This window comes from Triticum urartu, chromosome 5 (assembly GCF_003073215.2).
Source record: "Triticum urartu cultivar G1812 chromosome 5, Tu2.1, whole genome shotgun sequence".
In the NCBI taxonomy this organism is placed as follows: Eukaryota; Viridiplantae; Streptophyta; class Magnoliopsida; order Poales; family Poaceae; genus Triticum; species Triticum urartu.
Genome location: NC_053026.1, coordinates 409,895,646 through 409,966,254, shown reverse-complemented (window position 1 = coordinate 409,966,254; position 70,609 = coordinate 409,895,646). Strand labels below are relative to the sequence as shown.

The 70,609-nt window shown below is 46.2% G+C and overlaps 4 protein-coding genes and 1 pseudogene across 7 annotated transcripts; 2 read left to right on the top strand and 3 right to left on the bottom strand.

Annotated features, from left to right (window-relative positions):
- Positions 1–29,445: 29,445 nt before the first annotated feature.
- LOC125509370 (putative protease Do-like 14) lies at positions 29,446–34,617 on the bottom strand. The gene is made up of 10 exons (XM_048674337.1): positions 34,457–34,617; positions 34,158–34,373; positions 33,884–34,023; positions 33,532–33,810; positions 33,222–33,355; positions 31,920–32,040; positions 31,591–31,683; positions 30,049–30,114; positions 29,869–29,966; positions 29,446–29,718 (listed from the first exon to the last, which is right to left on the bottom strand). Exons 1-10 carry the CDS (start codon positions 34,530–34,532, stop codon positions 29,640–29,642), a joined length of 1,302 nt encoding a protein of 433 aa, XP_048530294.1. The 5' UTR covers positions 34,533–34,617; the 3' UTR covers positions 29,446–29,639.
- A 161-nt stretch (positions 34,618–34,778) lies between these two features.
- On the top strand, positions 34,779–43,789 carry LOC125509369 (serine protease HTRA3-like). Its single transcript, XM_048674336.1, has 13 exons — positions 34,779–34,997; positions 35,079–35,158; positions 35,267–35,570; positions 35,689–35,712; positions 35,834–35,965; positions 36,056–36,180; positions 36,266–36,556; positions 39,920–40,050; positions 40,692–40,812; positions 40,904–40,993; positions 43,111–43,215; positions 43,311–43,402; positions 43,479–43,789. Exons 2-13 carry the CDS (start codon positions 35,096–35,098, stop codon positions 43,552–43,554), a joined length of 1,554 nt encoding a protein of 517 aa, XP_048530293.1. The 5' UTR covers positions 34,779–34,997; positions 35,079–35,095; the 3' UTR covers positions 43,555–43,789.
- Positions 43,790–46,018: 2,229 nt separating this feature from the next.
- LOC125509366 (putative protease Do-like 14) lies at positions 46,019–52,740 on the bottom strand. The gene is made up of 13 exons (XM_048674333.1): positions 52,428–52,740; positions 52,047–52,300; positions 51,762–51,953; positions 51,522–51,661; positions 51,088–51,411; positions 50,840–50,970; positions 50,482–50,602; positions 50,138–50,230; positions 49,339–49,401; positions 49,157–49,254; positions 47,983–49,069; positions 46,869–47,083; positions 46,019–46,749 (listed from the first exon to the last, which is right to left on the bottom strand). Exons 1-11 carry the CDS (start codon positions 52,535–52,537, stop codon positions 49,003–49,005), a joined length of 1,593 nt encoding a protein of 530 aa, XP_048530290.1. The 5' UTR covers positions 52,538–52,740; the 3' UTR covers positions 46,019–46,749; positions 46,869–47,083; positions 47,983–49,002.
- Positions 52,729–69,411, top strand: LOC125509367 (annotated as a pseudogene).
- Positions 57,469–65,966, bottom strand: LOC125509368. 4 transcript variants are annotated; one of them, XR_007284066.1, is made up of 9 exons: positions 65,363–65,966; positions 65,197–65,268; positions 64,987–65,067; positions 64,191–64,227; positions 61,973–63,704; positions 61,628–61,759; positions 60,076–61,552; positions 59,857–59,999; positions 57,469–58,304 (listed from the first exon to the last, which is right to left on the bottom strand). XR_007284066.1 is itself a non-coding variant. In XM_048674334.1 (5 exons), exons 1-5 carry the CDS (start codon positions 65,555–65,557, stop codon positions 63,467–63,469), a joined length of 603 nt encoding a protein of 200 aa, XP_048530291.1. In that variant the 5' UTR covers positions 65,558–65,966; the 3' UTR covers positions 62,720–63,466. The 4 variants fall into 4 exon arrangements, 2 of the variants coding, with proteins under 2 accessions (XP_048530291.1, XP_048530292.1); XR_007284067.1 differs by lacking the exon at positions 64,987–65,067; XM_048674334.1 differs by lacking the exons at positions 57,469–58,304; positions 59,857–59,999; positions 60,076–61,552; positions 61,628–61,759 and having other exon boundaries at positions 62,720–63,704; positions 65,383–65,966.
- Positions 69,412–70,609: the final 1,198 nt, after the last annotated feature.

The following is a 70,609-nucleotide window of genomic DNA, read 5'->3' as shown; positions in this document are numbered from 1 at the left end:
AGATACCCCTGGGGCGGTACGGCGCGCCAAACCCTTCCCCTTTTGAGCACATGATGGTGCGGTGGGTGAGAAGGAAGGAGGGGTCTCTTTTGGATAAGGTGTCTTTGGATTACTTACGTGGGAAGCTGGAAGGAGGCTGGGGTAATCGGCGATAATGGGTACATATGTACCGTCGTAGCTCATCTGATAGAATGTCCCGTCCTCAAGCTCCACGAATGTGTCCGGATCTTCTTCATATCCGGGGTCAAGATCCCGGTTGCGATTCTCCGGCTGAGGGGCAGGGTCATAGATCCCCTCGTCAGCCTTTCACCATTCCTGTTAGGAGCAGATAAGATGCTGCTTGTCAACGAATGATCCAGGGACAGGATAAAATAAGCGGGGCCGAACCTTACCCAGCTAGGAGGATTGTACATGGAAAGTCCGTCTCGATGTTGGAGACGGTTGAACTCCTCCTTCTCCCCTTTATACAGCTCGGCCAGAATCTTGGCTAGAGTAGCGGGGGTCTTCGGGCCCTTTCGGCCATAACGTGAGGCGTCGTCGTCTCCGTTATAATGCCACATGAGCAGTCCTCGGTATTGGAGTGGCTGGACCCCCCTGCGTTATAGAAATCGCCATCACCTCGACTATTGACAATCCGGACTGGGCAAGAGTTTCAATCTTGCCCAGTAGCAAGCTGATCTCCGCGCTATCCTCTTCCTCGAGGCTCCGAGGACGCCAGCTATGGCGCTTCTTTAGCGGAGCGTTTGAAAACTCGGGGAGGCCTATGCGGATGGGGTCGGGTACAGCGACGTCGTCAATGTAGAACCATTCCGAAGGCCACTCTTCCGGAGCATTCTTCGGCGTGCCAGATAGGTATCCGGTCCCGGCAATGCGCCACATTTCGGCTCCTCCCACTTCAAAAATTGATCCACCTTGATTGCGAGGGACGAGGCAGAACAGTCTTCTCCATAAATCAAAATGGGCCTCGCAACCCAGGAATAGTTCGCATAGGGCGACATAACCCGCAATGTGGAGGATGGAGCCGGGGGTAAATTTGTGCAGCTGGAGGCCATAGTACTCCAGCAGCCCTCGGAGGAATGGGTGAATTGGAAACCCCACTCCCCTCAGTAGATAGGGGACGAAGCACACCCGTTCTCTCGCAGACGGATTGGGAAAATCCTCTGCCTGGGTTTTTGTAACACCCCGGATGTAATTTACCCAATATGTACTCCAACTCTTGCCGTTTCCGGCCTTAAGTTATTTTATTTTCTCGGGTTCGGGTTTTTGTCTCCGTGAGTTGTTGTTGTTGTCATGCATCTCATATCATGTCATCATGTGCATTGCATTTGCATACGTGTTCATCTCATCATTCGAGCTTTTTCCCCGTTGTCCGTTTTGCATTCCGGCGCTTCGTTCTCCTCCGGTGGTCATTTCTACCTTTCTTTCGTGTGTGGGGATTAAACATTTCCGGATTGGACCGAGACTTGCCAAGCGGCCTTGGTTTACTACCGGTAGACCGCCTGTCAAGTTTCGTATCATTTGGACTTCGTTTGATACTCCAACGGTCAACCGAGGGACCGAAAAGGCCTCGTGTGTGTTGCAGCCCAACACCCCTCCAATTTGGCCCAAAACCCACCAAAACCCTCTCCATCATCTAGAGCGTTCGATCACGATCGTGTGGCCGAAAACCGCACCTCATTTGGACTCTCCTAGCTCCCTCTACCTATAAATATAGCCTCCCCTTCGAAAATCCCGGGTCATTTCGCACCCTAACCTAGCCCACGTCCTCTCCGCGCGCCGGACAACGTCCGGGCCGCGCCGGACAACCGCGCCCAGCCAGCCAGGACGCGACACGTGGCACGCCGGCCACCTCCCACCGCCGCGGCCCGCCGAGCCCGGAACCGGCCCTCGCGGCCCACGTCGCCCGCCGCCAGCTACCGCGCGCCCCGCGCCTCCTCACCGCTCGCGCGCCGCCGCACTTCGCCCCGGCCGGCCGCCGCGTTCCTCGCCGGCCGGAGGAGAGCTCCGACTCCGGCGAGCCCCCCTCGCCGCCCGAGCCGGCGCCGACCTCCACCACGCTCCTCCGTCGTCCTCTCCGCCCGGATCCGGCCACCCCGCCTCTTCCTCGTCAACGCCGGCGCCCCCAAGTCCGACTCCGGCGACTCTCCGGCGAGCACCTCGAAACACGTGCGATCCGGATCTGGATCCCGACGGTTGACTTTCTCCCGAAACCCTAGTTCAAGTGCCCTTGTTCATCGTGCCGTAACTTTGCATCCGTAACTCCGTTTTGCGCATATAGCATATCAAAATGTTCGTCTCAGAGAGTACATCATTTCATCTCATTGCATCATTTTCATTTGAGTTCATCTTGATGCCCTAAATGCTGTTAGAAGAGTGCTACTTGAGATAATTGTCAGATCTGCTGCTCCAATTAGATATTTGTCATTTTTGCCATGATTATTGTGTGCATGATATGCCCATGAGCTCTACATATGTTTTGTTAAGGGTTTTTCCATCTTTCCAGAGGTGCAACCCATGTATTTTTGTGATGTGTGTGGTGACTAGCACAAGCTGGCAAAGTGAGGCACTTGGTAATGCTGATTTCAGGGACTTAGCATTTCCACTAAGTCCTTGACCTGTTTATCTCATTATGCCATATGTTCTTGTTGTTTCCTAGTGATCCGTGCGTCTTTTGAGGATGATCAGTAAGGATGTTTTGTTAATATTGTATTGCTCTATCCATACATGTCTTTGTTTGCAATTATGGAGCACCCTAGTTTGAGTCAATCGAGCTCTACTTTTGCTACTTCGTGAATCCGGGCAGATTGTCTACTTGTTAGCAATTTTGCCGGGGATGTTGTAGTTGATCCGTGCATGCTATGTTATTGTTCTTGCCATGTCTAGCTTGCATTTTGTGTATTCTTGATGGGTGTATGCTTAGCTTATCATGATATGCTCCGTAGTGAGTGCATCGAGCTCGTGAACATGCCTACTTGATATTTGTTTTCAGCATGTTCCAGTTGTCACTAAGTCTGAAAACTGATTATGTTTTGCCATGTTCACATGCTTGTAAATGTGTTTTCTGATCCCTTTTGGCTCAAGGTCACCAAGGGAATTTTGTTAAGCTTTTTGAGTAGCTCCATGCCATGTTTTACTTTGCCATGTTCAGGTCCTGTAGCATGTAGTTTTGTTGCTCCAAAGAGTGCTACCTGATCTGAGATTCCAGACAAGTGTTAATTTCACTAAGTCTGAAATTTGTTTACCATATGCATTTTTGCCATGCTTGTTTGAACCAGTTAATGGATGAATTGGCCGTAGCTCAGTGCTAGACTTTTGTTAAGCTTCTTGAATGCATCCCTTCCATGTATTTTTATGACATGTTTGGGTGCTGTAGCATGTTCATCTTGTTGCATTTAGATGGCTACTTGCTGTAAATCGCAGATCGTGGTCATATTTGAATCGCTTGCCATTTCCAAACCGTGACTCCGATTCCGGCGTTCTTTATATCGTTTTCAAGCGATTTCATCTCATCTTTCCAGTGGCACACTTGGTTTTCCAAGTTGAGGCCAGGTTCATGCATTCCTTGCCAAATCTTGCATATGCATACCGCATCGCATCCAGCATAGCGTACCATCTTTGCATCTTGTTGTTTGAGTTTGCACGTGGTTGATTGTGCTCCGTTTGCTTGTTTGTCTTGTTTGGGTAGATCCGGGAGATGAGTTCGCTAACGAGGAGCCCGTTGAGTTTGCTTTCGAGGATCCAGTCAACTCTGACAACTTTGCAGGCAAGATGATCATACCCTCGAAATCACTACTATCTTTGCTTTGCTAGATGCTCGCTCTTTTGCTATGCCTATGCTATGATGCCTACCACTTGCTTTCAAGCCTCCCATATTGCCATGTCAAACCTCTAACCCACCATGTCCTAGCAAACCATTGATTGGCTATGTTACCGCTTTGCTCAGCCCCTCTTATAGCGTTGCTAGTTGCAGGTGAAGATTGGAGACCGTTCCTTGTTGGAACATTAATTACTTGTTGGGATATCATTATATTGCCATGTTATCTTAATGCATCTATATACTTGGTAAAGGGTGGAAGGCTCGGCCTCTCGCCTAGTGTTTTGTTCCACTCTTGCCGCCCTAGTTTCCGTCATATCGGTGTTATGTTCCCGGATTTTGCGTTCCTTACGCGGTTGGGTTATAATGGGAACCCCTTGATAGTTCGCCTTGATTAAAGCTTTTCCAGTAATGCCCAACCTTGGTTTTACCATTTGCCACCTAGCCTCTTTTTCCCTTGGGTTTCTGGAGCCCGAGGGTCATCTTATTTAAACCCCCCGGGCCAGTGCTCCTATGAGTGTTGGTCCAACTCGTCAGCCGCCGGTGGCTACCAGGGGCAACTCTGGGCTGGCCTACCGGAAGTTTGGACAATCTGAGTGTGCCCTGAGAAAGAGATATGTGCAGCTCCTATCGGGATTTGTCGGCACATTCGCGCGGTGTTGCTGGATTAGTTTTAACCTATCGAAGTGTCTTGAAGAACCGAGGTGCCGAGTCTGATCGGAACGTCTCGGGAGGAGGTCTATTCCTTCATTGACTGTGAGAGCTTGTCATGGGCTAAGTTGGGACTCCCCTGCAGGGTTTCGAACTTTCGAAAGCTGTGCCCGCGGTTATGGGCAGATGGGAATTTGTTAATGTCCGGTTGTAGACAACTTGAACCTTAATTTAATTAAAATGAATCAACAGTGTGAGTTACCGTGATGGTCTCTTCTCGGCGGAGTCAGGGAAGTGAACACGGTGTTGGAGTAATGCTTGCGCAGGTTGCCCTCTAATTACTCACTCGCGCTTTGCCTCCTCTTCTCGCTCTCTTTTGCGAACAGGTTAGCCACCATATATGCTAGTCGCTTGCTGCAGCTCCACTTATATTTACCTTGCCTTACCTATTAAGCTTAAATAGTCTTGATCACGAGGGTGCGAGATTGCTGAGTCCCCGTGGCTCACAGATTACTATTAAACCAGATGCAGGGCCTGATGATTCCGCTCCAGGTGACGCGCTTGAGCTCAAGTGGGAGTTCGACGAGGACTCTCAACGATACTATGTTTATTTTCCTGATGATCAGTAGTGGTGCCCAGTTGGGGTGATAGGGACCGTGTCGCATGTTGGGTTGTCTTTTATTTTTGGCGCCGTAGACGGGCCATGAGTGTTTGAATGTTGTAATGCTATTTATGTACTTGATTGACGTGGCGAGTGTAAGCCAACTATGTTATCTCCCCTTTTATTATTTATATTACATGGGATGTTGTGAAGATTGCCTAACTTGCGACATATGCCTTCAATGCGATTATGTCTCTAAGTCGTGCCTCGACACGTGGGAGCTATAGTCGCATCGAGGGTGTTATAAGTTGGTAATCAGAGCCTTCCCCGACCTTAGGAGCCCCATTGCTTGATCGTTTTTAGCAGCCGTTGTTGAGTCTAGAAAAATGTTTTGAGTCATTTAGGAATTATATATCAGAGAGTTTAGGAATTATTTTTACTTCCCAGTCTCCTCATCGCTCTGGTAAGGCATCCTGACGTAGAGTTTTGACTCTTCTCTTCTCAAATTTCACTAAAAAAATTTAGGATCACGCGGGTATCTTGGAATCGTTCCGATGGTTTTGTGACGAGAACATTGTCTTGGTGCCTCCTGTCAGGGGTTTTGTGGAAGTGTCCCGGGGAGTTGAGCTCTGAGGTGTTGTCGTCATAATTTTATCGTTGCAGTTCTGGAATACCTGAGTTTAGTACGCCGACATCGAAAAATCTCTTTTATGCAGTTCGTTGGTGAGATAACCTCGACGCCACCCAGTACTGGGGCGGGAGTTCGGGAGTATCGCCATAACTTGTATAACGAATGCTTTTCGAAGGTTGAGGTAGATGGTTTCCGAAGTTTTCTCGGTTATGTGTTGAAGGATGGATACAGCTGGATGTAGGATTTGCTAGATTTGGGTGAGATATTATGCTTCCCCTGTATCCCCAACACCTGATTGCATAACCAGAAAGGTTCGGGAGTTTCATAGGTGGGAATTCTTGTAGCTCTAGTTCTTCTTCCACGGATATTTGGTTTGAGATTGGGATTTCTTACCGAGTATTCGTTCTTGATCCGTACCTTGTTGATTTATTTCTCTACCTTAATTCTACGTGGCTTCTCAATTTATGGATATGTGACCATTTCAAGAGGAATACATTCGTTCATTTTGTTCGGATGTGAAGACTTTATGTTGCAATTTTCATTCCGTTGGATTCAGCTTCATTTATCTGTCTATGTGCTAACGGTGGTCAACCTCTTCAGGATGGCTCCCGCTAAGAGCACCAATCAGAATCAGAATCAGGATCCGCCACCACCTCCACCTCCTCCGGAGGCATGGCAAGCTGTGATGGCCGCAACCAATGCAAACACACAGTTGATCATGCAAATTCTTCAAGAGCGCAATCAAGCGAACCAAGGCAACCAAGGAAACAATCAGAATCACTTTGCTACACTCAACCAGTTCCTTGCTAACGGGCCAAAGACTTTCAGCAATTGTGTTGAGGCAACTGATGCTGACGATTGGCTCGTGGATCTGTGCAAGCATTTCGAGTGCAGTAATGTCAGGCCTGAGGACTTTGTCAAGTTCGCTTCCTTCCAACTCAAAGACCAAGCTGCAGAATGGTTCCAGCAGTACAAGGATTCCAGAGGTGGACGTGTGATTACCTGGGATGAATTCCGTCAAGATTTCAGAGCTCACCATATCCCTTAGAGCGTGGTTGAAAGCAAGCGTGAGGAATTCCGCAACCTCAAGCAAGGCTCTTTGTCTGTCTATGACTACAACAAGTTGTTCCAGAAGCTCGCCTGCTTTGCCAAGCAGGACGTTCCTGATGAGAAGAGCATGATATACCAGTTCAGGGGTGGTCTCAGAGAAGAAATCCAGCTAGCTCTTGTTCTCTTTGAGCCCTTGAGGTACGATGAGTTCTACAACATGGCATTGAAGCAAGAGGCCGCTCAACTGAGGTGTGCTTCCAAGAAGCGAGTCAGAGACACTACTCCTTCTTCCTCTACTCAAGTGGCCAAGCAGCAGAAATATTGGCTTCCTCCTCCTCCGTTCCGTCAGCCGTATCAGAAGAGCAAAGGTGGCAGTGGTTCTTCCCACCCACCCAACCCTGGCTTTCAGAACAAGACTTCGTCTCAAGCTCCAAGATCGAGTGCTCCGTACCACCGTCCGCTTTCAGAGGTCACGTGCAACAAGTGCCAACAGAAGGGTCACTATGCCAACAAGTGTTTCAACCAGAGGCGTCTTCCTCCTCTTCCTCCTGTCAGATCGGCAAGTACAGCTGTGGTCAAGCATAACCCCAAGCACGCCAAGGTTAACTTGATGAACGCAGCTCGGGCAGAGGACTTGTCAGATGTCATCATGGGTAACCTTTCTGTTAACGATGTTCCCGCAAAAGTTCTTTTTGACACTGGTGCATCGCATTGTTTCTTCTCGAAGCCTTTTGCATCTAAGCATGAGTTGGCTTCCCAAGTTATGCATAAACCGTTAGCAGTTGTCTCTCCGGGTAAATGTTTGCTCGCTAACCACGAGATTCCGGATATTTCTATCATGATGGGTGATTTCAAGTTTCTAGCTTCTCCTATGGTTCTTGGTAACTCGGATATTGATCTTATTCTCGGAATGGATTGGCTTTCTAAGCACAAGGCTAAGCTTAATTGTGCAGCCAGACAGATTCAATTGACTCATTCGTCTGAGGATGTAATTGTCTTTGCCACTCGGGATAATACTATCCGTCTGTTTTCTCTCAATGAGAAGGGTGAACTGGATGCTATCTCGCAAATTCCAGTCGTTTGCGAATATCAAGACATCTTTCCAGAAGAGCTTCCAGGAATGCCTCCGCACCGGCCAGTTGAATTCGTCATCGATCTTGAGCCTGGCACGGAACCAGTGTGCAAGCGTCCTTACAAGCTCGGACCTGAAGAGTTGAAGGAGTTGAAGAAGCAACTCGATATTCAAGAGAGAATGGGTCTCATCCGGCCTAGTTCTTCTCCGTGGGGTTGTGGTGTTCTTTTTGTGAAGAAGAAGGATGGAACGGACCGACTTTGTGTTGAGTACCGTCCATTGAACAAGAAGACCATCAAGAACAAATACCCACTTCCCAACATCAATGAGTTGTTCTAACAACTCAAAGGTGCCCAAGTATTCTCCAAGCTTGATCTCCGTATGGGTTATCATCAGATTCGAATCCGTGAGCAAGATATTCCCAAGACGGCTTTCAGGACAAGCTATGGGTCATATGAATACACTGTCATGTCTTTTGTCCTCGTCAACGCTCCTCCGACGTTCTCTCGCATGATGAACTTCATCTTCAACGCCTACACCAATGACTTCGTTTTGGTCTATCTCGATGACATTCTGGTTTTCTTGAAGAACAAGGAAGATCATGCCAAGCACTTGCGTTTGGTACTCGATAAGCTGAGGGAACACCAGTTCTACGCCAAGTTCTCCAAGTGCAAATTTTGGCTTGATGAGGTTCTTTATCTTGGTCATATCATCTCTGCCAAGGGAATTGCGGTGAATCTTGAGAAGGTGTCTGCAATTGTGAATTGGGAACCCCCTCAGAACGTGAAGCAACTCCGTAGCTTCCTCGGTCTCGCAAGCTATTGTCGAAGATTCGTTGAAAAATTTTCTAAGATCGCGAAGCCTCTCTCAAATCTTCTCCAGAAGCACGTCAAGTACGTTTGGTCTCCGGAGTGTGACATTGCTTTCAACACTTTGAAAGAGAAATTGATCACCGCTCCAGTTCTGACTCCGCCTGATGAATCCAAGCCGTACGAGGTCTTTTGTGATGCCTCTCTCCAAGGTCTTGGTGCAGTGTTGATGCAAGAGAAGAAAGTTGTGGCTTATACCTCTCGCTAGTTGAAGCCCAATGAGAAGAACTACCCCACTCATGATCTCGAGTTGGCGGCAGTTGTGTATGCTCTTTTGACTTGGAGACATCTCTTATTGGGAAGAAAAGTGGACATTTTCACTGATCACAAGAGTCTCAAGTACATCTTCACCCAGCCTAATCTCAACCTCAGGCAGACTCGATGGGTCGAAATGATTCAAGAGTATAATCCAAGTATCGAGTATACTCCAGGCAAGGCCAATGTGATTGCTGACGCATTGAGCAGGAAGGCTTATTGCAACAGTCTGATTCTCAAGCCTTATCAACCCGAGCTTTGTGAACCTTTCCGCAAACTTAATCTGCAAGTTGTTCCTCAAGGTTTCCTCACCAACCTTCAAGTCTCTCCTACCTTGGAAGACCAGATTCGCCAAGCTCAGCTTCTTGATGCTATGGTGAAAAAGGTGAAGATTGGGATTGCCAAGAGTCAACCCAAGTACAAGTGCTATCGCCTTGATGATAAGGATACTCTCTTCTTCCAGGATCGTATTGTTGTGCCCAAAGGTGACCTTCGTAAAGTGATCATGAACGAGGCTCACAATTCTCTCCTCTCCATCCACCCTGGGAGCACGAAGATGTATCAGGACCTCAAGCAGGCTTATTGGTGGACTCGAATGAAGCGCGAGATTGCCAATTCGTGAATGAATGTGATGTCTGCAGAAGAGTGAAGGCAGAACATCAAAGGCCAGCGGGTCTCCTCCAACCTCTTGCCATTCCAGAATGGAAGTTTGACCACATTGAGATGGACTTCGTGACTGGGTTTCCAAAGTCCAAACGTGGCAATGATGCTATATTCGTTGTCATCGACAAACTCACTAAAGTGGCTCACTTTCTGCCTATCAAAGAGTCTATCACTGCAACTCAATTGGCGGAACTCTATACCTCTCAAATTGTCTCTCTGCACGGTATTCCACAAGTGATCTCTTCAGACCGTGGCAGCATCTTTACCTCCAAGTTTTGGGATTCTTTTCAGAAGGGCATGGGCACCAACATCCGCTTCAGCACAACTTTCCATCCTCAAACTAGCGGTCAAGTCGAGCGTGTCAATCAGATTCTTGAAGATATGCTCAGGGCTTGTGTGATCTCCTTCGGCATGAAGTGGGAGGATTGTCTTCCTTATGCTGAATTCTCCTACAACAACAGTTTTCAAGCTAGTTCGGGCAAGGCCCCATTTGAAATTATGTATGGCAGGAAGTGCCGTACCCCTCTCAACTGGTCTGAAACCGGTGAACGTCAACTTTTGGGTAATGACTTAATCACAGAGGCAGAGGAAATGTGCAAAGTCATTCGAGATAACCTCAAAGCAGCCCAATCCCGCCAGAAGAGCTACTATGACAGTAAGCACCATGATTTGGCTTTCGAGATCAGAGATCATGTTTACCTCCGCGTCTCTCCTATGAAAGGTACTCGTCGCTTCGGTATCAAAGGGAAGCTTGCCCCTAGATACGTCGGACCTTTCAAGATTGTCAGCAAGAGAGGCGATCTCGCCTATCAACTCGAGCTTCCTTCAAACTTAGCAAATGTTCATGACGTGTTCCATGTCTCTCAGCTCCGAAAGTGCTTCAAAACTCCTGACCGCACCGTCAACTTTGAGGACATTGAGCTCCAAGAAGATCTCTCCTATCGTGAGCACCCCGTTGCTATTCTTGAAGAGACTGAACGCAAGACTCGCAACAAGTCAATCAAATTCCTCAAAGTCAAGTGGTCACACCATTCCGACCGTGAAGCTACCTGGGAATGCGAGGATCACCTCTGTTCTGAGTACCCGGCGTTCTTTCAGTCCTAGATCTCGGGACGAGATCCTTTCGTAGTGGTGGAGTGTTGTAACACCCCGGATGTAATTTACCCAATATGTACTCCAACTCTTGCCGTTTCCGGCCTTAAGTTATTTTATTTTCTCGGGTTCGGGTTTTTGTCTCTGTGAGTTGTTGTCGTTGTCATGCATCTCATATCATGTCATCATGTGCATTGCATTTGCATACGTGTTCATCTCATGCATTCGAGCTTTTTCCCCGTTGTCCGTTTTGTATTCCGGCGCTTCGTTCTCCTCCGGTGGTCATTTCTACCTTTCTTTCGTGTGTGGGGATTAAACATTTACGGATTTGACCGAGACTTTCCAAGAGGCCTTGGTTTACTACCGGTAGACCGCCTGTCAAGTTTCGTATCATTTGGACTTCGTTTGATACTCCAACGGTTAACCGAGGGACCGAAAAGGCCTCGTGTGTGTTGCAGCCCAACACCCCTCCAATTTGGCCCCAAACCCACCAAAACCCTCTCCATCATCTAGAGCGTTCGATCACGATCGCGTGGCCGAAAACCGCACCTCATTTGGACTCTCCTAGCTCCCTCTACCTATAAATATAGCCTCCCCTCCGAAAATCCCGGATCATTTTGCACCCTAACCTAGCCCCCGTCCTCTCCGCACGCCGGACAACGTCCGGGCCGCGCCGGACAACCGCGCCTAGCCAGCCAGGACGCGACACGTGGCACGCCGGCCACCTCCCACCGCCGCGGCCCGCCGAGCCTAGAACCGGCCCCCGCGGCCCACGTCGCCCGCCGCCAGCTACCGCGCGCCCCGCGCCTCCTCACCGCACGCGCGCCGCCGCACTTCGCCCCGGCCGGCCGCCGCGTTCCTCACCGGCCGGAGGAGAGCTCCGACTCCGGCGAGCCCCCCTCGCCGCCCGAGCCGGCGCCGACCTCCACCGCGCTCCTCCGTCGTCCTCTCCGCCCGGATCCGGCCACCCCGCCTCTTCCTCGTCAACGCCGGCGCCCCCAAGTCTGACTCCGGCGACTCTCTGGCGAGCACCTCGAAACGCGTGCGATCCGGATCTGGATCTGGATCCCGATGGTTGAGTTTCTCCCGAAACCCTAGTTCAAATGCCCTTATTCATCGTGCCGTAACTTTGCATCCGTAACTCCGTTTTGCGCATATAGCATATCAAAATGTTCGTCTCAGAGAGTACATCATTTCATCTCACTGCATCATTTTCATTTGAGTTCATCTTGATGCCCGAAATGCTGTTAGAAGAGTGCTACTTGAGATAATTGTCAGATCTGCTGCTCCAATTAGATATTTGTCATTTTTTCCATGATTATTGTGTGCATGATATGCCCATGAGCTCTACATATGTTTTGTTAAGGGTTTTGCCATCTTTCCAGAGGTGCAACCCATGTATTTTTGTGATGTGTGTGGTGACTAGCACAAGCTGGCAAAGTGAGGCACTTGTTAATGCTGATTTCAGGGACTTAGCATTTCCACCAAGTCCTTGACCTGTTTATCTCATTATGCCATATGTTCTTGTTGTTTCCTAGTGATCCGTGCCTCTTTTGAGGATGATCAGTAAGGATGTTTTGTTAATCTTGTATTGCTCTATCCATCCATGTCTTTGTTTGCAATTATGGAGCACCCTAGCTTGAGTCAATCGAGCTCTACTTTTGCTACTTCGTGAATCCGGGCAGATTGTTTACTTGTTAGCAATTTTGCTGGGGATGTTGTAGTTGATCTGTGCATGCTATGTTATTGTTCTTGCCATGTCTAGCTTGCATTTTGTGTATTCTTGATGGGTGTATGCTTAGCTTATCATGACATGCTCCGTAGTGAGTGCATCGAGCTCGTGAACATGCCTACTTGATATCTGTTTTCAGCATGTTCCAGTTTTCACTAAGTCTGAAAACTGATTATGTTTTGCCATGTTCACATGCTTGTAAATGTGTTTTCTGATCCCTTTTGGCTCAAGGTCATCAAGGGAATTTTGTTAAGCTTTTTGAGTAGCTCCATGCCATGTTTTACTTTGCCATGTTCAGGTCCTGTAGCATGTAGTTTTGTTGCTCCAAAGAGTGCTACCTGATCTGAGATTCCAGACAAGTGTTAATTTCACTAAGTCTGAAATTTGTTTACCATATGCATTTTTGCCATGCTTGTTTGAACCTGTTAATGGATGAATTGGCCGTAGCTCAGTGCTAGACTTTTGTTAAGCTTCTTGAATGCATCCCTGCTATGTATTTTTATGCCATGTTTGGGTGCTGTAGCATGTTCATCTTGTTGCATTTAGATGGCTACTTGCTGTAAATCGCAGATCGTGGTCATATTTGAATCGCTTGCCATTTCCAAACCGTGACTCCGATTCCGGCGTTCTTTATATCGTTTTCAAGCGATTTCATATCATCTTTCCAGTGGCACACTTGGTTTTCCAAGTTGAGGCCAGGTTCATGCATTCCTTGCAAAATCTTGCATATGCATACCGCATCGCATCCCGCATAGCATACCATCTTTGCATCTTGTTGTTTGAGTTTGCACGTGGTTGATTGTGCTCCATTTTCTTGTTTGTCTTGTTTGGGTAGAGCCGGGAGACGAGTTCGCTAACGAGGAGCCCGTTGAGTTTGCTTTCGAGGATCCAGTCAACTCTGACAACTTTGCAGGCAAGATGATCATACCCTCGAAATCACTACTATCTTTGCTTTGCTAGATGCTCGCTCTTTTGCTATGCCCATGCTACGATGCCTACCACTTGCTTTCAAGCCTCCCATATTGCAATGTCAAACCTCTAACCCACCATGTCCTAGCAAACCGTTGATTGGCTATGTTACCGCTTTGCTCAGCCCCTCTTATAGCGTTGCTAGTTGCAGGTGAAGATTGGAGACCGTTCCTTGTTGGAACATTAATTACTTGTTGGGATATCATTATATTGCCATGTTATCTTAATGCATCTATATACTTGGTAAAGGGTGGAAGGCTCGGCCTCTCGCCTAGTGTTTTTTTCCACTCTTGCCGCCCTAGTTTCCGTCATATCAGTGTTATGTTCCCGGATTTTGCGTTCCTTACGCGGTTGGGTTATAATGGGAACCCCTTGATAGTTCGCCTTGATTAAAGCTTTTCCAGCAATGCCCAACCTTGGTTTTACCATTTGCCACCTAGCCTCTTTTTCCCTTGGGTTTCCGGAGCCCGAGGGTCATCTTATTTAAACCCTCCCGGGCCAGTGCTCCTCTGAGTGTTGGTCCAACTCGGCAGCCGCCAGTGGCTACCAGGGGCAACTCTGGGCTGGCCTACCGGAAGTTTGGACAATCTGAGTGTGCCCTAAGAAAGAGATATGTGCAGCTCCTATCGGGATTTGTCGGCACATTCGGACGGTGTTGCTGGATTAGTTTTAACCTGTCGAAGTGTCTTGAAGAACCGAGGTACCGAGTCTGATCGGAACGTCTCGGGAGGAGGTCTATTCCTTCGTTGACTGTGAGAGCTTGTCATGGGCTAAGTTGGGACTCCCCTGCAGGGTTTTGAACTTTCGAAAGCCGTGCCTGCGGTTATGGGCAGATGGGAATTTGTTAATGTCCGGTTGTAGACAACTTGAATCTTAATTTAATTAAAATGAATCAACAGTGTGAGTTACCGTGATGGTCTCTTCTCGGCGGAGTCCGGGAAGTGAACACGGTGTTGGAGTAATGCTTGCGCAGGTTGCCCTCTAGTTACTCGCTCGCGCTTTGCCTCCTCTTCTCGCTCTCTTTTGCGAACAGGTTAGCCACCATATATGCTAGTCGCTTGCTGCAGCTCCACTTATATTTACCTTGCCTTACCTATTAAGCTTAAATAGTCTTGATCGCGAGGGTGCGAGATTCCTGAGTGCCCGTGGCTCACAGATTACTGTTAAACCAGATGCAGGGTCTGATGATTCCGCTCCAGGTGACGCGCTTGAGCTTAAGTGGGAGTTCGACGAGGACTCTCAACGATACTATGTTTCTTTTCCTGATGATCAGTAGTGGTGCCCAGTTGGGGTGATAGGGACCGTGTCGCATGTTGGGTTGTCTTTTATTTTTGGTGCCGTAGACAGGCCATGAGTGTTTGAATGTTGTAATGCTATTTATGTACTTGATTGACGTGGCAAGTGTAAGCCAACTATGTTATCTCCCCTTTTATTATTTATATTACATGGGATGTTGTGAAGATTGCCTAACTTGCGACATATGCCTTCAATGCGATTATGTCTCTAAGTCGTGCCTCGACACGTGGGAGCTATAGTCGCATCGAGGGTGTTATAGTTTTGCCGTTGAAGGAGGCCAACCCTGCTCGAACAGGGACCAGATCTGCTGGAGGAAGAAATCCCTGCGCTTGCAGCTTCGCCAATCGGCTATGGGACATAGAACACCTCTCCCACTCGCCTCTCTCTAGGTTGGAACGGGAAGAGGAGCTGGGATTGTTGGCCATGTTGGAATGGTCTTGCCTGGCAGTCTCTGAGGATTTTCTCCGCTTGGTGCCGAAAGGATCTGAGATCCATTCTCTTTAAATAGATACTCTTCCTTGCAGGATTGGGGTGTTATTTACAAAAAATACCCTGACTGGCCACATTCCCTCGACACGTGGAAAATGAGGACATTAAGCGCGCAGAAGCCAAGGGGAGACATCGAATCTACGGCCGAATACACTACTTGGAAATCATTAAAGGAGGAACCCGCCTTGCAATACCGAAGACAATCTGTGTGGTGAACACCTTGCTATTGAAGACTAGTTCGGGGGCTACTGAGGGAGTCCTGGACTAAGGGGGTCCTCGGGCGTCCGGCCTGTTATCTATGGGCCGGACCGATGGGCTGTGAAGATACGAAGACCGAAGACTACACCCGTGTCCGAATAAGACTCTCCTTGGCATGGAAGGCAAGCTTGGCGAACAACTATGAAGATTCCATCTTATGTAACCGACTCTATGTAACCCTAGATCCCCCCGGTGTCTATATAAACCGGAGGGTGTAGTCCGGAAAGGATATACTCAATACCTTAGTCATACAGGCTAGACTTCTAGGGTTTAGCCATTACGATCTCGTGGTAGATCAACTCTTGTAATACTCATATTCATCAATATCAATCAAGCAGGACGTAGGGTATTACCTCTATCAAGAGGGACCGAACATGGGTAAAACTTCGTGTTCCCTGTCTCCTGTTACCATCAACCTTAGACGCATAGTTCGGGACCCCCTACCCGAGATCCACCGGTTTTGACACTGGCAGAGGCCGCATGGCACATGGGGATTGGCCGCGGGCGGCACTGGGTGGCGGAGGAGCCAATCAGGGCATGCCAAGTGGCGATGGAGGGGTGGATCTCGCCAGAATTTGAGGAGGAGGGGGTTGGCTGTGGTTGGAGGCGGCGGATCCGAGGAGAAGGGGGGTCTAGGGGTAGGGGAAGACTAGGGTAGCCCATTTTGGAAGGGGGTGTCTATATATAGACATGAGCTAGGCTTACAGGGGGTTTGGGGGGCTTTCGGACCCTCCGATCTTGATCGGACGGCACCGTACGCGAGGAGGGGTAGGTTGGAACTTGTGGGTTGTGGAGAAGGCCTCCGGCTAAGAGGAGAGAGAGAGAGAGAGAGCAGTTTTCGGAGACTGAAAACGTCCGCGTATGACCGACTATAATGCCGCTATATGTTTAACGGTTGGGCTATCAAACGAGCTCTGAATGCGACGAAACTTGGCAGGCACTCTATTGACAACATAACAACACCGCATGCCAACTTCCAAACCATTCCAAGAACCTTTCCCGGCCACCTATAAAATAATATTTTGAAGGTGCCGCGGGCGCGTGCAAGTGTGTCTGGGCTTAGAACGGACAACGGACGAAACTGGGGGAACCCGGACGGATGCAAGTTTTGAAAACATGATGATGCAATGCACATGATGACATGGCAAGATGCAACACGCAAGCGAATGACATGGCAACAACGCGCATAACTGGAAGACACCTGGCGCAACGGTCTCGGGGCGTCACACATTTATAAGGGAAACCGGGCCGAAAACAGTACAAGGCACGATCTAGCTAGCAGACATAAGACCATCACCATGAGAGACACAAGTAGATGTGGGGTGTCGTCGAGAGATCACAATACCAGGACTTTGCAAACAACCGAACGCATCGGCGGGCAAACCGGCCCCAAGGCACAACTCAGGAGCATCCACAATCAACGAGTGTCATCCCAGACACGAACCTTGACTGGGGCTCCGCCATAGAAAAATGGAACAAATAGCAATTTGAGAGGCATCTTGCACCATCCTTGAGCAAAGATGGGTCGAGACAACACCAAGAGCACCAAGCTCGCCGCAACACAACGGTAACCATGAGAGGGTCTTGAGCAACCATTACCAACCTGAGCCGCACGAGAACACCACCACCGTAGGTGAAGAGCTTCAATCAACCGAGACCATCCATGATGCCTCAAGGCTATTGGTGCAGTCGAAAGGCAACGAGCGACCGAGTCCACACCCGGACGAAGAGTCACACGCCGCCGAGTCTACATCGCAACAGCGGCATCGCCGGCGAAGCCGAAGGGCATCAAGGAGCCGAGTCTACACTCGGATCGCTTCTCCGAGCACACCAGTGCAAGCCGGCCGCGCCACCACCACTGTCCAACCCACAGTGAGCAGCCACCACACAATCCACCAAGCTGGTGCCTTCAGGAAGGAATGCGACGCGAAAAGTGCCGCCATCGGCCGTTCCAGACGAACCAGGAACATGGGTATCCCCAAGAGCCTCAAAGGGGAAGTCACCATGACAGCGATGCCTCCAAGGAGGTAAGCGGCACCCGCGGGCCTCGGCATCGCCGGCTCTAGCAGGAGCAGTGGCTTTCGCCCAAGTGAGCAGACCACCTCCGAGGAGCACCGGTAGACTGCGAATTGCTGCTCCCTGCACCATCACAGAGCAAGGGTCACTGCAGCCCGCCGCCGCACGTGACCAAATCCGGTCCACCGCAGGCCAGATCCCGCCTGCCCATGCCGCGCCTCGCCGCAAGGGAGGGCAAGCACCACCACGCGTGCCTCCCAGAGACAGCTCCCCTGCACCTGGACCCACACTAGTCGAGCACGTAGCCACAGCACAACCTCGCCGTCGGCAGACGCCGACGAGCCGAACCCGGCCAGGACGACCAGATCCGGCGACCCCCAGCCACAGCATCGTCGCAGAGGCCACCCAAGGCCGGCAGCAGCCGGCCCGCCTGCGGAGGAGTCACCCAAGGCTGGAAGGGGGGCCGCCACCCCTCCTCGACGCGCCGACAAGAGCGCCGGACCACAGCCCAGGAGCCCGACGACGCTGCCACAACGGCTGCCACCCGCCGTAGACGCAGCCTTGGAGATCCCAGCCACCGTGGCCTCCGTGGAGCGCCTCCCTCCACCGCGCGAACCAGCCAGGACCGCCGCCCAACCACCGCGCCAGATCCACCCGCGACCGTGGCCGCCGACGGAGCTGTGACACCAGGAGGAAACCGGCTGCCGCCAGAGCAGTCCCATCGCCGCCGGCATCGCACGGCCTTTGCCCGGCGGTGCATGCCGGCGGCGGTAGGGGAGGGGGGGGGGGGGTAGGGCGGAGGGTTTCTAGGTTTGGGCGCCCCGGTGCCGCTCAAGAGCGGCACGGGAGCGAGCGGTCATTTCCCTCCATGTACATATTATTATGATTGTTGTTTTGGTTGTTACATGGATAGATGGATAATATGGGTATGGATGGTGTTTGTTACCTATGGATACTTTCATTGGTGCGCAATGTATCACTTCGTTGATGTGGGTATGGATCTAGTTTAGCTCCACCCATCATTGCCATTCCTAGGCTAGGGTGGTTTTCTGTGTGACATGAATGCGAGTGAATGCAAGTGGCTGGAAGATGAACAACGACAGAGTTGTCTACAAAAGTGGGAAACCGAACAGGTGGCAAGATTAACGCGCGAACAGCCGTCGGGAGATCCATTGGAATGAACCAGCCGAAACGCTATGTTGCTATTAGAATTAATTAACCATGTGTTAATTATGGGATTAATCCCTGCTTGTACTAACCGCAGGCAGTTGTAAAACTACCGCGTCGGTTCCTGCCGAACAGGCACCTTCTTTGAACAGACACCTTTTCCAATGGTGTCCTTTCCCTTGTATAAATAGCAGATGGCATCTAGTAAAGAAGGGGGTGGATTTCATTTTCCTCTTAACATGTTAGGGCATCTCCAGCCATTGGCCCCCCAGGAGGGGCAAAAAATCGCCCCCTAGGGGCGCACCGGCGCTAAATCGCGCACTGGGGGCGTGATGCCCCCCAGTCGTGGCCTCCCACGGGTTTTTAAAATGTTCAAATTCGGCGCAAACACAACGCAAACACGGGCGAGTTCGTTCAAATTTAAACATATTTTGCAAAAAAAAAGAAAAAAACTACCGCGGGCTACCCCCGCCGTCTCCCTCGCCGCCCGCCCATGCGGTTCTACATGCCGAGGAGGCTGTAGAACCGCGTGTAGTCACCGATGCCGCCGCCGTCGTCGTCGTCGCCCCCGCCTACGCCTCCGCCGTCCCTGCCGCATCCCTCCCTCGGTTGGCGCGGCGGGTTGGACGGTCCGGGGGCGTCGTCGTCGTCGCTATCGAGGACGACGACACCGTCCTCGTCCTCGCGCCAACGTTTGCGGGCGGCGATCTCCTCCAGGGCCCGGAGCTGCCGGATCATCTCCTCGCGCAGGTAGTCGTCGGCGACCACCGCATGGCGTCCTCGTCGGAGAAGTCGCGCCGGGCTATCTCCTCGTACTCCGGGGGGAGGCTGGACTCCACCTTGGGCTCGACGAGGGCGTTGGAGCTGTGGGTACGCACGCTGACAGGCGTGTCCTGGGGCTCCAGCTTGACGGGGCGGAGGTGGAGGCAGGGAGAGCCGCCGAACGAGGAGGAGGACACCCCGGTCTCCATGCGCCTCGGCGTCCAGGAGCTTCCCCGGCGGCCTCGGCAGTGTGAGAAGGACGGGGGAGCGGGGTACTCGAGGCACGGCATGTTGCCGCCCTCAATGTACTCGAGGACGGACTCCAACGTGCGCCCGGGCACGCCCCACCACCGACGCCGGCCGGCGGCGTTGAACCTGCCGGAGGGCACGACGCCGTTAGTGGCCTCGAGCTGCTCGTCGTGCCGGCGGCGGAAGTACGACTCCCAGATTGGGCTGTCGGGGACGTACCGGGGCCCCTCCCTCGCCGCACGCGGCAGAGACGAGCGGATGCGTGCGATCTCCGCACGCCGCGCCGCGCCCGGGGGCACTAGCACGCCGTCGGCGCTAATCCTCCACGCCCCGGGCACCCGCATGTCCGGTGGGACCGGGTACTCGGCCTCGAAAAGGAGGCGAGCCTCGTCCTCGTGCAGATGACGGTGCCCGAATCCGTTCGCCGCCACGCCATCGCCTGGGAAACGCTTGGCCATGCTTTCAACTGGTGACGACGAGAGGAGGAAAGGGGGAGAAATGAGCGCGTTGTCGGTGGATGATCGGGGTGAGTCTCTCCGGCGCGCTTGCAGTCGGCTTTTATAGGCGGAGACGCCGCGTGGTAGGCTTGGCCGGCGCGTTACGCGTGGCGTGATTGCGTGGCGGCCGAGGGACGCGTCGCCCAGCCTTCACTGCGCCGCCAGTGAGGCATCAATGAAGGCTGACCAGCGCGGCAGCGCGCGGCAGCTTTGGCATTGGTTCGCCGCGGGAAACGAGGCAATGAGGACGACGAAGGGGCGAGAAGAGAGTAGAGTCACTGACGCGGCGGGCCCGTGGCTCTTCGCGCCAAAAACGATTCGCCCGGCGCCCCCGAGCGACCCCCAGCACGCTGGGTTCGGGTTGGGTCCACCGGCGCCAAATTCGGCCCGAGCCGGCGAAAACTGGGCTCTTAGGGGCGCAACTGGGCCGATTTTTTGGCGCCGGCGGACGAAAAAACGCCTGGGGGGCCTTCTTGGGGGCGCGGCTGAAGATACCCTTATCAGCCCTTTGCTCTCCGACGAGAGAAATAGGCCATCCCAGGCATCGGTTATGTACGCCTGAAACGCCTGCCCGTGGAACCCGGTGCCTCCCCGACTACGGCCCTCGAACAACAACGGCGAGCGGCCTTGGCTTGCCCCGGCGGCGTGGCTTTCGAGCGGCCGGCGTCACTACACGATCAGGCTAATTAGCGCTAATCGCTGTGACCTGTGACGGGTCAACCGGCAACCCCCATTCTGCATAGAGAAGGGAATTTGTCAATAGATTGCTTATTTGATCTTCTCTGCTTGTGATTAATCAAAGATTCAATTATTGATTGATTTTCCTAACATCCTTGCACTTACGAGAATTGCTTCATCCGAGCATGTGGGGATGGAATCAGGACAATGTTCGCAACCTTCCATCGGAAAGACATCAACGGAGGAAAAGACGAATGGAAAAGGCACCCTTGATCAATGGATTGAAAATCCAAACAAGAACTGTAAGCGTGCAGGTAGTCTTCTACAATTCAGGATGTTCTTACCCCTTAATGGATCGACGCTGTCGATTTTGAACGGCACGAGCGGCCTACGGCCAGCAAGAAGCACGTCGGCCCTCTCCGTCCATGCTACGGCTGTAGACTGCGTGAGCGCGACTAGCCGTGACGGCGCGGCCGCTTCTCAGCGGATGACGAGGCCCTCGGCCGTTCCTCCATAGCAACGCCCACCTACATCTGACGCAGCGCCTGCTACCAAGGCCTCACTTGCAGAAGGCATGATGGCGGCCTCTGGCCGGCGCTGGCTGAAGCGCGTGCGCCGCGGTCGCTCCTCCCTCCGGCCATGGCGCAGCCTTCCAGGCCGTCGTTGAGGGTCCCTGTAGCGACTAGACCTCAAACAGTCTGATCTCTGTGCTCCGGTGTCATCTCTGGATCAGTAATGCTGACACCACACAGTACTCGAAGGATTTATAATAGAGTAGCAATCACACACTTATTACATCGAGTGTCTTCATAGAGAGCTTATTACAATAAATATGGCTTAAGGCCATCTAATAACTATAACAGCGGAAGGCTTGGAAGATAAGTGAGTCCATCAACTTCAACGGCATAACTGAGTATAGAACCACGACCTAAAAACCCCTTAATCGTCATCTGAAAAGTCTGCAGCATTAACGTTGCAGTCCGAAACGGGTCAACACATGGAATATGCTGGCAAGGTAACACATAGAGGATAATGTAATGAAACAGCTATACTATATGCATATTTGGCTGGTAGAAAGCTCTATGGTTACAGTTTTGCGTAAAGCCAATTTTTCCCTACTTCAAAGGAATTAATTTAATTACTATCATGGTGGTTGTTAAACATTGAGAATGGTTGACAGCATTCTCAATCCCAATTAAGCATCATCATTAAACAAAACCCAACAAAATTAATTTAGGGTAACATGTTGAGATTCACATGATAATCCTGGTACTAGATACTCAAGATGTCCATAAACGGGGACACGACTAACCATGATTAGTTTATTACACTCTGCAGAGGTTTGCGCACTTTTCCCCACAAGACTCGATCGTCTCCGTTTGGTTTCTCGCACTACATGGTGTTTGAGAAGACGGATGACCGAGACATAGTCTTTCAGAAGCGCTAGCACCTTACGATCGGGTAGACCGTACCACCTACATCCCCTACATCTGCTAGTCTACCACTGTAAGAGTTCGCATGACTTAGTCAACTATGCTAGAGCCCATAATAGCTTGTGGCTGCACACGAAAGTTTCTAGTATGAATAGTCTCATGATCCCTTTGAGCCTGGGTGGCGGTCCAAAAGAATACAGGCAAGTCTTGGAATACCCAGGTGCCTCAATCCACCCAGATGTGTGTTTAAGTTGCCACCTTAGATAAACCATTAATTAACAATCTCACATCTGTCATGGATATCACTCACCCAATCCACGTCTACTAGCATAGCATGGCATAATAAGCAAACGTAGAAGTAACTCCCAAAGATTTGATAATAAACAGGTAATAGGTATTACCTCATCTACTTCCCATCCCACAATTTAATTAGATCCTAATCATGCAATGTTTGAGGATCGATCTAATGCAATAAAACTGGATAGTAAAAAAGATATGATCAAAGTGTTACTTGCCTTGCTGATGATCCGCGAAACCTAGCGATTCGAAGTAACAAGCGGCGCACTCCGGGTACTCTATCGCAAACAAACAAACAAGCATACAATAAGTACTCCTCTAATGCACAGGTAAAACTTAAATAAGAGATCTAACCAGAAGGTTCAACTTAAGAACTCCGGTTTGCAAAAAGAATCAAACCAAACGAAGCAACGAAAGTCAAACGGCGAAAGAAAACAACTTCGTTCTACTAATCTGGATCTAGGGCAAATTTTACAGTAGCAAAAACTTATTTAAGTTGATTAAACGGATAGAGGGTTTCGAGACGAAACTCTAGGCGCTTGAATCGCCTGATTCCGATAAACGAGCGAAAAGTTAAACTAAAAAGAAAATCGGATCAGGAATCGCGATCAGAAAAAACGCGGATTAAATCCGAGAAAAAGAAAAACGACGAACGTTCGCTAGAACGAACGAATAGACAAACGCTCGCTATTTAAATAAACCGGAAAACCGATCTATTTAAAAAACCGACGAAAAACCGACGGAAAAACCGAACGGTTTTTTTTCAAAAAAAATTAATAAAAAAACCGGCGCGGAAATCGAGGCGGCGGCGGACCTCGGGCGGCGGGCGCTAGGGGCGGCGCTAGGGTTCGGCTGGGGTTGGGCCTCTCCCCCCTGGCTTATATATCCTAACGGGCCGGGAGTCCTAGTCGGACACGGCCCTAGGTCGGTTCGTTGTTTTTTTTAAATAATACGCGCAGAAGAAAAATAAAAAGAAATACTAAACGGACTCCAAAAATTCCGAAATAAATTTTCACGGGCTTCTAAAATCAAGCCGCACAAGGTGAACATTTATTTGGGGCCTAAATGCAATTTTGAAAAACGCACATTTTTCCTAAATTCAAATAAAATAATGAAAAACTCTGAAATAAAATCTTATTTGATTTTACTCTTAAATCCTCAATATTTCTTTATTTTGGGAAAGTCATTTTATTCCCTCTCTCATATTTTTTTAATAGAAATAATTGATGATAAAATAAATAAAATCAAATGATCCTATTCTCAAAATTTGAGAAAACTCAAATATGAAAATAATGAATTCCCAACTCTCTCCGTGGGTCCTTGAGTTGCATAGAAATTCTAGGATCAAATCCAAATGCAAATAAAATATGATATGCAATTATGATCTAATGTATAACATTCCAAATTGAAAATTTGGGATGTTACAGTCCCCTTCCCCCGCGCGGCGCTCGCGCCCGTTGTACCCAACGGAAGCTAAGGCACCTCCGGTCGGCGAGCCTGTCTCGAAAGGCTGCTGTGGCATAGAAAAATTCCCCATTGGGATTTCATATCCGCACATGAAAACAAGAGGATAAGGAACCTTATCCCTTCGACATTGTGCATCAAGGTCCTTGCAGTTGCATGAATTTGTAAAACAGGTCGAACAGTGGTCCAGACCGATTGTGCACCGTATCCTATTTCTGGGATTTTGCACATAGGATTCTGTTAACAGTACTATTTACTAGTATTTAACTATTTTAGGCCCTGTTAATTACTGCATTTTCTGTTGAGTTTCAACATTCCAGAAAATATGTGGTTATTATATGTGGCATGTTCAATGTGTTTGCTTTTTAGCAATCCCTATAACATGTCCTATTATTACAACGATATTGTTTTGCGATTGAGATTAAGTTTTCTCGCACAACAATATTGATTTGCGATTGAGAATATTTTTCTCTCGCAAAATAATTTCATAGCGATTGAGATTAATTTTCTCTCGCAAAATATTAATTCACCCTGCTGAATTATCTTGCAACTTGATATAATATCATCTCATTTAATTTGAGGTCTATACAATTCAAGTTTTTCACTTGAATATCAAGTTTGCAACATCATTACTATTCATTATAATAGTGGTGTATTTCTGTTGAGTACGATGTATTTCAGAATGTATGTATCTCCATGTTTGCTACTTGTCGAGATTAATACGTCTATTTGCAATTGAGATTTTGACATTCTTCATGAACATGTCACAACGGTCGAGATTGATTTCTCCCGCACAACAAAACTTGTAAATTTTTGACAATAACATCTACCTCAATATTAGGAAAACACAAGGTAATGATTTGGATTTACTGCCCATGTGCAGAGTAACTCTATTAGTGTGAGATCTGCATGATCTTCAATGTGTTATGTTCCCACAATTGAGGTTGAGCATTTTCAAGTTATACACTTGAGTCAAATTTTTGCATTCTTATTACAAAACCATGATGACTTTTAATTTACTTCTTGTAAATTAATTATCTCTGGTTTGCCCTATAAGTAATCGATGGCTAACAATTTGAGGCACTTGCCCTCAATGGCCACAACTTACTTAAGAGGGTCATGGACATCAAGATCAGTCTTGCATCCCATGGGATAGCGCGTGCAATCCATGCCATGCTACCGGGATGCAAAGGACCTCAAGGGTAATGGTTTGGAACTCATTTCAAACCCTCAACCTGACACCATCAAGCTGTCACGAGACCCTATGAGCATGGAGAGCATGATGGTTGAATATGCATCAACCGACATGTTTGGAGACTATACATTTAGTCCCTTAGTCTCTTTAGTGATCTATTTATTTATGTCCATTTATGATGTTCTAATAAGAACATGATTATTGTTGTCATTATATATTGTATCAGCAATTTGATACAAATTCATTTGTATGTATTCTATATATCCGACATTAATTTTCTTGAGAATCTTCATGTCTATATATAGATTTCTACGGGAGTCATTCCGATGAAAATTGATATGTGCCTTGTGGACATTTGCACCACAAACTCTATACTCAGGGAAGTCCAATGTTTCCACTCTCATTGAAAGGAAGGAGATATTTTAAAATCGCTAGATGCGATGAGGTATTTGTTGGCTCAACTCGAGTCATATTTACTATCCCCGTGGGTACTCGAGTAACGTCGGGATGTTTCATTGCTTCCCAAGTTTAACTCGTACCCTATTAAGCTATAGAGATATTCGTCAAAATGGTTTCCATAGTGAAACCTACGCCAACAACAAAGAGAAATATCTTCTCTTTATCACATGCAACGGATATGGCAAGCACATTCTCTATGTATCATCTGGGTTGTACTACACATATTACAGAACCCGTAGCACATGTTGCATGCGAGATAGTTTTCCAGAGTGTCTTTTGCATGACAAACTTGGCATTCCAGCTTTGGTCATCATTGACATTGGGTTGAAACCGAAACTATCAGCAATTCCAATGGTTTATGATTATTATGATGCTTAATTTTTACAATATTTGGATTTTGTGTGCACTATATGTGACACAGGGAGGCAAATTTTAAGGCTCGCACACCTTAAAGTGTATGCCTAACCACTCAGACTCCTTGAATGCATCAAGTCGAGGTAAATGGCTCTTCCCAACCATTGAGTAGACTATTCAGGTATTCCATGGTTCTAAAAGACATATCTACATGATGGTCTTAAGTGTGTGCTTTATTCACACGAAACCATTGACTTATTATCCTGACAACGATTTCAACCAAATCGAATGGATAACATTGCAGAATTCTCCTTGAGTGCCTTCTCTATGGCCCTCAGATTGAAGTTTAGCAATTTGTCCTAATGTCTAGACTCAAAATGGTTTGGTAGAATCCTATCCAAAGAGTTAAGCTCATTGCATTATCTTTACTTTGTAATTGCAACTTACCAACTTTACGTTGGAGTCATGCAGTTTTACACACTCATGACAGAACTGCATAATATTATTCCCCTCTATCTTTGATATGTGGATATCTACCAAGTATTTCCTATCTGCGGTAATTCGGTTGCATACCGATATCACCACCTGGCGTACATCATTGGCCCCTCAACATATAGTTGGGATCTATGTGAGGAATAACTGTATTACCGTCAATACCTCAGGCCCCTCACATGGTGAGTTATTCAAGGCCAGTATGCTGATTCAATGAGGAACATTTCCAGGCATTAGGGGGAGATTTCAAGTACCATAAAGAATGCCAGGAAATTAGTGGAATGTTCAACACATTTTTGCCTCAAATCCACGTACTCAAAGATCTGAACCATGCGTTCAGAACATTTGCAACACATTGCAAATAACCTGCCAGATTCATTTGCTGACTATAAAGGTGTCACACAATCCTACAATCCTGCAAAATATGCCTGAAAGAGTGAAGGTACCAATAAGAATCACTCCACTCCCCGTTCGAAGCAATAGGGGGAGATGTATGGCAATAGTACATCAGGATTTAGCTTCTTGCAAGCAAGGATATCAAGGCCTGTGAATCAGTAAATGCAAGTCAACTTCACGTTGACAGACACCTAATGGGTAGTATACACCTAGTGGACGGGAAACCTCCACCAACCCAGGTCATAGTGCACACAATGACCGGGACATCAGAATACCCGACTCAATCGCATTAGGAAATCGCGAGCAGTCACCATGGGCAACGATATTTCCATCAACTATATATTGATATATAAATTCTGAAGAAACATATAACCGGAAGTCTACAATTGTCGACATACATTTCTCAACTAGATTGAAAAAACCTTTCAAGTGATTCAGATCCAAAGACCATGGCCATGGCAAAGTGTGAACAACACTCGGACTGAACTCAAGCAAAGGGTATAATCTTGGTAGAAATAATCTTGCTCAATAATGGGAAGGTATTCATAAGCAATACCTACACCAGTTTTCTTCTGAAAACAGAATTGAGAACAACAAGGTGGTGAAATATAGAGCAATTATTGTAGCACAAGGGTTCACGCAGATACCCAACTATTCTCCAGAGGTGGAATCTCTTTCTGATAACTTATATCATTGGCAGCATAAAATCATCTATCTTTGCAGTTGATAGATGTAGTGATTACATATCCATGTGGATCACTAGATTCAGACATATATGATTGATACCCGATGGAATCTCAATTCTGAATCGAAATACAAAATGCAACATACACTGTGTAGAATCAGTAAGTCACCATACGACTTATTGTTGTTGGTACATATGGTACAACCGACGTAGTGGGTTCCTTGTGCACAAGGATTACTCCTACAATGATGATTATCCATATTTGTGTGTCTGCAATTGTGACACATGTAATCATCTAAATGACGGAGTTTAAAATGAAGGATTTGGATAAACCAAAATACCGCTCGTTACTACAACTTGAGCACCTTCATTCATACATTATGATTTACTATGTTGTCTATATCCAAATTATATTGGAGAAATTCATTGTGGACAAATCTTATTCATCCATAACTCTCATGGTAGTTCATTCTCTAGACTAGAGAAAGATCGATTTAGACCAAGAGATGATGGAAATGAGATATTGGGACTCAACGTTCCATAAGCCATTGGATCCACCAAACACAATTGGTTGGTACTTAAGAATATCTTTCAATATCTCCAAGGCATCAAACATTTTGTCCTGGTTTTTCAGTTTCACAGAAATGTGAACACCGATATCATTGGATACATCGATCAGATCCCCACTATGTCAGATCGTAGACAAGCTTAGTGTTCCTACTAGGTGTGGTAGCCCTCTCATGAAGAGTCTTCGAAACAGACATCATGGCTACATCCACCAACCATTATCTCAAAGATAATGTTGCTTGTGTTGCCCGGATGCAAACAGGTTACGTAATAAGCAATATCACTATATTGCATATCTTGTAAGTCAAATCATGTGACTGATTTGTTCACCAAGTCTCTACCAACTTCTACATTCCGAAAATATGTTCATGGAATTGGTATATGATGGCTTCGGAATTTGCAAGAATCATGGGGAGTATCTTCCTGAATTGTTCCTGTTAAAAGCATTATATTATACTCTTTTTCCCTTCATGAATTTACTTTATAGGTTCTCAAGAAGGTTTTTAATGAGGTAATATCAACAAAGACCATATGTCATATTTTCTGTTTTCCCCACCGGAGTTTTTAAGAAAGTATATACGACATATTTATTGTCCTTTAATTCTATGGGTTTTTCTCATATTGAGTTAAACAGACAATAATCATTATATGTTCCGGCATTTTCTTCTTATTTTTCCTATTGGGTTTGAAGGAGTTTTGGCAACATATCAAACACCTCTATCCTCATTTTTCTCACAGGGTTTTGGAGAAAACTTTATCAAGATGATGTCTGCTCACAAGATCAAGCATTGATTAGGGGGAGTGTTAGAATTAATTAACCACGTGTTAATTATGGGATTAATCCCTGCTTGTACTAACCGCAGGCAGTTGTAAAACTGCCGCGTCGGGTTCCTGCCGAACAGGCACCTCCTCTGAACAGACACCTTTTCCAATGATGTCCTTTTCCTTGTATAAATAGCAGATGCCATCTAGTAAAAAAGGGGGTGGATTTCATTTTCCTCTTAACAGTTGCTAAGAAGCAAACGCGCCGGTTCCGACTGAGCAGTCATGGCGCACCGTCATCTCGCGAGGGATTAGCCACATCAAAACATGTTAAAAGGTCATCATGTTTTGCGACTGCTAAAAATTCGATGTGATGCACTTTGGAACGATTCTGTAAAATGATGGTTTTTTGCATTGTGCGACACTTGATGACACCGCCGAGGTGGCTTTGGTTAACAACGCGACATGTCACCATACGTAGTTGGGGCGAGTTTGGATCTAGATGACATGCTTACTACACTTAAAAGAACTTGATGAGAATGACAACTTTTAAAGTTCAAGAAACCATACATTCAGTAAGCTTGTCTTAACTTGATTCGTTCTTTCTCGTACTACTTAGAACAAAACTCTTCAACCTGGGAGCTATTGCCAAATTAGTAGTCAACCGAGCTGTTGCACAGCGATGAAACGAAGTAAAACAACCTACACCTGCTGCTGAAAATCATCAGTCAGAGTCGTCATCAACCCAATCATATATATCCGGGGGGCCCCAGTAATACACTGTTGGCGGGGGCAGTGTCCACCTACAATAGATAACCGATCTCAGCATAAATTTCACCCACATTACATCATGTGAAATAAAAGGAGGAAGTAACGTAAATCATGAGACACAAACGAGAACATGTTTGGGTCCCGAAGTGCATACAAGCGCGACTCTCAGATTGACAGAATACCTGTTGTTCAATAAAGTATCACATTCGCCGGGGGGACGCTCAGCCACTATTAACTTTGCAGCAACCGTTGCCCCGTCCTTGGGTCTCTGTATGAGTGCCTGTTCAGCAACGCACAGATACATTGATGTTAACTTAGTGAATCAACTAAAACACCCCAGGCAGGCGGGTACCTGGACTAACCTTGAGGATGACTGGTCTACGCTCATGCATTGCAACCTCCATTTTGTCCAGGAGCAACGAAGTAAGCTGGGAAATGGGAATGGATGAAAACCATAAGCTCCACACAGTCAAGGGGAACCAATTCAGGGATCGATGAGAACTGATTTGCCGTATACAAAAAGTAGACTACAGGGTTGAACGGACAGCAAGTCAGGTAGAATAGTGGATGTGAAAGGGAAAAGGGAGAGGGGTGGAGGAAGGAAAAGGTTTAGGTAAAGAGGAGCAGGGAAGCAGTAGATACAATATCGCTCACTGAGCGGCCAGACCTCACAGAACCAAATGTGGTTTCATGTCATATAAGTCGTCATTTTATGCTGAATGATGTTTTACTTTATGTAACCTAAATAGGTCAAAATATTCTCTCGACAGACATATGGATATGTAACCCATGAAAAGTACAGACAAAGAGTTGCTGGCATTTGGCTCTCCCATCAAAATTACTTGTCGTTGATCATCAGTTTCTTCAGCTCAATTGCAGCTGAGGGACTTAAGTTTTGATAAGGAGATTGGTACAGACAAAGAGTTGCTGGCATTTGGCTCGCCCATCAAAATTACTTGTCGTTGATCATCAGTTTCTTCAGCTCAATGCAGCTGAGGGACTTAAGTTTTGATAAGGAGATTGCCTACTGCACTAGCGTGCATTACTCTCCTTTTTTTTTTGCGAATGCGTGTGCATTTCTCTCCAGATGGATGATACTATAACGCTTGAAAAGTACATGTAACTCATGAAAAGTACAGACAAAGAGTTGCTGGCATTTGGCTCTCCCATCAAAATTACTTGTCGTTGATCATCAGTTTCTTCAGCTCAATGCAGCTGAGGGACTTAAGTTTTGATAAGGAGATTGCCTACTGCACTAGCGTGCATTACTCTCCTTTTTTTTTCCGAATGCGTGTGCATTTCTCTCCAGATGGATGATACTATAACGCTTGTATGCAGACTGCAATGTTGATACCTTCTTGCTAAGACATACTCTACATAGCATCAGCAAGCAGTTTGAAGCCTAATACTACATCCTAATATTATGAAACATTTCAAGGAAAATCTACTTATATGACATGACATTCATCTATCCAAACTAAATATTTCAATATAGTCCATTAGCAAAAGTTTCAAAGGTTTGCCTACACATATCTCAAAAATGGCACGTATTTCTCACTGGAGGAGTACTTATGAACACACAATTTAAGATCCATCATAAACATCCTAAATTTTAACTAGGTGCAAAGCAATTATAATCACAAAAAACGTATCAAACCGGATTGTATTTATTTGCGTACAATTTCTAAAACCCACAAAATTTATTACGCAATTTCTCTAGGCCTCCCTTCAAAAGTTATGACAACCCAACCCACCAACCCGTAATAGAGACAAAATTAAAATCGGGACTAAAGAAAAAGAGAGTAGGACTGGCAGTGGCAAGAAGGGAAGTGCATTATTTTATGGCAGTATCAATATTGTACACATCCATAGTAGCATAAACATTTCCCATCAAAAAATAATACCTGTGCTATAGAGTGCAAAACAACCCCATCAAGTTGATTAAGGATATCACCAACCTCAACGCCCCCACAATTTGCAGATGATGCTTCAGGAATCTATGAAATATATGTGATCAACAGATTAAGTCAATGCAAACCAAGGACAGAGAAAGAGCAAGCAGAACACAACAACCTGAAATCGTCAGATCATTTACTGAACAGTGTCATCTCATGCTAGTTATCTTGTCAAGTGTCCCAACAAAAGTAATTGCAGTTGATTAAAAGGGAAAGAGTTGAAAAAAGTGGCCTGGGTGTGGGACCGCAGGTTGGAGAATTGGCCGGTGGATAAGTACCATGTCCACAAAAACTCCAGAAGGTGGCTTAGAGAACTTATGGCATATTTCCTCCAGTCTGGCTGATTCCAACAAGTGAAGGGAACGACCCCTTATTCCAAGCCAAGGTTGTTTGACTTCCCTGCACTCACCACAAAATTTCGTTGCATGCATTAATGTTTGGTCATAACAAGTACAGTAAACACCTCACACATAATATGAATTGGACGCCGATAAGTGCCACACGTGTGGGCGTTAGGGAGTCCACCCACACATTTTGTGTGGTGTATAAGAGGAACAGCCCACACACCTATGTGTGGGCAAAACAACTAGCGCCCACACGCCTCTTTTTTTCCCTCCCGATCCCTCTCACACGCGTGCGTGTGGGCGAAGTTGATAACGCACACACGCCCGTATGTCAGGCCTCGTACCTCCTGGTCCCGCACGCCACGCGTGACGGTCACCGCGCGCCCGCAGTTGCCATGGTCCAGACCCTCGTCCATGTTCGTTTAACTGCAGTTGCCATGTCGCTGAACTACGGTTGCCATGTCGGACAACTGCAGTTGCCATGGTTGCTCAACTGCAGTTGCCATGTATGGTCTGATCTAATGTAGTTGCCATGATTTCATAACTTTAGGAGTTGCCACATACTAACACTAGGCAGTTGAATGAGTTGCCATGTGCTCACAAGCATGCTAGGGCAGTTGCCATGTAAAAAGGAAGAGTTGCCATCTGCTTACGTGCACGTTAGGGCAGTTGCCATGTACATGCACGTTAGGGCAGTTGCCATGTACCGTGCAAAAACATATGGCAACTCGGTAAAAGAGAGTTGCCATCTGCTTACGTGCACACTAGGCAGTTGCCGTGTACCCTGCAAAACACATGGCAAACTCGGATAAAAAAAGAGAGTTGCCACCTGCTTATAAAGCACACTAGGGGCAGTTGCCATGTGCACTGCAAAACACATGGCAACTAGCAGCTTGGGTGTGGGAGAGGAGACGGGCGTGTGGGCGAGATGGCAAATGCCCACACACTAGCCCTTGTGTGTGCGTGCAAAGTGGCGTGTGGGCGAACTGCTGAACGCCCACACACCAGCCCCTCCTATGTGGTGAAACGGCCGTGTGGCCGACCGGCTGAACGCCCACACACCAGGCCTGTCCTACGTGGCACTAGAAATATGCCAAGATTCGTGCGCTCACGAACGGACGCAGATCCACGCGTGTGGGCGAGATGCAAACGCCCACACGTGTGGGCGTTAACATTTCCGTATGAATTATGCTAGAAGGTGAAGAAAAAACTGATAAGTTGAACACAATAACTTACCCATATGCTTTGAAGTGTCTCAGGCATCGCCCAACAATCTGAACTGGCAAGAAGGGGGTGGTTCTCTCATCTATGAAATTCATCCCAAGAATCCTTTTCTCTAAATCCACCAGAAGCCCCCCAATAAAAAAATTCTGGAATAGCGATATAAATAATTGAACATGAACAAGTATTCATTAAATGAGATCTATAAGAAACACACCCATAGAAATATGAGCACTTGTGGAGCTTTAGTTTCTATCAACACAAGCAGAACCAGAGCTCCCTAAGAGTAGTATTGAATCTGTTATCCTTTTAAATAAACTTTTACCTGCTCAAATTGGCAAGTGCTGACCATGAGTTCATCGCAATCTAACTCGCAAGCTGCGCGGAGTGTCTCCCCACGTTTCATCTGCAACCTCCCAGACTCAAATTTCCTGGCAACAGCAACCACCAGACCAGGCGTCAAGAAATAGGAGTCTGGGAGGTCGTTGAGCATCGCCGCGGGGAGTTTGGCTCGCGCAATGGAAACAATGGCGACATTATACAGCAAGTCGTACATGAGCAACCGCCCCTTCACAACCTTCTTGTTATGCAGGAGCACCTCGATCTGCAACCCTCACCAATCAATCAGCACATTATGAAGAAACAGAGCAACTGATGGAGGCAGGCAATCTGCTGACCTTGACGGCGTGCGGTTCGTGCACCTCGGTGTCACTTTCGGGCTTCCTGATGAGAGATGCAGATGTTATGATCCAGGTGGCAGAGCCCTCATGAGCGACGACCGTGCCCGTGCAGGCGAAGGTGGACGGAGGATCCCCATCTGCCCAGTTGGAAAGGCCAAGAGACAAATTGCTCGCGTCGCGTGAGAGTTAGGCAGTATAGAATACTACTACTGTAATAAGATACTAGGACATCGCATATCCGCAATAATCCGCAAGGGCAACAAGAAATTACCAGTGGAGGCGGATATGGAGACGACGGACTTGCACACGCTCAGCGCCGCGTCCCTCGCCCTCAAGCCCTCGGCGCTGAAATCGTTGTCGTCGTCCGAGTTGCTCTCGCCGTCGTGGTCGGAGGAGGAGGAGGGGGAGGGAGGGCAAGCGGGCTTCGGCTTCGGCTCCGGCTCCGATTGAGTGCCATGGCCGAACAGCAAGAACACCAGGCGGGCAGCTGCTAGGTCAGAAAGAAAGAATAATTAGTTACTCTGGAAGCACGAGGCAGGTGGGGGCGCGGCGCATCGAAGCCCCCTGTACCTTTGGCTTCTTTTTCCAGGTCTCGTTGTTCCCCTTCTTCCTGATTTCTCTTCTTCTTCGGCGGCATCTCCTCCATTGCCGCCGGCGACCGGGTCAAGTTGGAGAGCGGGTCGGGGTCGGAACTTGGAGGAGAAAGCGGTCACTTAAAGAAATACTAGCAGCCATATTTTTTATTATAACAGAATATAAGAAGACATCGTTTGTCTCCTTCTGACTTCTGAGTTCTGACCCCCCATTGGTAACACGGCCCGTCGAATCTCTGCCCTCCAGATCACGCTCCGGAGCATCTCAACCATCCAAACCCACCTCCTCTCCTCCGCAGGGCCCCGCCCGACTCCACCCTCCCGCGATCCCTACCTTTCCCCTCCCCTCTCGTCTCCTCTCCTCTCTCATGCTCCGACCTGCCCAACCCCGAATCCAACCCAGTGCATCTCTTTGCTAATCCGCCGACTCTGTGCATCCGCCGCTGTGCGCCGCCATCGCCGCCCCCGTTCTACCTCGGTGCGTACCTGCTCTCTCCACCCCGACATCGATTTTTCAGGTATGCGCTCTTAATCCCCACTCCCCAGCTCCCCCGCCCAAAAAAAAAACCAACTTTTTGGCATATCTCTGGTGGATGCAGCCCCTCATAGCCGGCACATGGAGGAGATCATCCCAGTAGGCCGCGAACATGTATCCCCGCAGACCCCACTCACGGAAGTGGTAATCTCTCTCTCTCTCTCTCTCTCTCTCTCTCTCTAGCCCAAATAATTACTGTCACGCATAGAGGAGTTGTATAATTTCTTAACGATTCTAATTTCTCGTGCCCAGATATCAACCAGTGAAACCACCTCTGGCGTCGATGAGCTATGTGCAGGAGATTTCTACAATCTTCGCGGCGTTGATGACGACACAAAGGCAAGTAAGAAGCGACAGCTGAGGATGAGAGAGGAACGGATACAAAACAGACGCTTAAAGAAGCAACGTAAAAGAAGGGAGGCTCAAGAAACCGTGGAGAGGGCCCTCAAGCTAAGAGAGGAACTGCGTCAAAACAGGCTCGATTTCGAGGCGTCGGTAAAGGGCAGAGAGGACGAGTTCTACTACACCCCTCGGTGGAGGAGGGCAGTCCCTGTTGGTGGGCAATTCACCCTCTTCCCTCCTACAGTTATTCTTGTCTTCCTTCTTTTAAATACTGTATATACAAGTTGTTCTTCCCTTTGTAATAACTTTGTCGCTATACCAACTTATTGCAGATAAGGTCAAAAAACCATTACCAGGTTATTTGCTTCTCTTGTCATTGTATTTATACCTATATATATATATATGAACAAGGAACAAGTTTCGTTTATCCTCTAGTGCTCCGTGTTTAGTGAAGGGTGTTGCTTTTTGATTTTTAAGATTTTGAATGGATTCCGTATGATTCGATGGATGAGTTTGGGAGAGTATCTGAGCTCAAGCATACAAGTTGGAGAGTTGAGGAACTCACATTACAACTGGCTAAGTCTATTGTCGGACTTGAGTCATATTCAGGTGAAACTTTTTATGTCAGCATGTTATTATTTATGTTAAGTAGTATCAATTTTGCTATGCCACAACAAGTTCTATTTCTGTTCCCTGCAGGAAACAAGCATCTTTTCTCTTGCTCCGGAACTATTGTCGAGTATCTCATGGGTACTGGTTATGTGGTAACATCTGCAAGTTTAGTTAAATGGCCACACCAAGATAAGCAGGCTGATCAACTTAAGGTTGCTGCATTCTTTTGCTTTCTTCATTATCGTATTATTATCATCTAAACAATCAACTTACTTTGCTATCTGATATTTTTTCTAGATCGATGTACATTTACCAAGTGGAGAAGTACTCAAGGGCTCAGTCTCAAATGTTGATTTTTCTTACAACATATGTGTGGTTGAAGTCCCTTCAACTTTGCAGCTGCCAACGAAAAGATTCAGTGCTGACACTAGAATTTTCAATTTTTATGAGCGCCATCCAAAAGATGTTGTAGCTGTAGGCCGTCTTTGTAAGCCTTGGAGCTTGAACGCTGCTTTGGGGAAACTGGTTCCAAAAAGAAGCCAGTTTGATTGTGAAGAGCTTCTTGTTTCATCTTGCAGGATTTCAAAGGTAATCCAAACGACTGAAGTCATTATGCAAATTGATATCTGACACAACAATTATATAGTTTACTTAAAAACATATAATGCAGATTTGGTGTGTTTGGTTCCTTATTTGAGCACCATCGGTAGAACTGTAGCAACCTTGATCTTAGGTTTTCGTTGCATATCCATAACTGATATTGGAAGGACATTATAGTATCCCATGCATTAATTATGGCAACATCCCATATGAACTTGTTCAGAAAAACTGATTATATACCAAGTTTTCAAACCTATTAATCATAACCAACTAATTATTTGGGTAAACCATTTCATAAAACCACCTCTGTTCCATTTTATTATTTCGGAAAACCACTCTTTAAAAACTGACAGTTGTATGCCCACCTCTCAGTGACACAAAGAAATTGGGTACTAGTTTTCTGGAACTATGTTGTTCATGGATGGGAGACAACAGCCACTGTCATGTGCTAAACTGGGTAAAGGTCCGGAGACCAGGGATAGAGCACCCACCCTCATTTAGGGCTGTCAGGGCTCAACCCTGAGAGGCTCGGAGGTTTTGTTAGTGTCTTTTTGTTAATGATGGCTTGATTATAAATGAGTACTTCATGTTCCTTTTATATGGAATTCTTGACTTGATGGCTCAGAAACTAATGTCCAACTTAAATGAAATATCTCTAATTGAAAGTAAACTAATCTCATCTCTTATCTATATTTTATTAACTATTTAGGTCTGTATCGTTAACTTTCTAAAGGCAATCCTTATTTCTTTATTTGATTGGATGAGTTTAGGATCTATTGTGCTACAGCTCCACCCGCTACAGTATGTGTGAACACTGACCATACTATTTCCATAATTTGGGCTAGGGGCTGGTTCGCCCATGACTGCCACAATTCTAAAAATCCTGGTTCTCTGAAAGTGTGGAAAAGGTTGTTGTTTTGTGGAACTGCTCATTAGAGTGGCTCCTTATAGTTTGGAAGAAAAGGTGCAATTTAAGAAATTTACTTAATTGTTTTGGTACTACAGTGAAACTGCTCATTAGAGTGGCTCCTTATAGTTTGGAAGAAAAGGTGCAATTTAAGAAATTTACTTAATTGTTTTGATACTACAGTGAAACTGCTCATTAGAATTTTGTTAGCTTGCGCCTCCATAGGTATTAGTGTGATCGTCCCATAGTTCAGCTTCAAGTTATGGTGCCTTTCCACATTTAGAGAGAGCAGTTTGTACCAGTATTTCTTGTATGAAGTTCCAGAAATTTCTTGCAAAAGAAAATGGTGCATCATTCCTATAGCACTATATAATTACCTGTTTCGCAATTCATATTAGCTACGCCCAGCGCATCGGATTCGATGGGGATGCATATCTCCGATTTGCAAATTGTAGAAGGGGTTTGTGAACCCGATGATTCCGATTCGCTAACTCTAGTATGCAGCGTATTTTTCTCTTTATGGAGATGAGCACACTAGGTGGGCCACATATTTTATTATACATCTGATTCATACCTAACAAAAGAACAGCCACCAGGCCCACTAGAGAATGGGAACCTAATCTGCTGGCTTCACATCCAGACTTCCTAGTCCTTGTGATCCCTGGTGGTACACAGGCACACATCTTTGGCTGCATTCGGCGTTGCAATGGATTATGGTAATCCAGCTTTTCCCTATTTTGGTCTTTGTTTAGCCAACTTATCTCTAATTCCTTCCTAAAAAAACACTTATCTCTAGTTCTATGACTATTTTCCCACATCCGATAATAAAATAAGCACAGCATAGTCCAGCAACCGCAAATTGAGCCTTCTCCTACCCCGACGCTGCAGGCACATAACTTTCCTCAGTTCTTCTGCTAGCTCGCCATCTCCTTAATACACATATGCCTCCCTGCCTGCTCTGTCCCATGGTGCTTGTGCTCTGGTGGATGGAGGAGAGGAGCCTCATCCAGGCATCTATCGACGCTGCACGGGAGGTGCTGCGACAGACCAGCAGCCATGTATGCGCTGATGTCGTCACTCGGATAGCCCTGTCAACTCAGGAAAGCTGCAGCGGTGTCTAGCCTGTAATAGCTGCCGCAGTGATTCCATTTTTGCGGTTCACTTGAGATTGACGTATCGTGAGCGAATGTCCACCGATCTGTACCGATTTCGAACACTGGTCTAGATCTATCAATTGATCTAGATCTGGGTTCGAAGCCCATTCCACCGAATCCAGTATCTATGGTTTTATCTTTCTGAATTCAATGGCAATGCAATATTCCTCTGTGAAACAAGTCTGAGAGTCATTGTCAGTTGCCACGTTTGCCGATGAGTTTTGGAGAACTATGATAAGATGTACTGTATTCTACTCCCTCCGTTCCGAATTACTTGTCTTAGATTTGTCTAGATACGAATGTATCTAGCACTAAAATGAGTCTAGATACATCCGTATCTAGACAAATCCAAGACAAGTAATTTAGAACGGAGGGAGTACACGATAGCGGCTTCTCCCTACAATACCCTGGGGTATTGTGTGTGCCCGCACCCTGTCATATAAGGGAATGACTCAGGGTAGACAAAGCAAGTACCCTGCAAGTATCTGGGGTCTAAACCAATCAAGGAGATATTTCCCATAATTCAAGGAGATATTTTCCTTCAGGAGGTACTCTCCATGACTACCACTCAGAGAAGAAGTCGGAAGCCTTGACTGCCAAGACTCATCATCGTCTCCATCATGGGAGATATTCCCCATATATAGAAGACCTCGGAGACCCCAACATAGGGGGATGGTTAAACTCACAAGAGAAGCAACTCAACACCGCAATGCCTAGCTTGTAGATCCAATCTAGTTCTTGTAATCCGTAACCTCGCATCAATGTACACAACTACACATGGCAGAATGTAGGGCTAGTATCCAACATGGGGCCCTGAACCTGGGTATATAATTGTCTCCATCGTCTCCGAAGTCTACGACAGTGTCCCCTCATTGCCTGACTCGACACCTAAATTGTATGTATACCTTCGTGTACAGGATCGGCGGAATTAATCACCAACAACATTCTTCGTTCAGAGATTCTTAGACAAATCTTTGAAAGGACAGCCTGTGGTCTGTGTTTACCACTGTCTATGGTTAGCCTACCTGCTACCGCAGCTTGCCTGCAAGGAATGTTTGTTAATCCAAGACGTATGAGCATTTGCACTGAAGAACTTATCAAAAATTTAATTGGTTACAGTTTCTTATATCACCAACTCTGTTTTGAATGACAATATTTATTAGTTAAGTGTCCATGTTGAAGTTTTTCAGCTGTGCCACGGATATAAATCTGCCGGAATGTTACATGTTAGGAAATTTCTTCATAATTGGTCATCCACGTTTGCCACAGTGATAATTGCATTTCTTGCAGAGAGGTGTTGGGGGTCCTCTGATGGATTTTGATGGAAATATCATCGGCATGAACTTCTATGACAAGAAAGAGACCCCTTTCCTTCCAGGTTTCATTGTGTTGAAGTGTTTGCAGCACTTCAATGATTTCAAGTATGTCTTTTGTTACTTATGTTTTGTTAAAAGGAAGTATCAAGTAGGCTTGCATTTTCTAGCCCATAGTTAGAGTCACAATAGTGATTGTCAAAATATGTTATGTGTAATATTGAAGTGACTAGGCTATTTTTAGATTTCTAGTTTGAAGTTTAGTGTTTCGTATTTCTTAGTAATTTTCCTTGTGGAGATTCTGTCGATGGTTCAAACATTACCAACAGTTGTGTGTTAACTATAGTTAGATTGAGCTACCGACAGAGCATAAAGCAGCAATAGAACTTTGTTTCTTTATGACAAATGTTTTTAGCCATATCTAACTGTATGACCTCCTATACTGCTCTATGTTTTCAGTGCTCTCTAATGGTCAATCTGGGCAAGTTATCTGAAAAGATGAATGCACAGTTTAAACACCCCTCTTGTTATATACTAACTTTGGTTCAACAATGTCAATATTCTCATTTTAATGTGTGGTATGTTGGAAGCTCTTCTTTCTTCGCTAGTACTTCATTGTCCCACGTTTTCATTACTCTAATTAAGCTACACCTTCATTGATATATTGTAGGCAAGTTAGTAAGAAGTGTGGTCTATTATTGCTGCACTTTATAGCGTTGTTTATTAAAATAAACTATGTCATGACACAGGAAGGTCATACGACCATTGCATGGACTGCGAGTTAGAACTCTTCACGAAGATGAACAGCTTACTGCACTTGAAAAGATACATCATGGGTTCCCTGAGGTCCGTGGTGTGATCGTGGAGAAGGTGTGCATTTTTTCTGCTGCGCTTCATTCTTGCATTGATCCACAAAATTGGGAGTTCCATATTTTTCTTAATCTTACGAGTTGTGTTGCAGGTTGAAGTACCTTCAGCTGAACATTCTGAGATAAAGGTCGGGGATATCATCACTCATGTTAATGATGTACCTTTCTCCAGCGCTGCAGAGGTTTGTATCCTTGTAACATTAAGGTTATTATTATGTGCATGAAGAAATTGCTGAAGAAGGCGTTTGGTTGATGGGAAATGGGATGTGGGAATGGGAAAACGACTTCACTCCCTTGTTTGGTTCACAGGATATGAAAAATATAGGTTGGGATTGGAAAAGATGCCATTTTTCCTACTCCTGTAATCCCAGAGGAGGGAATTGTCGGTATGTGATCTAGATCGAGAATTAACTTTCATCTTTCTCAACCCGTGGATGGCCCTTCTTCCTTGACAGTATACTAAATTACTTGCCTTGATGCCCATGGGTCAATCCCCATCATGGCATGTGTCATCGTGTCACTGGTTGCCGGCACCCTTGGACTAGTCACCTGCTCTGGCCATATGTGTCACCCAGGTGCTCGGCATCTTCCTTGTTGCTTGATAGCACCAGCCGATCTCGCCTTACATTGCTGCGCACTCTCCCTAGCAGCACCCAATCACGGTCATCGCATATGGTTGAGTTGAGCCTCCTCCTTTGTTGCCTCCTGGGGTATCGTCTTGACCACCCCTCATGTTATCGAACACAGCTGGTGCATTCCAAGTTCCATTGTCTATCACCCATCAGATGCTGCTGCTCTAGATTCATGTTAGAGGTTACACTACTCAGTCTTCAGCTCCTTTTGGTGCCGGGCTGCTACTCCAATTGGGGTTATGGGAACACTACTTGTGCTAGTTGCTGGAGGTTCCCGCTGCTTGATCTGTATCCTGTGATACTCAGTTTTGATCTAGGACTCGTCGCTAAGAATGAAGCAGCTTGCAAAGTGTGAGGCAACTAGGTTCTTGGAATCACATTTGATCTTTTTAATGTTTTTCTGATATATGAAACCCACCTTTTTTTATTGGGAAATGCTTACCTTCAGCCGGCAGATCGCTCCAGTGCGACCTGCCCCCTCCTCTGTGTGACGTGTGTATGGGTGTCTTTTGCGTCTATCTTTCTGCAACATTATGTGTGTTGCAAAATTGCTTTCCGCAACAACAACCATGTTGCAAAAAATAAAGACGAAAAAAACTACAAATATTTTCTGCAACTTTGTCTGTGTTGCAATTTTTTTCACGCAACAACATCCATGTTGCAAAAATAGTGAAGAAAAAATTTCTGCAACATTACCTATGTTGCAAAAGATTTCTGCAACATAATATTTGTTGCAAAGTATTCTGCAACACTAGCCTTGTTGCAATGATGAGAACAACATTGGACGCTGGATGGTTGTACATCTACGGTTGGCGAGGCGGCGGATCTTTTAGAAAGATCCTAAAAGATCCGCTGGCCGACGCGTAGCGCGGCCCTTTTTTATTTTGTCTTGGTCTCATAAAATTTAATTCCTACCTCAGTATATGCAGTTGTGAGAATATCACTAAGTTGTTGCGCCCCGAAACCCACTTTCATATCCCACCTGATATCCCAATTCCAAACCCATCATGCAACCAAAGCCCAAATGCCACTTCAGAGGCCATGTCCAAGGTCCAAGGAGGCAAGGACTAGTCCTACCAAAACCTGAAAACAAGTATACCAAAATGTTATAGATACAAGTCTTGGCAGTAAACTTATGGCATCTCCGGTCAGCAGCACTGACCCTAGGATGTGCAAGACTCAGGGAGCAAAACCCGAGACACACACGTGGCCATCTAGTAATGGACAAATAAACCTCATATTGCTCTCGGAGAATTAGGGTTTACAAAAGAAGCGTGACCCCCTTCCTCTCTACCCTTGGGCTCCTATTTGTAGGAAGGTGTCTAAAGGGGTGTACTTTGGCCGTTTGCCTTCCTCCATGACTGCGGAGCACATGCTGCAGGATCTCGACCATATGCGGGGGTGTCAGTCCTGCAGGGACATCGGCCATGATGGCATGCATCTGAAAGAAAGGGGGGAGGCGGGTAGGTTCCTTGTTGGTGAAGTGTGGGTTTGGGGTAATGCTGGGACTGTCCCCCGGACACAAATACGAAGATATGTAGTAGCATTAGAAAAGCAGATATGGCATCACTGGTGGCATCATTAGTAGGTTCCATCTGGTTAACACCAGGAACTGTTGTTAATTTGCACAATGTTGTTTGACAACATATATGTTTTCTGCTTGTCAGCTGGGGGGCATACTGCTGGATACGTGCGCTCAGCACATGCTGCAGAGACAGAAATTGGACCCAACAAAAGGCGGAAACCAGATGGAAACAGTGATAAGCCTCAAGGTTTGGTGTAAATATTAGTGCATAAAGTGTTTGCTATGATTCTCACTGACGTGCTGATTGTAGCTTCTTGTGTCCTATTTGTATATCCCATCCAGTTTGATGTGAAAACAGTGAGAGGTCGCAGATCTGAAGCCACAACCAGAACAATCGACGTCAGCAGGTTTAATCCTACTGGTGGATTCAACAGGTAATTTAGTCGTGTATGAACTAAGAAACAGTCTAGTTCGTTAGTATTTTTGTGTTGATATATCGTTTGCTCGCAGGTGGCCGCTTGGGAGACTTTATTTTATTCGGCGGGTTGAGAACGGAACCCTTTTCACCGAAAAGCACCGTGGCTAACAGGGAATCAACTTCATTTTGCCCCTTATGGTTAGAGCTGATTTGTATCCCGCTGGAGTAGTAATTAGGATTAGTGTTCAGTCAGGATTGATACTACTTTGAGCAGACCATTTTCTTTTGCAAGGACAAATTTGGCAAACTTACTCGCAGACTGAAGGAACTACCTTGAATTCTATTTAAGATATACTAGTAATAATCCGGTATTTATTTCTTCCAGGGAAATATTTTTGGAAAATTCTAAGCAGCAAGTAGCAGCTGTCTTCCTATGGTATGTGGCTGCTGTCCAATGGGATTTTGCCTATATAGGAAGAGCACATGCTTGCAGGAAGCTTACACATGTAGATATCGTAACATAATTGCTAAATCCGAATTTTAAAAATTATTTATCTTGCAAACCATTAATATCATCAGTTTGGCTAAAGCACATCTAGATGTGCTCTAAGTATTGCACATCTAAGTCCTATGTCATTGATTTACTCTAATATTCGTGCAAGCATTTTCTTCTGTCTTTTTTCTTTTTCTTTCTAGTTTGATGTGCAATAACTAGGGCACATCTAGATGTGCTAGACAGAGCCATCATCTCATTAGCGATCCAACTTTACCTATGTGTTTGCCTTACCGGGGGCTATGAAACATGAACCCATGTTGACATGTTTTTGTGAAAAGAAGTTGTTGCTATCAGTTGCCAGATTATGTCATCGCACTTGCCATTTTAAGTTGGAACATTTGTCAAAACTTACTCCATGGATACCCAAGAGAACACATATGGCAGTGACACTTGTTATTTAACATGTTTTCATCTCATATTGGCCATTAAGTATTGAGCATATTGTTGTGTGTTATTTATAGTTGTGATGTACGCAAAACTGTTAATTTGTTTTTTCTATCATGTTATGTGGCCTTTTATAGGTATTTTTTATATTAACATGTAAATATTGTTATGGTTGGTGTTTTTATTGTTACATGGATAGATTTTTTTAGGGGTAAAGCTAAGTTTTATTGATGATAAACCACATAAAATGGTTTAAAAAAAGATCATGGGGATGGATCAACCGTAAATGTCGCCCCTGATCTAGTGTATTAGAGAACTTAGCTAACCTATTTGCATCAGTAAAACCTTGCTCCTTGCTTAACCTCGCTAATGATGCACCCATAGCTACCATTTGTGCCTCTTTCAATATCATTCACCACCTGTTTAGAGTCCGAGGCAACTACAAAATTATGGATCATCAAATCCTTAGCCAGAGACAAAGCTTCTCTGCACGTGATTGCTTTGAGTGTAGCGACATCAATAATCCGTAGAACAACCACAGAAGAACTTCCTAGATATAGTCCCGATTCATCATGGCATACTGCTACCGCTGATCTGAACCTCTCATCCTGGATTTGGCCACACTTGCATCAACATGAATTTTTGCACACCCTTGTGGTGGAGCTCTCGGTCTAGCTGCTGCGATTCTAGCCTCAGCAGGTGCTGACTCCTTTTTGTGATGTTAGTTTGAGGTCCGATACGAATCTCTTAATAAATTCACATATGTCTGAAGGACTGATAAGTTTCCTCGTGTATCACTTGTCTACTTGCCCACCATATTACCCATAAAGTCACTGATAATTTAACAAAGGCGTCATGTGATAATGTTTCTATTGTCGAAAAGAGCCACTTCTTGGCGCTTGGTTCAGATATATCGCCCAACTCACCATCGACAAAGTGCCTAGGCACACCTTGTCATGGTGCATTCAAGCAATGAATGTCTCGAGGAGTCTGCAGCTCCCCATGAAGCACAAGAGCTAGTCGTTGACATTTTTCTGTGAGCCCTCACATCCTCAATGGAAAGCGAATGCTTAGCTAGTCTCCAAAGAAACATGTGAATTTTACTTGGGATTGACGTCTTCCGTAGACCTTTGTTCGAAAATACTTATCATCAAAATGAACAAAAAAGGATGTATCTATAACTAAAATACATCTTCTTTTATTTATTTTGATGATAACTTTTCCGTACAATGTCGCGGGCGACAGACCCAGGGGGCGAAAACCCTGTCGTTCCGGCTTTAACAGGTGCCCAAGAGGGCGGCGATCACGGCAGTTGAGCGTAGATGCGGGCAAGTTGGCATCCCGGCAACCAAAGGACCGCTGCACAGAGAGCTTCAACCTAGGCGCACCTTGCCGCACCGTTGGGGAGGATTACACGCCTGATGGCAAGAGCGCGGGCACATCCAAAGAACAGGTGTGCAGTGTCCTTATCGTCACTGTAAAACGCGCACACCAGGGAGTCGATGATGTGACTATCATGCAACAAGGATGCACAGGGGAGACGTTGTCGGTGACGGAGCAAGAGGAAGATCTTGGACCTGCTTGGGGCGAAGGCTCTCCAGATATGGTGGGGGCGAAATTCTAGTATGTATGACCAGTGTGGAAAGGAGCCAGGGTCCCGCGAAGACCACGGGGCTTCCATGACATGGGACATCTATACTACTATTAAACAATTAGGTTGTGGCAGAAACATTACATCTCAGTCATACATTCACCATCTCTCAATAGACCAGATTGCCTCAATGTTGTATCACATCATTTATCATAATCAATTAGCAATAGTTATCATAATCTACGCCATCATAATTACACAATAATTACCACGATCTCGCTCCAACCTGGGCTTATTTTAATCATATCAATTAGCAAGAATTGCCATGATCTACGCCATCATATTCTTTTTGAAACTCGGCATTGTATACTGCATACATAGAAGGAAAAATATCAATTAGCAATAATTACCATGATCTACATCATCATATTTTTTTTGAAACTTAGCCTTGTGTACTACGTACATAGAAGGAAAAAAGAAGAAGGTCTGGCCCATGTTCGCATGTAGGCAGAGAATAACGTGGAAACCAAAGTGCTCGTTTCCCTGTTTGTTTGGATCAGAGGATCGATCAGACCTTGACCTTGATTTTGCTCGTTCTTGACTTCCGTCACTTCCTTCTTTTTGTTCACCAGTTTGAGTGTTCGTCGTCTTCGACGGCTCGACTCTTAGTTTGACTCTCCCGGTCTTCTCTTCCTGAGGAACGATAGTGACGTGGGCCTGCAGCGCTACGCGGCCAGGACAGGTACGAGCACGTCTCCTATGCCTTCGCATGTACTGTTAATTACTCAAACTTGTCTGGAACTGGGGTTCAGAGATTGACCATCAATTCATCCTGGATCAAATCCATTTTCAAGGAACAAAATTCCTGATCAGCGCCAGGCAAATAATTAAAGCCTGATCCCATCGCAGCTCCATTTAATCGCATGCTCGCTGTGGGGAGATTGGACGTACCTCCCGCTAAGTAGTGGATCCACCCGATTGATCCGGGCCAGCGAATTCGTACGCCACACACGTAATCTCCATCCAGTTAAGATGGGAATCCCTTCGCAGCAAGCGAAACAATAGTAATTAAGCTCGGTGCAGCTGGTTCGTACGTGGTATTGTGATACGAGCAGAGCCCCATACTTAGCATATGTCTTTCACTCCTAAATAATATCAATGTTTACCTAAAAAATAAATATGGATTCCATAGTTAATGGCTTGGTAGAACTTTTGCTAAATTACATATAAATATTACAATCTGATCCAATTTTACACAATGCAGATATGAAAGGGAAAATCCAAATTGATGTGATATGGGATTCACACTGATGTTTCATGACCTTTGGTCCTTGTAATACTGGAAGCAATCCAATCGCTTGTTCAGGTGTCAAATAAGATGTGCATGTTTCCAACACTTATCTTAAGGAGTGAAATTATTTTGCCACTGAAAAGGAGCATGTGTCATTTGTCTTCCTTATCATGTAAAAAACATGTTTATTTCCCTTGAATTAGAGTGAAAAACAGGGTAGACTGTTGGTTAATGTGATATTCTATTTTTGTCAGATGGCTTGAAATTTTTTAACATTACTTTTAATGTTAATGTCATGTACCATCATATTTATTTCCAAACTTTGGCGTGAGGTTATATTACCAGTTTATGTCATGTTTGGTTCACAAATATATATTGCCAGTCAATGCCTTTAAGCTTTGTTGGTAGATTCTGTCATTTACAATGCATAAAATCTATTTCTACTTTTAGTGTAAAATTGACTTGTACACAGTTTGACATTTTCAGAGTCATTTACAATGCATAAAATATATTTCTACTTTTAGTGTAAAATTGACTTGTACACAGTTTAACATTTTCAGACATTATGCTTACATGTACTTGCTTTCGCTATATTTACTATAGATAGTGTTTTGACAGATTTTATAAAGTATGTCGATAGTTGGATCATGTATCCTTGACTTGATAGACAAGTTCAAAGATTTACATTCTTCAAAGTGCATAACTGACACGCTAGATGCTAACTTCGACTGTTTGCATAACCAACATTTAGTTCAAGGAAGCTTCAGGTCTTACCTTGGTAATTTCTTTTACCTCTTCCATCCAGCACGGACATGCTTTCCAATTATTGATTACCTATTTTACACACAAAAAAAGTTCCCAATAATCTTTTTTACAATAGTCCAACATAATCAAAGGAGTCACTAAAATTAACCTGGAAATACCAATGGAACCTATAGGCATGGCCGCCGCAATAATCAATCCTCCTCCCTCGACACTTATGCCACCGCTCCCCTTCCCGCGATCCAATTTTCTCTCTATTTCATAACTCTATGATACGTGCGTTGCACGTGCATACTTACTAGTAGCACCAAACGATTGAGATTTGAGACCGTCTATCAGGCACAGAGCTCCGCCCCAACAGCCGATGAGAACATGAGGTGGAGGTGGAGGTGGCCGGAGATCTCGTCGTCGACAGCAGCAACAGAAGCATGGGGGCGCCACAAGTGCGAGAACAGCTCGGGGAAGCAGATGGCCAGGATACTAGTATTGACATCCTCCCAGAAGGCGGTGCTCTCCCCGTCCCTGACCCGACCCGCACCTCGGTATAGCCGCGAAACAATGGGAGGACGCCAAGGAAAGCCTTCCAGACCACCGTGTCAAGGCGGCCAGCATTGCCTAGGCCCATTCCAGAACGTCTGTACCAACCATAGAGGCCAGAGAATCAGCGTTGCCATCAATAATTCTACACTTGCGGAATCCCACAGAAACCTACAGACTCCTGACTACCAATCTCTTTGCTCCCTGATTTTCAGTGCGGGTCCCACTCCCTCCTAATTTCCAATCAAGGTTTCACAACTCGGCCTATAACTTCTTTCGGTAGGAATCAACGCATAAGTGTAGCATTTCTCGTGTTGCCATGCCGTGTCAGGAAATTGTCAAGGTTATCCTTAGTCTCGCATGCCATTGATGTACCGTCACATGTTCCCGCCACGGCAAAGCCCGCGTAATACTCTTTTCGCTAAGAATGATGTAATACTCCATCCGTAAAAGGAAAGTTATCTAACAATGTGCTGCCGAGTCGGCTGCTAAAAATTAGTCGGAGTAATCATGCCATTCACTTGGCCCCCACCAATACTCTTTTGGCGGTGGCAGTCTCCATCTACAATTGAAACCAATCACAACATAAATCACCCATAAAACATGACATGCTCGAGTTTAAGACTGCCTGAGAAATTAGACAACATACCTGTTTTTGAGCAACATATGGCATTCACCATGGGGGCATTCCACTACTTTTAGGTTTGCAACAAATGTTGTACCATCCCTGGGTCTCAAGACAGTCGCCTATTTAACAACCCAAAGGTATACTAACATGGTAAGACAATTATACAACACATAAAGCAGGGTAAAGTAGAGTCCTAGACTAACCTGGAGGACGACTGGCTGCATATTCACTGCAACCTCCATTGTGTCTAGAAGCATTGTTGTAAGCTGGTAATATCATAAAAACGCAAGAATAAGCTCCACTAAGTCGAGGAAACTCGAAACGGGGACACAATCTGATTGCCATATAAAAGCACTAAAACACCATGTCAAGATTTCCAAGAGAGCCAGATGGATGGAAATCCGAAATCCAGGTAAAGATGAAGGAATTAGAACAAGAAAGACTGAAAAGTATCAGTAGAGGAAGTGAAATGAAATTGCCATATTGCTTTCACTTGTCTTTTTTGTGAGCTACTTAAAGATATCCACCCGGCAACCTTTTTTTTTATGGAGCAGCTTCTCATTTCAGATAAGAAGACACATTCCCATCCATGACAAAAAGCCACAAAAGAGCAGAAAGAAAATAGCAGCATTATACAATTTTCGATCACAACTGCAAGTACAAATGTCTCTGAAGTTTGGCTGCATGACATAACATATACTGTGACCGGACTATATGTCAACGCCCAATTTAAGACACGTCCATTTATGTAACAACTCAAATTTAAAACAGTCCAAAAAATCGAAGGGAAAAAATTCGCAAAACCCTTCCAAACATGGTTCCGTTTCATATTTAAATTGTCTAACACCCTAAAGATTTACCTCACATGTTTCCTAGGTCTCCCTCCAAAAGTTATGGATACTCAACGTGACAGCGGTAAAAATGGAAGGTGCGCTTTTAGTTTGGCAGAAATACTATTTCACACATTTGCAGTGGCAAGAACATTTTCTGTCTCTAGAATACCTGTGCTGGAGAGTGCAAAACAACTCCATCAAGTTTATTAATGATATCACCAGCCTCAATGCCTCCACAATTTGCAGATGATACTTCAGGAATCTAGGAAATGCATTTGAAATTTTGAATACAGAGCAAACATTGGACAGAGTAAGAGAAAGCAAAAGTGCAAAACACAAACATCTGAGATAAATAATTCTAAAATCCTCAGATCATGTACTAAATAATGTCATCTCATACTTGTTATCTTGTTTCGTGTCCCAACAAAACTAATTGTAGTAAATAGAGAGGGAGGGAGTTTTGGAAAAGGTGCATGATGAGTGTGGGTTGGAGACTTGAGGTTGGGTAAGTACCTTCTCCACCAGAATTCCAGAAGGTGGCTTATGGTACTTGTGGCATATTTTCTCCAAGTCCTTTAATTCCAACATGTGAAGCCCCCGGCCCCTTATTCCTAGAAATGGTTGTTTGATTCGCCTGCGCTCATGACAAAAAATCATTTTCTCTATATTCTATCACTGTAAAATGGATTACCTTCGATTTCAAAATAAAATAAAATAACGGTTTCATAAAATGGGATACATTCAGCTATATTGTATTCTACAGTACAACAGGTAATCATATTATAGTTTTGGTCTTCAGAAATGAGTGAGCAACCCATGTATTACATGCATCCTGTTAGAAATTCAAGAGCAAAGTAAAAGAAAAACATACCCAAACTTTCTGAAATGTTTCAGGCATCTCCCAACAAGCTGGACAGGCAAAAAGGGAGTTTTATTCTCGTCTATGAAATTCATACCAACAATTCTTCCTTCCAAATCAATCAGAAGACCCCCAATGAAAATCTGAAGAAAATGGTACCAATTTTAACAAGTACTTATTCAATAAGATCGATACAAAGAATGTGAGCGCTTATGGAGTTTAATTTGTATCAATGCAATGCAAGCAGAAGCAGAATTCACCGTCGTAATATACTGAATGCTGTTATCCTTGTTTTGCCTCTGAGGCTCCATTTGACAAGTGCAGACCATAAGTTCATTGCAATCTAACTCGCTAACTGCACGGAATGTCTCCCCACGTTTCAGCTGCAAACTTCCAGACTCAAATTTCCAGGCAACCGAAACGACTGGAGTAGGTGTCAGGAAGTAGGAGCCCGGGAGGTCGGCGAGCACCGCCACGAGGAGATCAGCTTCGCACTCGACGGAAACGATGGCGACATTATAGTGCAAATCGTACATCAGCAACTGCCCCTTGACAACCTTTTTGTTAGGCAGGAGCACCTCAATCTGCAACATACCAATCAGCACATAAAGAAACTCGGTGAAATAATATTGATAACTCTTAGTTTTTTTTTGCCGGGTATTGATAACTCTCAGTTTCAGGTAATCGGGCCGACCTTCACACTGGAAAGTTCATGGACCTCGGTGCCGCTGTCGTGCTTCCTGATCAGAGTTGCAGAGGTCATGATCCAGGCCGCAAGGCCCTCGCGAGCGACCACGGTGCCCGTGCAGGCGAAGGTGGACGAGGGATCTCCATCTGCCGATCAGCAAGGCAGCAACGGATTAATTGCTCAGGCGAGAGGCGAACACACAGCAGATTGCACAATGCCCAATTGGTGAAGCCGCGAAGGTGTTACCGACGGAGGCGGCGAGGGCGACGACGGACTTGGCCACGCTCAGCACCGCGTCCCTCGCCCTCAAGCCCTCCTCCGTGAAATCGTCCTCGGAGCTGTCGCTGGCACCGGAGTCCTCGCCGGACGACGAGGGCGACTCCGGCTCCTGCTCCAACTCCTCGTCGCTGCCGAACAGGCTGCGGCGAAGGCGAATTGCTAGGCAGGTCACGAGACAAACAGAGAGAAAAAAAGGTAAGCGTGCGTGAGGCAAGCAGGCAGGCGTCCAAGCGGCGGTTCTACTTGTACTACCTGCGTCTTCGTCCTTGGGTGGCATCTCCGCTCCGGCTCCGGCTCCGGCGGTGGCGTCCGTCGCGGCCGGTGGGGTTGGCGACGCCATCCTAGTCCTCCTAGCCGGCGGTTGGGGGTTAGCCGAGGCGGAACAGAACACATCGACCGGGCCGAGCGACGTCGTTGGACCCGGGCCAGCCCGCAGACCAGTTCCCTTGTCCTGCCGCCTTTGGCACCGGCACGGGTTCGTTTCGTGGCCCTTCTTCTCCGCAAATCTGCATCTCCGGGCAATCACGATCAAACCCTAATCCCAAGTCTCGATGGATGCCGAACCCGAGCACGCGTCCCCTCCGGCTCCGGGCCAAGGCCAACACACCGAAGTGGTAAAACCCCTCTCTTTACCTCTGCCTATCATGGGAAGGACATCGATGTCCCTCTCCCAAATGATCACCGCGCACAGAGAAGTACTGTACGTAGTGCAGTAACTCCACGGCAATTTCAGGCACAGGCATCGACCACCGATTTTTACAACCTTCGCAACGTCGATGATGCCGCAAAGGCACGGAAGAAAGAACAGCGGAGGGCGAGCGAGACACACATCCAAAACAAACGCCTACGCCTCCAAAACAGACGCGTAAGGAAGCAGAGTAAAAGAGAGGAAGCTCAAGAAGTTGTGGACAGGGCCCTCAAGTTAAGAGAAGAGATGCTTCAGGAGAGGCTCGCATTTGAGGCGTCGGCGGAGGGCAAGGAGGAGGCGGAGAAGTACCGCAGCACCCCGCCCTGGAGCTGGAGGCCGGCAGTCCCCGTCAGTGAGCATTTGATTCCACCCTCTTTCATTGATTCTTTCGAATAAGTTGTTCTTCCCTTTGTAACTTAATTAGTCCTCACACCAACTTATTGCAGCTGAGGTCACTGAGCAGCCACCAGGTTATTTGCTTCTCTTACCATTTTATTTATTTATATACCTATATGAAGGAAACAAGTTTGGTTTATCCCGTAATGCCTCGCGTTTAGTGAAGGGCGTTGATTTTGAAAATTTTAAGCTTTTGAATGGGTTCCGTACTTTGACGTTGATGAGTTTGGGAGAGAATCTGTGCGTAAGTGCGCAAGTTGGAGCGTCGAGGAATTCACACTGGAACTTGCTCAATGTGTGGTTGGACTTCAGTCATTTATAGGTATATATAACATTATTGCAGCGGGTTATTATTTATGTCAGTATTAACTTGGCTATACCTCAATGAGTTTGATTTCTGTTCCCTGCAGAAGACAGGAATTTTTTCTCTTGCTCTGGAACAATTGTTGAGTTTCTGGAGGGTGTTGGTCATGTGGTAACATCTGCTAGTTTAGTTAAATTGCCACACCAAGATGAGATAGCTGATAAACTCAAGGTTAATGCATTCTTCTTTTCCTTTCTTTATGGTGTTATTATTGTGTTCTTTTAAACAGTGAAGATTAAATTCTGCTATCTGGTATTTTCCTCTAGATCAATGTATTCCTAGCAAGTGGAGAAATATTCGAGGGTTCGGTATCAAATGTGGACTTTTGTTACAATATATGTGTGGTGGAAGTCCGTTCAACTTCAATGCTGGCTACGAAAAAGTTCAGTGCGGACAGTAGAATCTTTAATTTTAACGAGTACCATTCAAGAGATGTTGTAGCGTTAGGCTGCCTTTGTGAGCCGTGGAGCTTGAACGTTGCTTCAGGAAAGCTAATCCCAAGAAGAAGCCAGCTTGATTGTGAAGAACTTCTTGTGTCGTCTTGCAGGATTTCAAAGGTAATTCAAACAGCTGAAGTCATTATGCAAATTGATGGCTGAACCACTAATTATAGAATTACTTAAAATTAATTATTAGTTATTTGCTTCTTTTTGTGCCTTGTTTGGAATGCATTCGTAGAATTGTAGCAACTTTGATCTTAGGTTTAAGGACCTCATTGTATATCCATAACTGGCATTGGAAGTAAACTGTCTTATCCTAATTTGTTAAGTCTGGGAGAGCCAGATGCATGGACACCATGGAGGAAGATTTTTTGTTTCAACTTTCTGTGAATCGAATACAATTTCACAGTAAGAACAAAGCACATCTTCTCATACTATATTTGTATAAGAAACTGAAGGTTTCTTCTTTCTCCAAAGGCGGAAGCCATTTGTGGATCCTTCTACATAATAATCAGCAAAAAAAATATTTTTTGATTATTATCTGGTGTTTGAACTAGATGACCGTCAGTTTGTTCACTCTCTCACTTCAGTATATAGCCAAGTCTCATAACCAACTGGCAGCTTCAATTTTTATATTTTCTAAGGTCTGTTATGTTTTAGTGTAGAAACTAAATTTGTAACTTTACTATGCTGTGAATAACAAGATTCATCACTTAAGTGTCCATGTTGAAGTTTGTCGGCTGCTTAACGGGTATAAATCTGCTAGAACTCGTGCTATATGTTATTTTCTTTTTCATTTGATCTTTGCCACAGTGATGAATGTATTTCTTTCAAATGATCAACTATTTGCAGAGAGGTATTGGGGGTCCTCTGGTGGATTTTGATGGAAATATCATCGGCATGAACTTCTATGACAGGAAAGAAACCCCTTTCATTCCAGGTTTCATTGTGTTGAAGTGTGTGCAGCACTTCAATGATTTCGGGTATGTATTTGTTATTTCTGTTTCATTAAAAGGAACACTAAGTAGGTTTCATTTTCTAGCCCACACATATTTTTAAAGTTAGTCTTCCTATTTCTTTGGTAAATCTCCTTGTGGATATTTCTTCGATTTTTCAGACACGGCCAACAGGTGTGTAAAAATTAATGATTCTGAACCATTAATTCGACGACTGAGCCACCAACTGAGCATAACACGGAAATAGAACTCTGTTTCTTCATTACAGTACACAATGTTTTTAGACATAGCAGGACTATATGACCTCCTTGACTAATTTATATTTTCAAGTCCATAATTTGAGTTTTCAAAGGAATTTCGTTGCCCTTTAATGGTCAATCTGGGCAAATTGAAAAGATTTATCTGCAGGATAAATACCTGTGTCATGGTTGGAAAACATCAGTGTTGTCATTTTATATGTAGTATATTTGATGCGCTTCTTGCTTAACTGTTATTTATCCAATTATTTGGCTACTTCATTTTCCCACCTTCTCATTACTCCAGTTAACCTAGAGCCTTTCGTTGAAATATTGTATGCGAGTTAGTAAGAAATGTTGTTTATTTGTGCTTCGCTTTCTAGCATTCATTAGTAAAACGAATTAACTGATGACGCAGGACGGTCATACGACCGTTGCATGGACTGAGAGTTAAAACTCTCCACGAAGCACAGCTTACTGTACTTGAGAAGATACATCATGATTTCCCTGAGATCTCTGGTGTGATAGTGGAGAAGGTATGAATTTTCTCTGTTGTGCTTCTTTCTAGTATTGATCCGTAAAATTAGGAGTTCTGTATTTTTTCGTGTCTTACGGGTTCTGCTTCAGGTAGAAGTACCTTCACCTGGACACTCCGAGATAAAGGTTGGGGACATCATCACTCATGTTAATGGCATACCTTTCTCCAGTGCTGCAGAGGTTAGTATCCTTGTAATATTAAGTTTCTTTAGGCATGAAGAACTTGCTGAAGAATTATGTGGCATTTGGTTGATGGGAAATGTGAGGTGGAAATGGGAAAGCAGGGTGAGATGACTTTTTTTAATAGAGGAGGGCCCCAAAAAACCCAGGAGCTGATACTAATATTATACTCCCTCTGTCCCATAATATAAAAACGTTTTTGACGCTATACTAATGTAAAAAACATTCTTATATTATGGGACGGAGGGAGTAGTATATGACAACAAGTTACAACATACGAGTAGCTAATAGAGAGATCCCTACTATGAGAAACATTCACTCCCGTGTTTGGTACACAAGATCTGAACAGAGCCAGGATTACCGAAAAAGGCTTTCGCCCCGCTTTATAAATAAAGCAACCACCAAGCACAAGGTACCAAGGTATCACCCGAACAATCCACACACACACAGACAGCGCCACCGCAGGCACGGTCCAACACACACACACACAAATAAACACACAAACCCAAGTTCAGCTGTGGGCACAGCACAACAAGCCCAACAAGGGGCACGACAAGACAACACATCCAAGATGGCGGCGGTGGCGACAAGGTGACGACGATCTAATCCGGCTTCGGTGGTGGTGGGGGGAGCGATGGAGCCATCCGGAGAGCCATCGCATGAAACTGGGTGATGATGGAGGTGATGTCGTCTCTCCCTGGGACGGCTAAGCGGCCGCCAAAGCTGCAAGTAACGCACGACGAAGGGAAATACGCTGAATCAAAAGCTTATTCTTAACGGTCCACAGCGTCCAGGCAAGCACCCCAATGGCCAGCCACCTAATGTGGCGAATCGAGGGTGGGATCGCCTGGAGTTCGGCGAAGAGAGCGGGGAAGTTGTTGTGGTCCCAGCTTCCACCCACTATTTCATGGAAACAGCTCCAAAGGAACTGCGCGGACACGCAGGTGAAGAAGATATGGTTCGAGTCCTCTTCAGGCCCGCAAAGCGGGCAACGTCCATCACCGGGACCATTGCGCTTCAGAACCTCCACGCCGGACGGGAGGCGACCTTGAAACCATTGCCACAAGAAGATTCTAATTTTTAGAGGGAGGCGGATCTCCCAGATTGCGGTGAGCGCCTCATGGCCAAGCGAAGGAGCAATTGCCTGGTATAGGGATCTAGTGTAGAATTGTCCAGAAGGCTCTAGACGCCGTCTGGAGCGATCATCTCCAATCGCCAGATCAGGCTCGTGCAATGCAATGCAGTCAAGCAGTTCCTGCCAGTCCGCATTCTCAACCGGGTCAAAAGGTCTCCAGAACACGAGTTGCCCTGTCTCCAGAACACGAGTTGCCCTAAGTCGATGAGGGCTGTCGCGACAGAAATCTGTGGAGCAACCACGATGGAACAGAGCCAGGATTGGAACTGGTTTGCAGGTGGGATTGGGATACGGACTGAAAAATAACCTTCATCTTTCTCGCCATGATGCTAAATAGTTGCTTGGATGCCCGTGCACCGATCCCCATCATGGGACATGTCATTGTTTCATTGTTACTGGCATTCTCAGACTAATGAACACCTGCTCCGGCTCTGGCCATATCATCAGTCACTCGGATGGTCTTCATCTTGTTTTTGGACGGCATCAACCGATCTCACCTTCCATCGCTGCTCACTCTCCCTAGTAGCACATATACTAGATCGGCAACGCGCCTTGGCACGAAGGTGCCGGTCCCAACCTTTTGTCAAGCAGGTAATGCTAAATCATTAAGAAGCACGCCCTGAAGTATGTAATCAATGAGTTCAACACCAAAAGCAATGCAAATCTTTAACCTCATGAATTTTCCAATCAAAGTACATATCACAGAGTACAACTGAGGCACATCAAGCTCGGCACAAAGGAATAAACCAAGTAATGTTTAATAGATCAGGCTTGAGTAGGGCAGCAAGATAGTACAAAATATTGAAAGCGAAGCATTTACACAGGGGGCTAGTGACAATCAGATAGCAGTCCTTCGCCAAGAATGGTTGAAGTTCCTCGTCGCTCAAAGAAAAGTTGAGTAACGTTGGCCTGAAAGTGATGAAAAAACCATATTCCTGGAGAGGATATCTCAACATTTTTACAAAAATTGATATCTACAGTGACTAAAAAGGAACTATCAAGAAGGCAAGATTAGTAAACTGACATCAAGCAACTCATGTATGTTTCCTTTAAATTAGTTTGGGGAGTGTGGTAGAAAATGCAGCCGAAACTACCAAGAGAATCAAGATGGTTTAGTACGACATAACACAAGCAGGCCATAGTAGTAGTTTGAGCCAATCTAAGAGCACTATTTTAATATGGCATAGCAATATAAACTTCGTCAAAACATCTTGGCATCTGGATAACTGGTCATCAGGGCTGAAGCAAATGATTACATACGACTGGCCAATGTAAAAAGCGGTCAATAATCAAGAAGTAATGAAACATCGGTCATTTCAATTCACAACCATATGGCATGTCACTAATAGAAATGGAGATAGGTAACTGTTTCAATGCCACCATACCTTCAGATTTCGGAGTTATAGGGAACATCCTACAGGGATAAATATAGCCTCATAAAAAGAACATCCAGTCTTTACTTAGGGTAGATTAATCCCCATTTGTATTGTTAATTGCATGTATTCTTCCTTTGTCTTCCTCTTGTGCTCATTCACAGATAAGCGCATTGATCATGTAGAATTTGTAATGATGTGCAACCTGCCAGCATGCAACAATTATATCAGCATTAGAAAGTCAGGGGCATTGGCAAACAACAAATAGGTTAGGGAGAAAAAAGTTGACACGCAAATTTTCAGTGCAAAAAGAAATTGATCCAACCATGACTTCTACTGGTAATGCTAATATAAAATCTGATATAGCAGAAAGTAGTTTTAGCCTAGAAAGACAAGATAGATCGTAGTAGAAATATTTAAAAGCGGCAAATCCACCTATTATAATGCTCAGATTATATAAACGACTGCATCATACTGACAGCACACTACTCTAGCTACACTCCAATGAATATTTTTTTACAAATCATATCTGCAATGACATTGGCTTGTTGGATATCCCCAACAGCACCACACGTGCAAGCAGTACCAACAAACACATCAATAGGTTGCTTCTAGGACATAGCTAAAGGTACAAAAAATCAGAGAAGGAACAAAAATCACATTTGTATTCCAGAAAAAAAACAAGCAAGGAAGAAAAGGAGGCCACAAAAATACAAGCAAGGAATAATACTCTTGGACTCTATCTAGTCTTCCGACAATAAGAGTACAAGAAACAGGCACACCCATTGACCAGCCTGCACACCAACAGGAACAACAAGCAGACATAGACTGAGTACAACAGCAGGTCCAGACAGGCAAGCTAGGCAAACCACATGGCCGCAAAAACATATGCCTAGGCCTAGAAAGCAGAGAAGAAGAGGAGAAAGGGGCAGTGATTACGAGTCGAACGGCTAGTCTAGACTAGTCGCTCGACTAGTCTACGAGTCGCAGAGTGGATGTCGACTCATTTTCTCGTGTAGACTACAAATACGAGTCGAGCCGTGGATGGACTAGTCGACGACTAGTCTGGACTAGTCGACATATATGAGTCGAGCGACTCAAAAAAGAGAGCTGCCTCAGCTGGGACGAGGCGCCGCCAGCACCCACTGCCCTGCCGCCGCCGCCGCCACCCACCGCAGGGACGGCGGATGGCGCAGCCAGGTGCGGCGGCCGGCCGGAGCTCGTGCTCAGGCGGCGGCCATGGCCGTGACCCGTAGGGGCACGCGGCCTTGAGACGGGAGAGAAGGAAAAGAGAGAGAGAGAGGAGAGGAAAGGAGGAGCCATGGCGGTGGTCGGCGGGCTCGCCGGCAGCAGCGGCCGGGACCGGCAGAAGGCGGCAGGAGGCGCGGGTCGCGTGCGCGCATGCTCTCGTGCGTGATGGCGCTGGCGTCGGCGATTGGAGAGGTCGGGAGCTAGGGTTCCAGTGGCTGGGGGCTAAGTAGGCTGGCCATTTGGGCCCAAATGGGCCAGCTGGGGGGTGATGCGTGGTGCTGGGCTAATATTTAGACAGTGGCTGGTCCTATTCCATACCCACTTGGGCCCAGAACACTGCATAGCTCAATGATTTAGACAGTGGCTGGTTTTATTGCATACTGTACTGTTAGTAACTTAGTATATACTACATACTACCACTAGGTATTAGTAGCTGAGTACTACAGTACCATGTCGACTAGTCTAGACTAGTCTAGACTAGTCTCGATTAGTCTATGAGTCTCTACCTCGGAACGACTCGTCGACTTGTCGACTCGTAAACCTTGGAAAGGGGTCGACCTGCAAAGCACCGGACGAAGACCCAACAGACTGGCACAGATCGAACGACGAACCGACAAGAACAGCGAGCACGTGCGAACGATGGACGAACCTGCAAGAAAACAAAACTCAAAATTACAGATGAGCTGCAGGTAACCAGAATTTAGACGGACAAAACAAACAAGTACCTACAGAAGAACACATCAACATATCTGGCAAGATCCCAAAATCGGCGGCTGGCCGTGCAACTGCAACTGGGGAGGCAAATAGCAATAACGGAAGTTACTTCGAGTTTGTTCCTTCAGATTAGTGTTAAAGTATGTCAAGATTTAACTGACGCAAAGTAAAATTGTCAATGAAGGTAAAAGTGGCTGAATGAATGAAAGTAGCTAGGTTTTGCAAGCATAAAGTTCCTTGCCAGGAAATTAAACCCACAATACTTGGACATTTGTTGGCACTTATCGAATATTAACAGAAGTTCCTCACAGAGATACTACAATAGTAATCCTAGAACAGTTTCTGCCAAATAAATTCTAAACCTCAGCTAGCAACATATTTGTGAAGCGCAACTGAAAGCTTGTTTAGAAAAATAAATCTATAGCAATATAAAAAGACCCAAAGGGGCAGATCCAATTAATCTCGGCCATCAAATCATGTCAATCCAACGACCTAGACTGCTTCAATGTCGAGCGCTCAACACGTTTAGCGTGTAATTAATTTCATGCCAAATATAATAACACGCAAATAATATCCTACTTAATATCCGCATCCACTTGATATACTTCCAAATTAATGTGCATTGCACGTACACATTGACTAGTTTTTTAAATATGCGATTATCCCTTTTAAAGATGAACTAAATTAATTTTTGAATTAAGTACGCAATCTAGTCCCTAGAAGAATCAACTCGTAGGTGTGCAATTCAAATTTACTACACGTCCACTTTATAATCCAAGCACAGAAAAAATCAAAGCATGGTAATAAATGAAAGGAAGTACTATCTCACAGACTGCATTTTTACAAACCTATAATAACAAGGCATGCAAAATACTAATGAAACAGCCAATTTGGGTGGTGGCTACAAAACATAAAATAAGCTTCTTCATTTCTACAGGAAAATATATAAATCAACAATCAGATGGAGCAAGGCTGGCCTTTTCAAAGTTGCACTCTAGCCACATAATACTAATACAGTCTAGGGGAGTTTTGTTTTTGATAATCTACTAATCTTTAGGATAAGAATGACATTCTTTGCCCCATGAGCATCAGCGACAACAAAGCGGCGTCGCATGATGAAGCGGATGCCGGCACAGGAAGAAGCTCATGTAGGATCTACAAGCCTACAAGGACTCAGACGAATCGAGGCATTGGCCTTCCGCTCCTCCAAGTTCTTCCAGCATGAGGTAAGCTCCTGCCTGGTTCTAAGCATGGTGATTTCTCTATAATGCAGTTAGATCAGACGATCTCAGAGGATGCATTTTCCACGACAGTAAATAGGATCTGAAGATTGGCCTCACTGGAAAAGTGAGTATAATGAGATTCATTGTCATCATAAATTTGTAGATAAAACAGGATGCTACCGATAATATTAAGCAAGTCATGTACCAACTCCAGAGGACCACAACCAATGTCTGCTTCAAGTTCCTTTAACCCTTCCTTCCTTAGCTAGAGCACAAGGAAGAACACAAAATCAGATCGTGAGAACTACAAAAATGTAAGTCATTGATCCTAAGCACTCACCAAAGCTAGCCAGATCCTCCCATGGCAACCAACCTGGCACTCCACAGTAGAACCTCACCTCTGGCATCGTCCACTCCTCGTATGTGTTCCTCGTTACACCTGTATGACGTTGGGCTAGCTGTAGCTGGTGACCTGCAAGGCAAGAGGAGCAACGGTCAGATCTCCGACCATGGCGACCGCGTGACGTAGAGTGGACGATGGCCCATGGAAGCCAAGAGCATGAGCAGACCAAAATCAGAATGGATTAACCAGGAAACCCTAGACAAATCCCTAAAAAACAACAAAGCCCTTGATGAGCACATACACATCACAAAGGGAAAGACAAACAAGGGAGCAAATAATCACCTCAGCCATCTTAGAAGCCCACTCGGTGTGCTCCCTCTCCGGCCGACCCGCAAGACAGCCCCAACGCCATGCCACCGTCCCAACCGTGAAACAGCCAGAGAAGCAAGGAAGATGGTAAGAAACAAGCGAAATAAAAGGTAGTGGTCTCCAATACAAACATTAACCAGCCTAAAGACGCTGTTATTAGAAACATGACACCGTGGTTTCTGCTGGTTTATCAACAAATTAAAACAAGCCATTGAACCGACAACTTGCTTACTCTTAACCAGATGAAATCAAGGACCAACAACAAACAATAAAAGTCAAGAACAACTTATATGCAATAAAGGTATGAGAGAGAAGAAATATTCACATAAGACGGCTATAAACACTGGAGCATAAATAAGCAACACCTTTAAATACAAATAAAAAGGGTTCAGGGTTCAATGCATAGTGGGATCAGATTTGCCTTTCCTCGATCATATAATCTACCCCTGCCATCTCTTGTCACCAGATTAATCTGTTTATACAGTGGAGCTGCCCTGGTTATCACTCAACAAGAATGACCATCCAAGGACAGAACAATAAGTATCACATGATAAAAAAGGATTCTAGAGACAAGAGGGAGGACCCAACTTGATACCCACAGGTGCCTTGATTGCTCAAAGGCACACTTATTTCAGCCACAGCGAATCATCATCGCCCTAGCAAGGATGGCTTCCGACCGGTGGGGCACGTGCGAATAAAAAGGGTTTAGGATTCAATGCATATGGGCTCAGATTTTCCTTTCCTCGATCATATAATCTACCCCCATCATCTCTTATCACCAGATCAATCTGTTTATACAGTGGAGCTGCCCTGGTTATCACTCAATAAGAATGACCATCCAAAGGGCAGAACAATAAGTATCACAGGATCAAAAAGGATTCTAGAGACAAGAGGGAGGACCCAACTTGATACCCACGGCTAATCATCATCGCCCTAGCAAGAATGGCTTCCGACCGATGGGGCACGTGATTCAAACATGGTGGCACGAGATATCTCATTTTGGGAGTAACTATTCATTACTGCAGGAGTTCAGGCTCGATCCAACGGCCGAGATGGCGAGAACAATCCGGAGCGAGATCCGTCGCCCAGAATCGCATCAAGCAAACCGATCCGACGGCCGAGAGTCCCTAATCGCTGTGAGAGCTCGGTGAGACATCCTTCTCTTATTTCTGGATTTCTGGATGGATCACCGGATCAATATGTTCTTACGAGGGTTTACCTGCCCTGGTTATCACTCATTAGAAATGACCATCCAAGGACAGAGCCACTAAAATAAGAACGTGATCAAAACAGCTCAAAGAAACGAGGGAGGATCCAAATTAATACACACAAGTGCCTCGACTGCTTGAGAGCATGCCTATATCAGCCATAACTGATCATCATAGCCCTGTCCATGTCCCATATAGTAGCCGAAGCAGAGCAGGGGAAGATGGAGCTCACAGAGGGAGGTTGTAGCCGAGGCAGTACTCAGAGGGCACCGGGGTTGCGCCTGAACGCCATCCAACCAGTGAGGAACCACGTCGGAGTTGCGCCTTGCACCATCCCGCCGACGAGCACGAAAGCCATGGGCACCGAAGTGGCCAAGGAGATGAGGAGGTGATGTATAGCACATCTAGGAGCACCATCAAAGACGACCGGGGCAACAAGCAGGCAGGGAGAGAGGCGAGGCGGCAGGGAGAGGAAAGGGCGCGACGCGAGTGCAGGCCTGCAGGGAGCGGAGCATCAGCTATTTTTTCTTTAGGAGTATATAGGAACTATCAAACATATCATATAAGTGCAATCATCTTTGATAATATAAGAGAGCATACAAATCACAGAGCTTGTTTAAGATATTTTGTCACATCAAGTAGTTTAGATAAGAAAAGCCTAACCCAGAATTACAAATAATTGGAGCGAGTGATAGATTTATTATTCTGATATAATTCGGTAGTAACTATACATAAATAATTCATTTTCCAACAGTAAAAAATATGTGATGCATTATTTACACAAAACAATATTTTTTGTATAGGGTCAGAAAGATATTTCAGCATTCAAATCAATAAGGCTGAAATAATCTAAGAGTATTATCACTACAGAGCAACAATTTATGAACTCGCTGTCAGTCCAAAGTAATAATACATGGAAATCTATCTTGAAGTGCAAGAGTTCAATTTAGCAGATCTGACACACCAGACATGAATGTGCTTACCTGCTCTCCCAGGCGGGCCTAGTCAGCTCTCTTTTAGCTGCAATCAAAGATAAGATTTGTTAGGACATTCTTGTGGGCAAAATTTATCATCATGCAAGCAATGGGCCTATCTATTGGCTGCTTGTAGTGCCTAAGGTAAAATCGAAAGGCCTTTTACTGCCACCTTGCATGAAGAGTTTCTATTCACACATGTGTACTGCTATATGAAACTGCACATGCTGACTAATTAAACAACAAAAGCTACAGAGGTGAACTGACCTTTCTCTAATCAGACTCTCTGGACAAACTAAGAAGCACAGATAAATACGCTGCTGGGCAGAACACATAATCTAGTACGGTACAACACTGACTAAGCCTAGGTTTGTGAAGAGAGATAAATTATAAAACAGTATGGTAGGCCGGAAGGAGAGACCAGAAAGCTATATAAAGCACACGCCCAAAGAAACTAAAACTGAGCAGAGCATTGACTGAATAGGTAGCAAAGGCACGTATATCCAAATTCCATAAAAAACGAAGGAGGTATAATCACTAAATTAGAAATCTAATTAACTTAGTAAACAAACCTAAATTAAGCAGCCTAACTCAAATGGACAACAGTAAATTGAAGCCTACATGCCTCAATATCACAACAGAGGACGAGCAGGACCAACCGACAAACCAGCAGGCTATTGGTATAAAGCCAAAAATAAATAGTAAACAAAACAAAGAAAAGAACAAAAGCACCCAGAATCATGTGCAAATGAACAAAAAAAACCAGGGCCTAGCACGATCCAGGCAAGGAACAAGAAGCACACACCTATAATCCAGGAATTAAGGAAGATAGGACACCACATAAATCCAACCAGGGAATAATACCCTTTGCCTCTCATTGGCCAGCCTGCACACAATAGACCGAATCTAGCAGCGTACTCATATAGAAAAGACAAGGAATATACACTACTTCACAAATGTAACCCTAGGTCTGGAAAGAAGAGAAGCACAAAGAAGGAGAGGAAAAGCAGTCGACCTGTACATCCCTGGATGAAGACGCAGCAGGCTGGCACAGATCGAGCGACGAACTGACGAGAAGAACGAGCACCTGCAAACGATGGATCAATCCGCAAAAAAATCAGAGACAAAATCACGGTTAAGCTGCAGGGAATGACCAAGAACGGGGGAAAATAAATGCCTACCCACAAATTGATGAACGCACCATCAGATCTAGCGCAACGACGGCAAGAACAAGGAACACCGGCGTCGCACAACGAATCCATCACATTTGACGCAGCAGGCTGGCACAGATCGAGCGACGAACTGACGGCAAGAACGAGGGGGCCATCTTCTTCCTCCCCCATAGCCTCACGTTCCTCTCCCCGTTGCTCCCCCATCGAGCTCGAGCTCGTCCATGGCCGCCGCGGCGGGCGGGGCCGCGGTCATCGGCCATGGCCATGACCATGGCGAGCGGGACGGGCGGGGCAGCCCCTTGCTCCCCAGTCGACCTCGAGCTCGTCCATGGCAGCCACGGCGGGCAGGGCGGGACGGCGGGGCCACGCCCATCGTCCCCGAGGAGGTTGACCCGCGGCGCCCACGCCTCCGGCAACCGCGGCGCGAATCCGCGGAGGCGCGCCCACAACCGGCGGCGCCCTCTGGCGGCGATGCGCGTGGCGGCCGTGGCCAGCGAGGAGTGGCGACTAGGGTTCAATCGGGGGCGGGGCGAGTGGGCGCCTGGGAGAAGACGTGGTGCGGGGTCGCGGGGAGGAGAGGAGGCAGGCGGCGACGCGCGAGAAAGGGAGCGAGGCGGCTAGGGTTTCACCACGGGCGTGGCCCCTTTTATACCCCAAAGAAGCGAAATGACGAAAATGCCCTCGGCGGGGCAACGTAATTACGTGCGGTGGCATGAACGAGACGGTAACTATTCATTCCAGTAGTAACTTTTTTTGATCCGACGGCCGAGGTCTTCCACACGGTCCATCCGACAGCCCAAGATCCATCAAGGGAACCGATCCAACGGCCGAGAGTCGCTGAGCTCTGAGGAGGCTTGTAGGAACATCCTTCTCTTATCTCTTGATGCACTGCCAAGCTCATCGTGTATGGTAGAGCGAACTGCAAAATTACCAACTTAAGTGATGTGGCTAGACCTGGAGGCTGCGAGTTGCCCGACCCACCCCTCCCGTGTCGCCCCCGCAGGCGACGGGGAGGGAACCCTAGCCGCGCCGGTCTCCTCCCCCCTTCCTCCCCCGCCGAGGCCACAGGGCACGCCCAGGCAAAGCCTGGCCGGCGCCGGCGCCGGCAGGCCCTCTCGTCCCCTCGTGTGTGGCGCCGGTGCGGGCCGCTTCCACGGGCCAGGGCGCCGCGGTTTGGTGGGTCGCGGCGGGTGCCCTTCCGACGACGACGGCTGATGGCTTCCGCGGTGCGTCAGGCTGCTGGCTGGAGGGGCACGCTTGCTACTCCCGCGCCCGGATCTGGCGCTGGGAGTTGTGGGCGGCATGGGGCCGGCGGCCGCTGCGGGTCCTGGACGGCGGTGGCGGCCGGCCGTGGTAGTCCGGTGAGGTTCGGTGGTGACAGTTGTTGCTGGCGGCTGCTGGATCTCCCGGGGTGGCGCGGCGGGGCGTGCTTGGGGAGGCGGCGATGGACCTTGTGGGATCTGCATCAGGGGCTCGTCTGGCCGCCGTCTCGTGGGCGACGCGGGCCGGTCGTCGCCGGTGGCTTCGGGTGCTGGTGGTGGTGCGGCGTGGTGGTGTGCTCTGTCGGGAGGGTCCGGCGGTATGGCCGATCGGGGTGCGGGTGGAGCGGGTCGATGGGGACGGCGGCGTCTCTAGTGGTCATGCCCCATCGGCAGCGCAGCGTGGCGGATGTGATCTTCCTTCTCCTTGGTCTAGAATGGCTATGATCGGGGGCGCGTGCTCGGGAGGATCTGATCGGGGCCCGAGACGTGTCGGAGTTGCCGCTCCGGGTAGGTGAGATTGGGCTCGATCCGGGATGTAGCCACGGGCGGCGAGTCCCTCCCTCCGTGGGTACGGTGGTCGTTGGTGGTGGTCGGGACTTCATGGTATTGTCAGGCAACACGGAGTCGAGGGCCACGTACATGGCGTTGTCTGAGTCTACTCGGCGATGGCCTTCGGGAATCATGGAGGTGTGTCCCCCCCCCCAGTCCACCGGGATTGGCTGGGGACAAAGGGTTGGGGCCCCTACTGTGGTGGCGTCGGCCCAGCCTCCGTGGCTCATGCCGGGCTAGGAGTGAAAGATATGGACTTTCGCTCTTCCTACCGTGGCTGGTACTCTATGGCGTGGGCGGTGGGTGAGGTCTTGGACTTGGATGCCGGAGCGGCGGCTCCGGATGGTGGTTCACATGGTTGGCTCTCCGGCAGGCGCCATGTCGGTGGTGGTGGCTCCCTTCTTGGTTGTGCGGGCGACGAGAGGGGTAGCAGTTGGTGGCTCGGGCGCATCCTCTGCTGGACGTCGCCCAGATCTGGATCTGGGGTCTGGGAACGCCGCGTTTGCCCTAGGGCCTCGGTGACTTATGGTGGGGTGCCAAGCGAAAGCTCCGCGCTTTTGCGCCGGCGACGACGACGCTTGCGGGCGCCGCTCTCTTCTTGAAGACGTCGCCGTGGACCTCCTCGCCGCGTTAGAGTTCCGGGTGAAGACCCTTGCCCGTGGGGCTAGGCAGCGACGACGCTCTGCGCCGTTCTCTCTCTTGGGGGCGTTGTCTAGGAGCTTAGGTGTCCTAGGGTGTTGTGTGATTGCGCTCCATTCTCCTTATGTTCTCCTTCAGCAGCATAGTTGCTGGTCTGCTTCGTGATCCGGGTAGCCTAGGATCTGCTTTGTAAGAGGGTCACCTCACCACCATGTATCGTTTGACCATGTACCTTGTTCGGTTTGTGTCTTTATTTATAAAGGGGGGCGAAAGCCTGTTTCGAGAGTGTGTGGTTGAGCTGCTCCCTTGCCCCTTTAGTGCTTTGTGAAGCATTGTTCTCGATCTGCCCCTCATGTTATCGATCGCAACTGTTGCATCACCCAAACTTGGGAGTCTCCATTACTTGCCAAGATCATGGGATGCTGCTACTCTAGATGCATGAAGAACTTCCACCATGACTCCGGAGCATCGGCCATCCGCTGAACATCGGCCATGATGGCATGATTCGAAAGAAAAGGGAAAGGGATGACATAGGACTTTTCCTCCAACTCAAACACAAATATTAAGATACATATCTCATATTTTTTTACAAAGATACATAGCATAGAAAATCAGATATGGTATCACTGATGACCAGTAGGCCTCATCTGGTCACCACTTGCAGGAACTGGTAATTTGCGCGATGTTGTTTAACAACACACATGTTTTTTTGTTAGTTTGGTGGTATACTGCTTGATATGTGTGGTCAGCATATACTAGAGAGACAGAAATTGGGCCTACCGGAGGACTACAACCAGATGTCAACAGTGATAAACCTAAAGGTTCAGTGCAAATAAATGCATGAAGTTTTTGTAAAATTCACGCTGATATTTTGAGCCTGTTTGGGACTGCTCTGTTCCTTAAAATTCAGCTCCGCTTCAGAAAACACAAGCTAAACGGGGTAGCTCCACGATATGCCAGTCCACAAAAAAACTAGAATCCGGGGCACAACTCCCAGTTTTTTATGAAGCTCTTCAGGAGGTGCTCCAAAAAACTCTAGAAGCTGGATTTGGGTGGAAATTACCCACCACTGCCACCAGTAAGTGGATACCCCTTCGTTTCCCCCCTCGACCAATCAAATAGATCATTTGCACCAAATTTCTCATTCTTGAAGCTGGAGCTAGATGGAAGCCAAACATTCTCTTTGGTAGCGCTACAACTTCTGGGTGAAACTACTCCAAAGTGAATTTAGTGGAGCGAAACTGATTTTGGTGAAGCGGAGCAGTCCCAAACAAGCCCTTTGATTGTAGCTTATTGTCCTATTTGTACATCCAATTCACTTCGACATGAAAACACAGAGAGGTCACAAATCTGAAAAGACAACCAGAACTATCAACATCGACAAGTTTACTCCTAGTGGAAAGTTAAACAGGTAATTTGTATAGTTGAAGAAACAGTTTAATTCTTCAGTATCTGTGTTCTGATATTGCTTACCCACAGGTGGCCACTTGGGAGAGCTTATCTTCTTCGCCGTATTGAGAATGGAATCCTGTACAGCGAAGAGCGATATGGCTAACATCGAAACTCTTTGTTTCGTCCATATTTGAGTAGAATTAATTTGTATCATGCTAGTATAATTAGAAGAGTTCGAGTTCATGTGTGGTTGGTTGGAGACTACTTACTTTTAGCAAGCATTTTTTGCGGGATAACTTCGGCCAAGTGAGCCACTGCTAGAATGAACTACATTGAGATTGAAGCTAAATCTAATCCAGCATCCTTTTTGCTGGATAAATAATATCTATGCCAAAAGACCATGCTTGCAAAAATCTTGGGGGTATCCCGATTGGATGAGTGTACTCATAGTGGTTAAATGAGCGATGTGGTTTTAGTCAGTTTCTTTTTTTCTTTAAGAACAAATTTCATAAAATCTTGTGTGATTCATAATAGGATCACTAGAGCAGCCTTAGGCTGGCAATCTTCCTTGTCGATGTGATTGAGGACAGCCCTTGGACTAAAGCCGCTGATGTTGACACCATCGACGGGATGATCTCCAAGATCCGCAACTCTGCTATCAACCTGACGCCCCCTACTCCTACGACGCTGCCATCGGATTAGTCCTTTTGTTCGTCCTAGTGCCTACGGGCGGGCATGTTGGTACCTGCATCTTGGTACTTGGTCATGCGTGCCTTTGAACTACGGTTTATTTGGTACTTTGTTGTATGTCGGTCGACATTGCCGTGAAGATTCTATTTATACAGGCTCAAATTTTTTTTCCTAAAAAGATGAAGTATACATGTTTATCTGGATTGCTGGAATAAATCGAATCTTCGTGAGTTGCGGAGCGGGTAAGGTTTTCCGAAGTTTAACTGAAACAGGGCATCTTGACCTTGAGGATACAGGCAATTTTAGATTTAAGTGTGCATACCTTGAGGATACAAGCAATTTAGATTTAAGTGCGCAAACCGTGTTAACGTCAGGGTTTATTCTACTTGCCCTCTGACCATATCTATCATTGAATCATGATACTCAGTGTTTTATAAGCTCGGTCGTCAACAAAGGACCGCCTCTTGTATGTACCATATTTTATATGTACCGTTACTGGGGTGTAGAATAAGCTATTCTACACTCACGCTTAGTTTAGCATTACTATATATATATATATATATATGGATATATGGAGAGTAATTAGCACAAAGGATGTTAGGTTGAGCAATCAACCTGTCCTACTCCAATGAAAGCAACTTGTTACAGATGAAATCTATGGACGGCTGGTCCTTATCCAGCAACAAGTCAACCTAAGCCAGGGTGGATGGCCAGTTCTTTATAA

Excerpts from the sequence above, each read along its gene's own strand:
- LOC125509370 (XM_048674337.1), bottom strand. The coding sequence starts at position 34,532 with ATGGAGGAGATGCCGCCGAAGAAGAAGAGAAATCAGGAAGAAGGGGAA. Across the intron at positions 34,024-34,157 it reads CTCCATATCCGCCTCCACTG|ATGGGGATCCTCCGTCCACC; the intron begins GTAATTTCTTGT and ends CCAACTGGGCAG. Across the intron at positions 31,684-31,919 it reads CTGGAGTTTTTGTGGACATG|ATTCCTGAAGCATCATCTGC; the intron begins GTACTTATCCAC and ends TATATTTCATAG.
- LOC125509369 (XM_048674336.1), top strand. The coding sequence starts at position 35,096 with ATGGAGGAGATCATCCCAGTAGGCCGCGAACATGTATCCCCGCAGACC. Across the intron at positions 43,216-43,310 it reads AAACAGTGATAAGCCTCAAG|TTTGATGTGAAAACAGTGAG; the intron begins GTTTGGTGTAAA and ends TATCCCATCCAG. Across the intron at positions 43,403-43,478 it reads CCTACTGGTGGATTCAACAG|GTGGCCGCTTGGGAGACTTT; the intron begins GTAATTTAGTCG and ends GTTTGCTCGCAG.
- LOC125509366 (XM_048674333.1), bottom strand. The coding sequence starts at position 52,537 with ATGCCTGTGCCTGAAATTGCCGTGGAGTTACTGCACTACGTACAGTAC. Across the intron at positions 51,954-52,046 it reads ACCCAAGGACGAAGACGCAG|CAATTCGCCTTCGCCGCAGC; the intron begins GTAGTACAAGTA and ends TGACCTGCCTAG. Across the intron at positions 51,662-51,761 it reads CGCCCTCGCCGCCTCCGTCG|ATGGAGATCCCTCGTCCACC; the intron begins GTAACACCTTCG and ends GCTGATCGGCAG.
- LOC125509368 (XM_048674334.1), bottom strand. The coding sequence starts at position 65,557 with ATGGGGGAGCAACGGGGAGAGGAACGTGAGGCTATGGGGGAGGAAGAA. Across the intron at positions 65,269-65,382 it reads TCGTTGCGCTAGATCTGATG|GTGCTCGTTCTTCTCGTCAG; the intron begins GTGCGTTCATCA and ends CATCGTTTGCAG. Across the intron at positions 63,705-64,190 it reads AGGCCCGCCTGGGAGAGCAG|GCCTGCACTCGCGTCGCGCC; the intron begins GTAAGCACATTC and ends CGCTCCCTGCAG.